Source organism: Triticum urartu, chromosome 7A, assembly GCF_056163025.1.
Source record: "Triticum urartu cultivar PI428250 chromosome 7A, HENAU_Tu73, whole genome shotgun sequence".
NCBI lineage: Eukaryota > Viridiplantae > Streptophyta > Magnoliopsida > Poales > Poaceae > Triticum > Triticum urartu.
The window spans coordinates 651,992,981-652,065,069 of record NC_141879.1 but is presented as its reverse complement, the minus strand read 5'-3'; the positions used below and the strand labels follow the sequence as shown (position 1 = coordinate 652,065,069).

General features: G+C 43.5%; 2 protein-coding genes and 1 pseudogene across 2 annotated transcripts; 2 read left to right on the top strand and 1 right to left on the bottom strand.

The window, feature by feature from the left end:
• The first annotated feature begins 16,580 nt into the window (after window positions 1–16,580).
• LOC147961085 (uncharacterized) lies at window positions 16,581–17,235 on the top strand. The gene is made up of 2 exons (XM_087533666.1): window positions 16,581–16,835; window positions 16,927–17,235. The coding sequence occupies exons 1-2, from the start codon at window positions 16,581–16,583 to the stop codon at window positions 17,233–17,235; spliced, it is 564 nt and encodes a 187-aa protein (XP_087389792.1).
• Window positions 17,236–42,392: 25,157 nt separating this feature from the next.
• Window positions 42,393–43,945, bottom strand: LOC147961084 (uncharacterized; annotated as a pseudogene).
• Window positions 43,946–61,191: 17,246 nt separating this feature from the next.
• LOC147961083 (uncharacterized) lies at window positions 61,192–61,846 on the top strand. Its single transcript, XM_087533665.1, has 2 exons — window positions 61,192–61,446; window positions 61,538–61,846. The coding sequence occupies exons 1-2, from the start codon at window positions 61,192–61,194 to the stop codon at window positions 61,844–61,846; spliced, it is 564 nt and encodes a 187-aa protein (XP_087389791.1).
• Window positions 61,847–72,089: the final 10,243 nt, after the last annotated feature.

The window sequence follows — 72,089 nt, the reverse complement described above, 5'->3', positions numbered from 1 at the left end:
TTGCTGGTGATAGCCCCTTGGGGCTGGGTGGTGGTGTTGGCATTTGCTGATTTCTTTATCAAATACTTCTCCATGATCTTCCCTTCTCTTCCCTATCAAATAATGGAAGCACAAATTGTAAAAGTTCAGATACAAAACATTCTAGTGGAGCAGACTAGCAGGCCAGCAAAAGTACTAGTAGTAGAATGGCATCCCAGATTGAGTTCCATAGAAATTTTCCAAGTACAAGTAGTGTGTCACACTAATCCTATAATTTTTTGGTAGAACCAACTGTACATGGCTACATGTCTGATAGAGACATAGAGTAGTACTACTGTACTAGTACGAACTGCAAGTTTTCATTTGATTTGATATGAGATAAACCATGGAATCAACTGAAAAAATAAGGACCAGAGTGTAGTCAGGCAACAGCAAGCAAAATAAAGAACGAAGGGGAGTTTAGTAGTTTGGGATAAGGAGATGAGGAGATGGTACAGACCTGATCAGAGATGAGTTGCTGAGGATGTTCCGTTCATCCGTTGCTGCTGTACACCCGTCGACGGTGGCGCCGCCGCTGCTGGCGGCGGGCGGCCGGTGGCCGGCGACCGGATGGCACAGGACTGGCACCCGCCAAGCCGCGATCCACCAATGGTCCAACCAAGCGGCGGCCGAGGGCTTGCCTCTTCGTTTTTCTCTCTATTAATTGTGAGCTCCTAGAGTGAAGCGGCAGGCGGCAGCAGGGTACACGCACGCCTTCTACCTTGAATTTTTTCCTTGATTAGCTTTTTGTATTGGGCTTTATAGAAAGGCCGAACTGGAAGGGAGTGGGGGCACCTGCTATAGCCCGACTGGGGGCCTGCTCGCTAGCATCGGGACGTAGTACGAAGAGGACGATGAATCGAGTGGGGTCCTGGGCCCCCACTCGCCACAACATGCGTCCGCCCCTGGCCTTCTCGACCCGTGCCCAAGGCCGGCAGTACCTGTTCCTGCTGAACGTGGTGTTGAACCCGTTTGGCCGAGCGGTCTCCGTGCTCTCACTGCATCCTTGGGTGTTGTCGACGGCGCCATGTTCTTTGAAGTTCGAGGTCAGACTCAGGTACTGCTGCAACATCGACCACCGTGGCGACATGTGCCTCGGCCATAACCACAAAACTACGTTTAAAGTAGGGTGCATTGATCTCTCCGGTGGGTTATCGAGCTCTGAGTACTCTTCCCGGTTATTCCTGCACAAACACGTCCATCCACATGACATCCGTACTATCATGGCCAGTTTCGACGTAGTACCTGTTTCCTTGGAACTATCATTATGTTGTACTGTATTAACAAATCTGACTTTCTTTCTTTTTCATATCGTGCAGGATTCAGATTTATGACAAGGACACAAGAAAATTTATAGCATCCGTTGTGATGATGCAAGGGAAGTAAGCATAGATGCGTATTTTGTTCAATGTGATGATACATGGGAGAGCTCGGCCTATGCTGCCAACTGATCTGCGGCGGCGCAGAAGGAGATTTCAAAAGCAGGGCAAGCGAGAGTGACTGTTCTATTGATGGTCAGAGGGAGGGCTTGGCAAGAGAGATTGAGGGAGCTCTACTACCTCGATCTTGGCATAGAACCTGATGGCATCATGCCCAGGTAAGATTCTTCTATGTTCCAATTCTGGCACTCGTTGGTCTTTTACTCTCGGAGCTTACAAAATCTTAGATGCTGCCTACAAAAGACTGAGACACAATATTTTGATTGCAGATTGTATATTCTTCAGTAATATGCAAAGACTAAGTGAGAGACACAATGTTTTGATTGAAGTCTTGCAGACAACATCTTGTTCAGCAAGTAGATGCCTTCCTATGCATGTATATCCCGACTGGATTGTAAGCCATTATCGAAATTTACTGGTATTGAAAGAAGGGCATATGCTCTTAATCTCACCTTTAATCTCAAAATCTACCAGTAGGTTATAACATAAATCTTAGAGATTTTAATGATATGTATTGACCTGCAAGTCTTAACGTTTAATGATATTTTTTAGTACATTGTTCACCTTTTAGTCAACTTCCTTATGGATGTATTTCAAATACAACTTTCCCATGTAGTCAACCTTGAATATTAATTTATTGGAACCATTTAGATTAATTACAAGAAGTAATCATTATATTTCTACATGGGTTGAAGTGAAGCAAATAAACAATTATCCCGTTTAATTCATGTAAAGTTCATATCTGTCATTACTAATGGAGGTGGCACCTTCAAACATGAGAAATTATGCAGTATATCCATTTTATTTTGTATCTAGCATTGTTGCTTACAGTGTAGGCTTTTTTGGGTCTTATGTGGGTGTATGATTTATTGCAGTATAATAAACATAACTGGATGTGTAATTTATATTCACTTTTCTTCCTTCATGCTTTGCTTTTCTTCTCTCTCTCTGTGTGTGTGTGTGCGTGCGTGTGTGCTTGTGTGTGTGCGTGTTTGTGTTATGCTAGATGGCTCATCCTCATCGTTTGGATTTCTCAAATTGATGCATTATTTTGTATCTCTTAGTTCAGGGACACACCTATTTTGAAAGTACAACAGGTGAATTTAATTTTGAGGAATATCAAGAAGAAATAATACACGCTCCTGAGTTTACCCGTGCAATTTAGCAATATTTAAAACCTACAATGTCCATTTCCTCTAATTATTTCAGATATCTTACGTGCTCTTCCTGTTGGTATGTGGCTCTGGCTCGAGGTTCGTGTTGGTATGTGGAACAAATTGGTTGCCAACCTGGGACATGAGGAAAATTGCTTTTGTAGACAGGACCAGTGAGATGGATGGCTTATTTACTGATTTTGTGCTTTGATCTGGTTTGGATTTCCTCCGCTCACTTGCTCTTCCTGTGTAGCTCAACACTGCATCGCTCGGTTCGTTTGCTTGCTTCCTTTGCTTGGCTCAGGGAGGAGAAGGCCAGGACTAGCGACAAGGACCTAAGGGTCTTGCGTCACGGCCTTTGCCTAGAAGGCGAAGACCCAAAACTAAATTCTTTGTTTTTAACTTCCAAAAAATTACATGGTACATAACTATTAGTAGACTTTAGATCTCAACCATTATAATCTAGATCAATTGATCTTTGCCAAGCTTTTTTTGATATGTATACTACAAATTTATTTTCCAATCTAAGTACACAAAGTTTTCTTTTAAAGAGCTGAGTAAGTTATAAGAAAGAAGAAGGAGTCCGACTTCTCCTTTTGGTATTGAACATAATCACATGTATTTTGATTGGACTCTTCCTTAGGGTCTTCTTTTTTTTTATTTGGATTCTTTTTTTAGTCTACCATAAGATGGCTACCGAAAACCTTGTGGTTGTCGTGTTACGCGGCTAAGTTTTTTAGTAGAAAGGCATTGATCTATCTGTACTTTTTTTTGAGAATGATATGTGACATGTTAAACTATTTGTACATGGTAATATTTATAAGTAACGCCACATTTTTAAATCTCATCTGTTAATATGTGAAATTTATGGTTCAGATATTTTAATCTACGTGGTCAAACATGATGGCTTGTTTGCCTTTTGTTTGAAGTATTTAACACTCCAAATATATGAACATGTTAAACTATTTGCTCTGTATGTAGTCTACGTTAGAATCTCGAAAAAGACTTATATTTAGGAATGGAGGGATTAGATAGCACCTGTATAAAAATGCTTTCAGGTGTTATCTATCGTTTGTGATGCAGTGCAAAACTGTTCTATATTCTTAAACCACTTTCTTTTATTTTGTGCATCAGATGAGTCAGTATAGGTCATTGAATTACATTTTTTTATACATTGCAATTAAAGTGGAATTCAATTTTTTATACATGCATTATGTTTATACATGCGATAAGCAAGTTTTTAAAAAAGCCCGTGGCAACGCACGGGCATTCTACTAGTAATAATAAAGCACGGATTGACTCTGTGGGTTCACCGTCACAATACGTTTTCTTCTCATGTCATAATACGCTTTTACGATTTTTATATAGATAAAATCGTAATATAAACGAGGTGGTACTAATTTGAGGTCATAAAAAATAGCCGGCGGCCTGCACGCTCCAGTGGGCCGATCTGGGCCTGCTACACAACCGACTAGCAAAAACTCCAGTGGGCCGATCTGGGCCTGCTACACAACCGACTAGCAAAAAGTAAAAATAAAGTTCAGGAGTGATGTTCGAACCCATGCCGTCCCGTTAGATACTGAAGACAACGACCAACTGAGATACAATTTATTCATGCCAAGTAATGGGTTGGTTGCCTAATAGTCCCACCTCGGTTCTTTACATGAAATTCTACTGATTTATATACGTTTACAGAGTTTCCTATAGCAGGCCTCGAGAACCAAGAACCAAAGGAAAAATCGATAATAACTCGATAAAGGAGGAGGGAGATGCCGGTGCTTTAAATGAATTTGTGGGCTGATGGAGGAAAGAACATCCCTGATGGATGGGGAAGGAAGGAGCGATACGACGACACTGCTGGACATGCAACGCTGCTTTCAAAGAGAGATTTGTGGGCTTGCTTGCATGGGGAATAAATAAGTACAAGATTTCATATATTAACTTACTTAGAGGAGGGAAGGACGAGATGCCCGCGCCGTGAATTTGAGCTACTTTGTGTTTTCGACCACATGTCATTATGTGCATGATCATTTTATTTTCAATATGTACACAGAATAATTACTCACACAGCTAATCATGATTGTAAAACTTGAGGCCTATCAGGAGTAAATATATCTATGACTGCATTACTTGGAGCTAATATATACGACACAGGCAGACAGATTGGGATATCTATATGACTTAGATAGGATGGAGAAGGCATAGGAAATCATCCATGAAAATTAAGTGACTTCCCAGCCGTTGTCATTGAGCTTCATCGCGTGGGACCTTTGTTATTTGATACAAATTTATCCAACAATAATTTTTTGTATCATATATTGCATGTCATGAGAAAAGAGCAATTATATACAATGCAAGATGGCGCAGGCATCAAGTGAAGATGAGATAAGGATGGCGTTCACCATTATTAAAAAACCGTAGAATTACAATTCGGAGAAAGGACGAGCTCATGAAAGCAGAGTTATAAATATGATGACCAAAGTCATTGCCTTAGGATTGACCATGTTTATCATGAATAAATGGACAATGTAGCTATCATCAGCGACAATGGCGAGGATGAGAGGCGGTAATATGGATGGGTTGCCGTTAGGGACGTGCAAGGATTTTTTTTCCTGTTGCAACAGACGGGCACATTTCCTAGAACACAAGGAGTACTAGAGCAGGGGTAGGAAGATGAGTTCGTGGGTCCATCTGTGTACGTTAACTATTTTGTTTGGTCGAATAGTTAAAAAAAACTCTTCCCAATCAAGCAACCAACTACGTGTAAAAATTACCAAACAAAAATATGTTAAAAAATGTTAATTTACAAAGAAAATTTCCAATTTTCATGAAAATGTTAACTATTCTTCAAATGGTGTTACATTTTTAATGAATACATTAAATTTTATTAAAAATAAGGAAATTTCCATGTTAGACATAATTACCAATGTTTATTAAAATTGGATATGAAAAATGGTTTAAAATGACACATGAAGCAGGTTGTGCCCCTTTTATCACCCGCTGCAACGCGTGGGCATTTGTACTATTTTTTTAATAATAAAGCACGGATTGACTCCGTGGGTTCACCGTCACAATACGCTTTCTTCCCATAAATTTACGCTTTCAGTTTGCACAAGCCGCTGCTAACGAGGTTGTACTAAAATAACGTACATGTCCGATTTTTCTTTCCGGCACGTTCATGGGCCAAATGGGTCAAGCTGAGCCTGCCTTTCTTTTCCCTTGTTCGTTGGAAGTCTATATTTACCCGCTGCCACCCCTAAGTAAAAGAAAAAAACTGTCGTCGTTTGGTATATTCACCCCGTGATTCGATCTAATCGATGCGGGTCAACGAGCAGGGGGGCGTCAGGCGGCTCCGGATCGAGCGACATCCGCAAAGGGCGGCGGCGGCACACGGGCTCGACGCGCAAAAAGACGGTGGCATCCGGATCCAGGCGCGCGGCTTAGGGGTTCTGCGGGGCGGCGCCATGGTTGCTCCGATGACGAGGATGTGGCACTCCCCTTCTGGTGCGGCGCACGGGGGAAGGAGGAAGGGATTGACCCAAGACGGGGGCTGAGGCCGGCATCGCCTTCTACACAAGCCTCACCACTGTAGAAGGTTACCCCCGGCACCTTCAAGCTCACCACCGGCGTAATAGTCATCCTCGACGCCGTCAGCTCTGTACAAGGCACCAATCGGCATCTTCGACGGCCACAAGTTCTCCTACTATGCCTCCGTCCCCTCCGCCAGCATTGTTTGGGTGCGACGACATGGATGTCCGGCACCTCGGCCAGCAGCGACCGCGCCCATGGTGGGCATGCACGCTAAGCTACCAAGCACACAGCTCGATTCGATTGATCTACAGGAACTAGCGGCACTTGCGCATCTCGCCGGATACTCCCCTCCGTGAAGCTAGCTTGGGGCTCTGATTGACCTCCTTTTGTTGAATACGACAAAAATACAAAGCAAAGCTTCACCTAAGTGCACGAATTCTTTAATAAGTACGGTTGCTGCAATGAATTAACGACCTAGGAGCTGTTTGGTTACAACGAGGTAATTCATTATTCATGTTTGTTCACAATTATTTAATTTTCACTGTTTTGGATCCTGTATTATGCACAATATAATTTGTAGAATGTTTTATCTTTGCATATAAGGGAAATAATGATCCAAAATTGGAGAAGATGGTGAAAACCAAATGTTTATGTGATTTGATATGATGTACTTAGTAATTAACTTTTCCTACCTGCATCTTTTAAAGTGTCTAGATCATGTTTTCGTCAGCTCCGGCATCTTCAAGAGCTTTGTCATGCCCTATTATTTTCAATTTAGTCTGTGACCACATCAACTGCATTCGGTCGGTTCAATTCAATTCGTCATTTCTTTGTATATTTGATGCATTATTGACCGTAGCAACGCACGGACACATTTGCTAAGATGTGATGTGGGATGTGCTGTGCTATATAAAAGAAATAAAAGAAAGGACGCATGACAAGGAAATCCGAGAAGATCCGATAAATATATGGGATGTGGGCAGTATAATACATGCGTCTACAGACATTAAACACAAATGTTATTTACGCATTAAAAAAACTCTCCGTGTATTTTCTTTGATAAATACGTACGCTAACAATATATTCAAGCATTGCAACAGAAATATTTGCAAGCATCAACATATTTTTTTCAGATGGATTGTATATAACAAGCCAAGTGACCCGTTAGTAGAGGGATGGGAATTATAAGGCAGACAATGTTGACGAACAAAACTGGACAAGCATAGAGGAGGCATGAGAAGTTCCAAAGAAATATTTCACGTCAGAGTGAATAAAGGACGAGCTCGGGACGAAGGTGCGATGATGAGCTGAGGTCATGGAGGGGAGCTAACAATAGGAATGCCGTTGAACATGCCATAAGTTGGTGATGCTTGAACCGAAAACCGTCCATGATGCATGCATGTCTCCGTAGTGTGCTAATGTATCATCGTTTGTTCTTGTCATTTTCCTTTACCCATAATAACACCTCATTTCACGCATGTCATGAATAAATGGATTATCCCTAGCCCATTTTGCATGTACTTTTTAAATGTACATGCAAGCCATGTTGAAATAGAAGAGCTGGACTTGTGGAACAGATTATTAAATTCTATATCAGCTTTTCTAGATTATAAGAGCATGCAATATACTTTTCTCCCGTTGCAACGCACGGGCCCTTTTGCTAGTAATAACTAGTAAACGTGTACGTGCAACACACGTCTCGATCAAAGCAGCCTCTCAGATTTATGTGAGTACCGAATTCTTAATTCATATTCTAGAAATTTGGGGAAAAATAATATCTATAGTGCCCGCATCTCTAAAGGTCAAGTTTAATACAAACCATCATTTATCTTTTGATGATGGCATTTGAAGTTCAAGAAGACCAAAATGATCTTATAGTAAAGATTTCAGGATATCTAATTTTTCTTGTCTGAACTTGAAGGACTTATAATGAGTATAGGTATTGTCCAAGTGAACATGGAAGAGATGCAAAATTTTAGTAAAGATAAAAAAAATAGTTGTCCTGGAAAAACTAAATCTCGATCCCTCTTGGGTTCGGGCTACATGTTATCTTCACAAGTTGAATTGTTGGGCTCGACTACAACGCCACCAGTGGAAACACAGCGAGCTAAAAGAGTTCGCTAGTCAGGACTATTTTGCTCCCATTCCGAGTTTGTCTCATCTCATGTAGTGCAACATTCTGAACAAAAATGAAGAAATGGAATTTAACATATTTGTATGACCTGCATGCAACAAGCTACCTTTTTTCTAAGCTAAGCTTAGTTCTGGAAGGATTAAACATGAATTAAACTTTTCATATGAACATCCTAACTGTGGAGAAAAGTCTAGTGTTCTAGAATGACAAACTGTGCAATAAGTTAAAAATCCCTAAGTCATGTGCTACAATAATAATTGGTTAGCTAACCAGGAAAGAGAAAATAAAAACACGTGAAATATAGGAAGACGAAAGGCAGACAAAATAAATTTCTAATGAGATGCATATACCCTTAGGAAAATAAATCGCACCAATATCATGCCGGACACATAAGTAACTTGCAGACTAAAAATGAAGGAAATGCATAATGTGATGCAACTATGAGTACATATTCCATTTGAAGCAACCTCATGTCAGTTAACTCACAAAAATGAGGGGAAAAAGAACTATGGACACCGCCCGAGACGAAGTACAAGAAGAGTTGTTGGGGGACATAATCGCACGAGGAAGTGATGCCGTCTACTCGTTGTTTCTCAACGACACCGATGGTCTGGAAGCAGCTGGCTATGATTATGATGGCTCCGGTGACCTAATGGCGGTGCAAGAAGGAGACCGTGATGACGTCTCCGGTGACCGAACCGAGTCCGGCCAGGTATATATATTAGTTAAGCTTCTGCTGACTAGCTAATTGATGCATTCATTGTTTTGGTATGTACACATATTAATTAAGCCTTTGTTCTTTTTTCTAGCCCTCCGGATCGAGCACAACTTCGGTAAAGAGACGAGGCCCGAAGAAAAAGTTGAGCTCGGATGAAAAGTTTGAGATCATAGCAATCGCGCCCGACGGCCAACCGATTGAACCCCTCCAGACAAAGAGCACATTTGTTGCTCAGTGCGGGGTTTTGGTTAGGGAGAAGATCCCGATCAGCATCCAGCAATGGTTAAAGCCGTCTACAGAAGACCCTGACGTGTCTTATGTCAATGATATGCAGAAAAATGATCTTTGGACTGAGCTGAAGTCAAATTTCACCCTACCGCCAGAGGATGATCCAGAGAAGCCAGTTAAAGAGCAATTAATCAAGTCTTTTGCTCTTAAGAGGATGGCAGAACTATTCAGGAGGTGGAAGAAAGAGCTGAATAAGTTTGTCGAAAATAAAGAGACACCAGAATTCAAGGGCAGATATGAGAAGATCAGAGATCACTGGCCCGCATTTGTGGCCCACAAGACATCGGAAAAGAGTAAGAAGATGTCGGCGACAAACAAGCAAAATGCTGCGAAGAAGAAGCATCACCATCGCACGGGGTCAGGTGGCTACCTCGTAGCCCGGCCTAAGTGGGCCAAGACTGAGAATGATCTGGTTGATAAAGGGATCGAACCAGAGACAATTAACTGGCCAGACCGTTGTCGAACTTGGTTCTTCGGGGCTGGCGGAACCTTGGACCCTGTAACAGGGAAGTGCATTTGGACGAACGATCAAATGGACATACCAGTCAGGAAGCTTCAACAGTATATCGAAGCAGCGCAGCAAGGGAAGTTCTTTCCAGACAGAGAGAACGACGAGCTCACAATGGCCCTCGGGAATCCTGAGCACCCTAGACGGACACGAGGCACGCCAGGCTCCATTCCGTGGAAGGTTGGGTTTCTGGACACAGGCGGTTACAAATCCCAGGAGAGGAGGAAAAAATTGCAGCAGACCCAAATGCAGGCGCTGCAAGCAAGGGTACAAGCGATAGAGGAATGAGAAGCAAATCGCAGCAAACGTACTGCCGAAGCTTCCCCCGAAGCTACCCCGCCATCTCAGCGGAGAAGCAGCGTGGCTTCCACCGAGCTGCTTCAGCCGGAGCATGCCTTGACGGCTCCTGCCAGCTATCCCGTGGATGCTATCACGGAGTCTCAAAATTGCCACCTTATGACGCAATGGATGAATTTGAAGGTCAAGGCGGCTGTTGGCTCTGTTTATCCTACTGAACCCGACGCAACTTTTCACTGCCGGCCGATTCCAGAAGGATATGCTAGGGTGATGGTGGATGAAATAACAGAGGGATTTGAGGACCTCCAGCTTGACCACCCTACCGGTGAAGGGGAGACTAGGCTAGGTTCTGCTCTGAAGACTCCATGCCTATGGCGGAAGGAGCTCATCAACCTTCCGAACTGGACGCCTCCGCCTCCTCCTCCTCCGGCAAGTCAGGGCACTCCGCCTCCTCCACCGCCTCCTCCTCTGGCGAGTCAGGGCACTCCGCCTCCTCCACCGCCTCCTCCTCCGGCGAGTGACGTTCAGGGCACTCGACCGGCTCCTTCTCCGGCGCGTGGCGGCTCTCCGCCTCCTTCTCCGCCTGCGCCGACGCGCCCGAGCAGCCAGCCTCCTCCTTCTCCGCCTCGTCAGCAAGGGCGGAAGAGACCTGCCGCCGCTCCGGCTGCTCCGGCGCGTCGTAGTCCTTCTCCTCCTCCTCGTAAGCAAGTAAAGAAGACAACCTCTCCGTCTGCTCTGCCGACGTCTAGCAGTACAGCCAGAGGCGGGAGGAAATACAGATTTGGTCCTTCTCTGAAGACTCCAGAGAACTTACCATACGAGAGGACCCCGGAGGAGAACGCCGAGATCGCATGAGAAGAAGTGAGGAACTACTTTGAAGGGGTGAAAGCAAAGAAACATCCACCTCCGGAGGAGAAGGTAGATCCGGTGAAAGCGAAGCGCACTCTGGCTGCCCTGACAAAACCACCCAAGTCTCCGCCGAAAGGAAACTATGAGCGCATTATTGGAAAGGAATTTGCCGAAGCGGAGCGGTCGGGAAGTACTGTCAGTGATCAAAGGCTGAAAGAATGACGAGCGGGGAAACAAATTGCCCAGCTCGGCGAACAAGCGAAGCAATCGTGCCCCCCGCTCAAGGTGCCTAGCGACATCGTCGCTAATGATCCGAGGATGGTGCCCGGTTATAGCAATCTTGGCGATTACCTGCCCGACGATGTACATTATGATTTCATGGAGGTGCAGATACAATGATACGAGTACGGGAAGCCTCTCGTCAAAGATGAAAGATCTCTATCAACGATGATGCGAAGATTGCATGATTGGTACTTGAAAATCTGCAGAGACTCTGGGAGGAGGAGTACTTTGTATGTGAAAGTTAAAAAGGAGCATGACCTCATTGGAATTGAATTGTTGCCTATTCCATTCGAGGAGTTCTTTCAGTTTTTCAATCAATTGGCCCTCGATAAAACAACGGTCGCCTGCTACTGTCTGTAAGTAGTACTACTTCTGTCATTAAGTCTCTCTATATAGCTCAGCTCTTTCATTGCATGTATTTATAATCATCCTCACTATATTATGCAGATTGAAGATCGCCGAATTGAAGAAAAGACAAGTCGGTGATATTGGGTTCATTAACACATATCTCATAGATGCAAATCAGGTTAAAATTCATGCCGCAGATACCGAGGGCAACTTGCTACGATCGTTGGTAATAAATGAAAACAAATATATAATACTCTTTCCTTACAACTTCAAGTGAGTGTTACTGTCTTGTGCGTATTCGGTTTCCCTTATATATTAGTCAAGGTTATAGTAATGTAATTGATGAGTTATGCATGCATGTCCAGTTTCCACTATATTCTCCTAGAGATTAATCTTGAGCAGGGACTAGTAACCGTCTTAGACTCAAGACGAAAAGATCCCCATGACTATGCGGACATGACTCAAATGCTCGAGAAGTAAGTTAAATCGATCATTATCCACCATATCAGCAACTTTGTTCATTTCCTGATATATCAAGTAATTGTTTTCTTTGTCTGGCAGGGTTTGGAAAAAATTCACCAAAAAGCTCCAGGACTCCCGAAGAAGCTGCAATTTAGACACCCAAAAGTAAGTACTATAGTAGCATGTTCTGCGCATCTCCTATTGATTCAAGCGCTAGTTTCATCAATACCATTTGGCATTCTTGCTTATCAGTTTGATTGACCTCTATTTCTTGTAAAGTGGTTGTGGCAGGAACAAGGGAATGATTTCAGTGGATACTACGTTTGCGAGTCCATCCGCCACACGACCTGTGAGCGGGGCTACACTGACGAACAATATGAAGTACGTAAATAACAACATTCACAATTTTATTTTATTACCATCATTTGTGTTGAGTTTCATTCATTCATATATATATGTATTGACCCCCTTCTTCAAATTAGATGTTTCAGAAGCGGGATGAACTCCTAGCACCAGCTCGCATGCGAGCAATTCAAGAGGAATTGGCGGCATTCTTTCTTGACCACGTGATCGCTGAAGACGAAGAATACTATGTGGACAATGAGTCCGTATGATTATATTTGTAAGAGATAATTATTGTATATATGTAGCCGGTAGTGCCGGATAGATATACGAGAACTTGTTGTTCGACCAATCTCTCGGAGAAGGAGAGGTGGTCGATATCACTTCTCTCTGTATGCATATATGTTCATGACGATCTTCTGTTTCCTTCGTTTTCTTACTAGCTAGCTAGCGTGTCTAGTCCTCTCTATACGTATGTATAGTACGTAGCGTCGACCAAGCACGGACATAAGAGAGGACACTTCTCTCTATTAGTTATAGCTAGCTAACACAATATATGAAACACCTAAATTAACCCCCCAAAACCCCCCAACCCCCCTTTCAAAAAAAACAAAAACCACAGCCACAGAAAGGCTGACGCGTGGATGCCTATTGGTCCCGGTTGGTGCCACCAACCGGGACCAAACGTCCTCCTGCCTGGGCTCCGCGCACAGGCCACGTGGAGGCCCATCTATCCCGGTTCTAGATTGAACCGGGACTAAAGGGACAGGGCATTAGTACCGACCCTTTAGTCCCGGTTCAGGAACCGGGACAAAAGGCCCTTACGAACCGAGACAACATGCCCTTTTTCTACCAGTGCATCATCTTTCAACTTTGCTTTCTCAAGGAACGCATTAAAATTCAACGGAACAACAGTACGGGCCATCTATCTACAATCAAACATAAACAAGCAAGATACTATCAGGTACTAAGTTCATGATAAATTTAAGTTCAATTAATCATATTACTAAAGAACTCCCACTTAGATAGACATCCCTCTAATCCTCTAAGTGATTACGTGATCCAAATCAACTAAACCATGTCCGATCATCACGTGAGATGGAGTAGTTTCATTGGTGAACATCACTATGTTGATCATATCTACTATATGATTCACGCTCGACCTGTCGGTCTCCGTGTTCCGAGGCCATATCTGTATATACTTGGCTCGTCAAGTATAACCTGAGTATTCTGCATGTACAACTGTTTTGCACCCGTTGTATTTGAACGTAGAGCCTATCACACCCGATCATCACGTGGTGTCTTAGCACGAAGAACTTTCACAACGGTGCATACTCAGGGAGAACACTTCTTGATAATTAGTGAGAGATCATCTTAAAATGCTATCGTCAAACAAAGCAAGATAAGATGCATAAAAGATAAACATCACATGCAATCAATATAAGTGATATGATATGGCCATCATCATCTTGTGCTTGTGATCTCCATCTTCGAAGCACCGTCATGATCACCATTGTCACCGGCGCGACACCTTGATCATCATCGTAGCATCGTTGTCATCTCGCCAATCTTATGCTTCCACGACTATCGCTACCGCTTAGTGATAAAGTAAAGCATTACAACGTAACTGCATTGCATACAATAAAGCGACAACCATATGGCTCCTGCCAGTTGCCGATAACTCGGTTACAAAACATGATCATCTCATACAATAAAATTTTAGCATCATGTCTTGACCATATCACATCACAACATGCCCTGCAAAAACAAGTTAGACGTCTTCTACTTTGTTGTTGCAAGTTTTACGTTGCTTCTACGGGCTTAAGCAAGAACCAATCTTATCTACGCATCAAAACCACAACGATAGTTTGTCAAGTTGGTGCTATTTTAACCTTCGCAAGGACCAGGCGTAGCCACACTCAGTTCAACTAAAGTTGGAGAAACTGACACCCGCCAGCCACCTGTGTGCAAAGCACATCGGTAGAACCAGTCTCGCGTAAGCGTACGCGTAATGTCGGTCCGGGCCGCTTCATCCAACAATACCGCCAAACCAAAGTATGACATGCTGGTAAGCAGTATGACTTATATCGCCCACAACTCACTTGTGTTCTACTCGTGCATATAACATTAACACATAAAACCTGGCTCGGATGCCACTGTTGGGGAACGTAGTAATTTCAAAAAATTTCCTACGCACACGCAAGATCATGGTGATGCATAGCAACGAGAGGGGAGAGTGTGATCTACGTACCCTCATAGACCGACAGCGGAAGCGTTATGACAACGCGGTTGATGTAGTCGTACGTCTTCACGGCCCGACCGATCAAGCACTGAAACTACGGCACCTCCGAGTTTTAGCACACGTTCAGCTCGATGACGATCCCCGGACTCCAATCCAGCAAAGTGTCGGGGAAGAGTTCCGTCAGCACGATGGCGTGGTGACGATCTTGATGTTCTACCGTCGTAGGGCTTCGCCTAAGCACCGCTACAATATTATCGAGGAGTATGGTGGAAGGGGGCACCGCACACGGCTAAGAAAACGATCACGTGGATCAACTTGTGTGTCTAGGGGTGCCCCCTGCCCTCGTATATAAAGGAGCAAGAGGAGAAGGCCGGCTGGCCCTAGGGCGCGCCAAGGAGGAGGAGTCCTCCTCCTAGTAGGAGTAGGACTCCCCTCTTTCCTACTCCTACTAGGAGGGGGAAAGGAAGGGGGAGAGGGAGAAGGAAAGGGGAGCGCCGCCCCCCTCTCCTAGTCCAATTCGGACCAGAGGGGGAGGGGGCGCGTGGCCCACCCTGGCCGCCCCTCTCTCTCTCCACTAGGGCCCATGAGGCCCATTACTTCTCCCGGGGGGGTTTCGGTAACCCTCCGGCACTCCGGTTTTCTCCCAAATCATCCGGAACACTTCCGGTGTCCTAATATAGCCGTCCAATATATCAATCTTTATGTCTCGACCATTTCGAGACTCCTCGTCATGTCCGTGATCACATCCGGGACTCCGAACTAACTTCGGTACATCAAAACTCATAAACTCATAATATAACTGTCATCGAAACCTTAAGCGTGCGGACCCTACGGGTTCGAGAACAATGTAGACATGACCGAGACATGTCTCCGGTCAATAACCAATAGCGGAACCTGGATGCTCATATTGGCTCCCACATATTCTACGAAGATCTTTATCGGTCAGACCGCATAACAACATACGTTGTTCCCTTTGTCATCGGTATGTTACTTGCCCGAGATTCGATCATCGGTATCTCAATACCTAGTTCAATCTCGTTACTGGCAAGTCTCTTTACTCGTTTCGTAATACACCATATCGCAACTAACTCATTAGTTGCAATGCTTGCAAGGCTTATGTGATGTGCATTACTGAGAGGGCCCAGAGATACCTCTCCGATAATCGGAGTGACAAATCCTAATCTCGAAATACGCCAACCCAACATTTACCTTTGGAGACACTTGTAGAGCTCCTTTATAATCACCCAGTTACGTTGTGACGTTTGGTAGCACACAAAGTGTTCCTCCGGTAAATGGGAGTTGCATAATCTCATAGTCATAGGAACATGTATAAGTCATGAAGAAAGCAATAGCAACATACTAAACGATCGGGTGCTAAGCTAATGGAATGGGTCATGTCAATCACATCATTCTCCTAATAATGTGATCTCGTTAATCAAATGACAACACATGCCTATGGTTAGGAAACATAACCATCTTTGATTAATGAGCTAGTCAAGTAGAGGCATACTAGTGACGTTTAGTTTGTCTATGTATTCACACAAGTATTATGTTTCCGGATAATACAATTCTAGCATGAATAATAAACATTTATCATGATATAAGGAAATAAAATAATAACATTCTTATTTCCTCTAGGGCATATTTCCTTCAGTACGGGTGGCACACGAGGAGGTAGGAGTGGTAGTGACGAGGAGGCAGGAGTGGTGCGCGTGGAGGACGGACGAATATTGGCGGTAGTGGACGAGGAGACATTCTTAGAGGGCATGGGGGGGGGGGCGGTCGGGTACCAGTGGCCGTGGTCGTAGGACAAGAAGGGTTGATAGAAGAAGACCTATTGACATCTTGCTTAACCCAGATGGTTGAAATAATGTGAATGGTACTTGTTATTTGGTCTTGTTTATTTGTTTTTCTTGCATACATACATGTTATTTTACTTTACTAACTACCAAATTTGTCTTTATAGGCATGGCTTCTTCCGGTTCCGTGATGAGGCCACCGTGTGCTAACCACGAGGACATGCCTGACAAGTGGACAGACGCCGAGTTGGATAAGGTGAAGGACAAAGATATGAGAACTCCATCATGTTGGTGTGGAGATGTTTGCAAAGTTAAGGTACCCACCGACCGTAAGAAATCATGGACGGAAGGAAGAAGATATTTTGTTTGTCCCAGCTATGCCTACGATCGTCCTCGTCTAGCTCACGCCTATGATGTACTGCCGGTAAGTTGTTCTAGTTCAAAGAGTATTCAACCGTTGCTACAACTTGAACCTATCTTACAAATGACCACATTTGTTCTTTATTCGTACGTAGTCGCCGCCTCCACTTTGTAAGTACTTCACATGGATAGATCAAGATGTGCCAGAAGACGTTAAGAAAGATCAATATCGAGATTGTCTAAGGAGGCAGCGGTTGTTTGAAGAAGCATTTCAGAGAGGTTTGGAGGAAGAGTATCGTGAAAAGGAGAGGATGGAGCGAAAGAAGCGTGAGGAGGAGAGGGCACGCAAGGAGAAGATTGCTCGTCAAGAGGAGAGAGCAAGAAAGCTTGCAAGGGCTCGTGAAGCCCAAGAGGAGGATGAGGTACGCGACAAGAAAGGAAAGTGGCGTCGTGTGACCCAATAAGTCCTTCGTTTCAAAACACTAGTCGTGAACTATGTCTTCGGTTCGAGAAACATGTGATGAACTATGTACTTTATTTGTGAAACCTGTCATGAACTATGTAGTCGATTTGTGAAACTTGTGGTGAAACTATCTCATGAACTATGTTTTGTTGTGCTATTGTTGTGACTTGACTTGTCTTCAAATGATTACGAAGAAAAACATAGTACACTCTGCTCTGCTTCGCACCCTACCGCCAGCGCACACGGCGGTAGCCTATGAAACCCTACCGCCAAGGCCTACGGCGGTAGGGTGGCGACCCAACCACACTTTTCCTGTGACCAAAAAGGCAACATTTCTTATGGTAGGGTTGGCCACCCTACCGCCAGGGGTCATGGCGGTAGGGTTGGCCACCCAACTGCACTTTTCCTATGACCAAAAAGGCAACATTTCTCACGGTAGGGTTGGCCACCCTACCGCCTGGGACTATGGCGGTAGGGTTGGCCACCCTACCGCCTGGGACTATGGCGGTAGGGTTGGCCACCCTACCGCCTGGGACTATGGCGGTAGGGTTGGCCACCCAAATGCACTTTTCCTGTAACCAAAACGGCAATATTTCTGACGGTAGGGTTGGCCACCCTACCGCCACAGATCCCAGCGGTAGGTTGCAAGAGCCTACCGCCATAGCCCGCGACGGTAGGTCCCTTTGCCACGTGTCCACAGCCGTTAACGACCTGACGATGTCAGGGAACCTATCGCCAGGTCAGGCGGCGGTAGCCTGTATATCTCTACCGCTATGGTCTTTTGCGGTAGCAAAAGGGTCAAATCTTGAAAAAAATTCCAACAGGGGTCAGATCTTGATTTCATATGGCGAAAGGGTCAAAACATGAAATTTACCTCCCGTGATCCGTTCGCCTCCATAGATCCAGTGCCAGTCGAGGCTCCTGGCCGCTACTGCTCCAAGATCCTCCAGCGGCCATGACATGCTCTGTTGTGTGGGCACATGTGCTTCCGCCTTGTGCCCCCTTGCGTAGCTCCATTGAGTGGCCTCCCGTGCTCGTTCGCTGGTGAGGTGATGTTGACTGCTAGTCTGCTAGTGCCACAAATTTCAACGAGTCAACGGCGGATATGCTAGCGCGATAACAACAACAAACCAGCAGGCCTATAGATCATCCAACTTTCCCAGCGAATTGGGCTATGAGCCTGTTACAACTTTCCAACAAGATGGGCCACAAATGGGATGTAATTTCACTTGCTTCAGGCTGGCTCCTCATACAAGAGAGAAGCTGTGTCACCGAGCGCTTCACTCGCTGTCGGCTTGCTCGCAAGAAGCTGGCAATAGGATCCTGGCGATGGAGTTGAGGAGTTGACGGCCGTGGAGGGCTAACGAGCAGGCCCTAAGGTTTCCCACATCGCAGGCATCCAACATCCTTTTCGCTAGGTTGGATTGGGATGTAGTGGTAACAGTAATTAGCCGGGGCATGGCGAGTCAAGGCAGAACATGGTGGTCGAGCCTTTGAGTGGATCAGGTTATGGTAGCGTCAAAACAATGGCAATAGTTTACAATGTTCAACAACATACTAGGTACTCCCGAGATCATGGAGTACTCTCGGTACTCCCAAATATGACAAAAACCACTCTAAATGTGATGACAATATTCAAAAAAAAGTTTCTTGATATATGCCCAAGTGTATGGGAATACCGAGCGTAACAACGTCCATTATCAGTCGATACTTTCTTGAAAATCTCAGCGCACAATTCGTAATTGTTTATGTTTAGACTAATGCAAGATCATATATTTTTCAAACAACGAACATAGTTGAAATCCACATCTCATTTAGAAAAGTGATTGGTCCAGTTTATAAGAGAAAACGAATATAAAACTTGAACAGCCCGAGAGTCAATACATCCTGCCAAGGAAAGAATACCAAAACACACAAAAAGACAGGTGATTGAATAATCACAGCACAGTGCAAAGGACAATCGTCAAAACGTCAGAAGCATCTATGTGGTTTCTGGTTGCAATAAGGCGATATTAAATCATGAAGCACTTCAGAGAATACAAGCATCTATCTCTACCTTGTCCTTCCGTGCTCATAAAAGAACATCGAAACACTTGCCATCCAGCATCCTCTATTAAGTCTCCCTTCCTTTCACACCTTCTGTCTTGCATTTGCAGGAAGTGCTAGCTGCTTCTAGTTCTTCCAACATGCACCGCCAAACATATTGCACCTAGCAGGTACCAACACATATATCTCTTGCTGAACGTGCATATTTATATGTAGTTATCTTATTTGGAGGATTTCGTGCCATCCAATAAGAAAAGTTGAGTCGGCATGAGAGGTATAGAGACATGTAGATGCGCATCAGCAAAGGGCAATTGAACTTCAGTTTTATTTCTCACATGTCGTGTCTGTCCGCAAGATGAACACGTTATTGAAAAGGTGTAGGTGGCAGAGCACAGGTACAGACCACCCGTTTGTATCAGCCGTGGCAAGCCATCGTGATGTGTGTCCAGGTCAGAGGGCTGCACGAGCATTAGAGGGGAGTCCACTTTAAGTGGGTTTGACTCGACAGCTTCACCATGTGTTAGGTAGGTTGTAGGAACGTGTAGAAGCTGCCCATTTTTCGAAATAGCAGAAGCTCCTTTCCCGTGTTACTGCATGCGTGTGACATGTGGTCTCGTCCCATTGTTGGAGTCTAGGAGAAGCTGGGCAGTGCTGCTTGTGTATGTTCGCCGTTCCTGTCCTAGCTGCTTGGTCGGATGCTTCTCGTGGACCGTCAAACACAGCGTGTTTATCTTTTTCCGACTAAAATCGACACTGAACCGAAAATTCTGAATGTATATTTTTCAGAATTTTCGGAAACTAAAAAGTTTAAATTATGAAATTTTCAAAATTTTGGCTTTCATGGAGCTCGGTCGTCAAAACGCCCTACTCAAAGTGAAGCTCCTATCTATGAATTAATAGTTGGTAACTGATCGGTTAATCTAAATAATGCAGCTAAAGTTTAGTGTCACGTCCTAAAGGATGCATGGTGACACAAGAAGCAGAAACCTAATTCTTACTTACCAAATATTTGGGATATACTCCCCTTGTCCCGTAATATAAGATTATTTTGCAAGATAAAAATAGGTTGCAAAATGATCTTATATTATGGGACGAAGGGAGTTATATTCATCCCTCTGAGCAATGATTTCATCATTGACGCTATCCCTGAGGGTAGGTGGGTAGGATACTCCCCACGCATAACCATTGCCACCAGAACCCCCCTTAAGCCACCCGTCATAAGTTCTCCCATCTGGTAAACATGTGCTATCCAGGTTGGATCACAGATCACTGGGTCACATGCCTCATCCAACTGCCTCCTATACCATCACTCCCATGCCGCAAGAAAGCAACAAATTGGAGGAATGGGAAAGAACCATGGACGTGGATAAGCCGATGTCCATTTGGATTCTAGCTAGACAACTAGGATAGCGTTGACGACATTAATACTTGAGTTCAGTTTAAATCCGTTGCACTCCATGTTTTTCCTTCTCTTTTGCTCCCTTTGTGGCGCTAACTTTGTTATGCAGTTCAGCTTGCAATGCCATGACTCATACAAGTTGAATTGCAGAATTAAGGAACTAAGGGCATCTCCAATGGCAATCCACAAAAAACCTCCCGCATTCATTCACGGACAGGGGGGAGGGACCTGTTCGCGGACGCGGACACGGATACGGGAGGCAACCATCCAACGCTAGCCGCATACATTTTTACAACAACTCAAACCAAACGGACGAAATTCGTGTAAACAAGTGCGGATTTCATATAAACACGGCCTGATTTTATATAAACATATCGGATTTCATATAAACATGACACATTTCATTACAACATATCGGAGTACATCAAAATGGTCCTAGGCGGGCTCTGGACTATAATTAATACCTAATCTAAATGATCGCCGGCGTCCGGTCCCCGTCTTCGGCCATCAGCCCGAGAACTGAAACATCACCGCCTCCAGTTCCGCATCGACGCTTTCCAGCTCCGCCTCTGTGACCTCCACCTACGAAGCCCTGGGAACTGAAGTTGCTGATAACCCACAAATATAGGGAATCGCAACAGTTTTTGAGGATAGAGTATTCAACCCAAATTTATTGATTTAACACAAGGGGAGCCAAAAAAATATTCATAATTATTAGCAACTGAGTTGTTAATTAAACCACACCTAGAAAACTAAATATCTACAACAGAGTGATCAGTAGCACAGTAATATAATAGTTTGGTAGCAGTAGCAATAGTCGCAATAGTAACAATAACAGCAACAATAGCAGTTTTGTAGTGATTGTAATAGCAGCAAGCACTAAAATTGTAGGTAACGAGTAGTTTGATAGTAAGATAATTTGTAAAAAGCACGTAACGATAACAGTAAATAAAGTGCAATAAGGTAGCCCAATCTTTTTGTGACAAAGGACATGCCAAAACGGTCTTTATAATAAGCAAAGCGTTCTTGAGGGTACACGGATATTTTATCTGGTTAGTTTCATCATGTTGGATTGATTCGTATTCGCTACTTTCATAACTAGATAATGCCCCGCGTGTTGCTTCGAGACCTTGCTAAAAGAAATATCTTCTCCAAATGGGGAGGATGTAGCAGGCAATAAAAAAGGTATACAAATGCAAAATCTATATCTCCTTGGGCAATTAACAAAATTATGTCAAACTTAACAGAGAATAAGAAACACATATGGGCAGGATGTACTGCATGAAATAACTTATTTGTCTACGTCAGCAAATCATTTCATGAATCGGTTAATGGGAATCTATTTATATGCACTTTGTGAATTGCAGGTAAAATCCTAACATATTTAAGATATGCAGATACTTTCTATATCTATCATAGACTTTGCAAAAGCATATCAAATGTTAGATTAAAGTTTCAGCGCTTGCATAATAAACTGAATGGAAGAGCATTATGTATACTAACCTGTTCAATGGACCAATTTACAAACTTGTGTACTGTAAGAAATACCATCTAAATTCAGGGGAAAGGGCTCCTGTACATTCAGCGTTCCTTCCAGGACAAAAGGAAAACCTCCACGCCATGGCTGAGAATAACCTGATGGGAAGAGCACTTTGTATACTAACCTGTTCAGTGGAGCAATTTACAAACTTGTATATTGTTAGAAATACCATAGTTCTAAATTCGGACGAAAGGATGCCTGTACACTGGCGTTCCTTCCAAGACAACAGAAAAACTTCCACGCCATGGCTTAGGCTCTGTCGGGCGTCACATCAATGCGCTCCTTCTTGCATAAAAAGGAAAAAGATTAAAAATTCGATGTCATAGTGACTCGATTGGCCTCCTATATAAATCGGGCGTTCCTTCGAGGCTTAAAAAAACCTCCACCCCATCGCTCACATCAATTCGTTCCTTGCAGGATGAAAATAAAGCGACCTTCAGATTGGAAACTTATCGATAGCCGGTCAGATTCTACTGGAACTGGACGGTACCGACCACTCCAGCGACGATGTAGCTAGCTTAGCTGGAACAGAGACAGAAAAGGGAGGGGAGGACCAGAGCACATACGAAACCAAATAGGCAACGTAGAACACACCTGAGAATTTCAGAGAGCCTCAGAGGAGAGCAGCAGCACCAGCGGACGTACCAGGGGAGCGCCATGATGCACAAATTGGCTCCCAGCCGCCGCACCTGTAGACAGGGGAGAATCAGATAACTGGCGTCAATATTTCTGAGGGAGAGAGAGGGTCGATCGTTTTGTGTTTAGTATTTCCGAGGGAGAGAGGCATCCGTGATTTATGGTTGGAAAGTGGAGACAGAATGAGAGCAGGTGTACAGTCTGGACTTTTTTTTTGATCGATCAGTGTGTACTTCTGGTAACAGAACGCTGCATGTTAAGTGGCAGGTGTACAGTCTGGACGTTTTTTTGAGCTATCGGTGTGTACTTGTATGCGATTTTTTGTCCAAAGAAACCACCTACCCAACAGAATTGTTAAAAAGGACCCCCTTCGAATGAAACTGACAAAAAGACCCCCTCGATGGTGACGGCATGCGCGGCGAGCGACATGTGGCACCTGCCGCCACAGTGTGAGGCGGCAGCCCCTACCGCCACCGGGTCAGGCGGTAGGCTGGCCAGAACAGGAATCCGCACCCGCGACGTAACGGGGTTGGCGCGGTGGGCCTCGCCGCCTCAGGGACAGGTGGCGTCACTGTAGCTGCTGGGCCCCGCCGCCTGAGGGGCTGGCGGCAGCCCTGTGCACGCTATGCAATGCAGTTTAGCTATGAGGAGTACGTGCTAATTAACCTCATAAGACGGCTGCAGCACTCGCGCTGTCGATTGACCATCAAAGAATTCAAGGGTTAATCACGACATGCACATAGACTGACCACTGACCCATCAATTAGTACGCCTCCTAGTTAGCATACTTGCAGAGACAAGAGACCAGTGCAAAGAACGGGAGATGTTCTAGTAGTGAATTTTTGCATGCAGACGATAACGACAAATGGGGGAATCGGCAGCGCGCAGCATGCATAGGGCTGCCGCCAGCCCCTTAGGCGGCTTGGCCCATCAGCTACAGTAATGCCGCCTGCCCCTGAGGCGGCGAGGCCTACCGCGCCAACCCCGTTATGTCGCGGGTGCGGATTCATGTTCTGGCCAGCCTGCCGCCTGACCCGGTGGTGGCAGGGGTTGCCGCCTAGCACTGTGGCGGCAGGTGCCACGTGTCGCCCGCCGCGCATGCCGCCACGGCTAAGGGGGTCTTTTTTGTCAATTTCATCTGAAGGGGGTCTTTTTTTAGCAATTGCGTTGGGCAGGTGGTCTTTTGATAAAAAATCCTTGTATGCTGGTGACGGAACGCCGCATGTTAAGTGTCGACGACGTGGCAGGAGGTGGTAGGTGTGGGCACTGGCGGAGCTAGGCAACATCTTTGGGGGGGGCGAACATAAATATGGGTATTTGGGGGGCGGGGGCAAAGACTCTACTTTTCCTAATCTTCCTTTCCAAAAAAATCCTTCACATCCAAAGCTGGGGTGGGGCATGGCACCTGCAGCTTACCACGTAGCTCCGCCACTGGGTGTGGGGCATGTGATGAGGTGGATAGGCTGCATGTCAAGATAAATAGATTAGTGGGGATGAATCTCGTAGGTATATAGGATTTGATATGTGGGTAGACTGGTGCTTAGGTGCTATTCTTACTTGAACGAACCTCTTACTTATGATTAACCCCCTCGCAAGCATCCGCAACTATGGAAAAAGTATTAAGATAAAATCTAACCATAGCATTAAATTTTTGGATCCAAATCAGTCCCTTACGAAGTAGCACATCAATTAGGATTTAATCTTCTGTCACTCTCGCAACTCATCATCTAATAACTACTCCACAACACATTTCCTTAGGCCCTAATAAGGTGAAGTGTGATGTAGTCGACATTCACATGACACCACTAAGGGAATCGCAACATGCATATCATCAAAATGTCGAACACATATCAAGTTCACATGATTACTTGTAACAAGATTTCTTCTGTGACCTCATGAACAAAAGTAAGTACTTACAAATGATAATCATGCTCAAGATCAGAGGGGTATTAAATAACATAATGGATCTGAACATATAATTTTTCACCAAATAAACCAAATAGTAATCAACACTACTAGTCACCCACAAGTACCAATCTAAGGTTCCGGTATAAAGATTGAACACAAGAGATGAACTAGGGCTTGATAGGAGATGGTGCTGTTGAAGATGTTGATGGAGATTGCCCTCCGAAAGATGGGAGAGTTGTTGGTGATGATGATGACGATGATTTCTCCCTCCGGAAGGGAAGTTCCCCCGGCGAAATCGCTCCGCCGGAGGGCAAAAGTGCTCCTACCCAAGTTCCTCCTCGAGACGGCGATGCTTCATCCCAAAAGTCCTCCCCCTATTTTTTCTAGGTCAAAATGACCTATGTACCAGAAGATGGGCATTAGAGGTGGGCCGAGGAGGGCACAACTCACCAGGGCACGCTTGGGGGCCCTAGCGCACCTAGGTGGGTTGTGCCCACCTGGTGGGTTCTACCTGTAGTTATTTTCTCCAATAATTCTTATATATTCCATAAAAAATCTCTGTGAAGTTTCAACTCATTTGGAGATGCGCAAAATAGCTAATTCTAACGTAGCTTTTTCAGGTCCAGAATTTTAGCTGCCGGTATTCTCCCTCCTTGTGTGAACCTTGCATATTATGAGAGAAAAGGCATTAGAGTTACTCCATAAAGCATTATTATGCACAAAACATTATAAATAGCAGTAAGAAAACATGATGCAAAATGGACGTATCAACAATGCCTACCATGGCAGACCATCCCGCACAACCTTCCCGCGATGCCGTTCTAGCACACCCCTTCGTCTATAAAAGTCCTTTGTCTATAAGCACCCGGAACATTGAGAGCAAGAAAGTGAGCATAGAACATGCGAGGCCTACCGCCTAGGCAATGATGGGTTGGGGCGACCAACAGTGTGTCAAAGCCCAGGCTATGGCTGTCAGTTCTCCCGATAGTGACATTTCATCAAGCGGGAGCGATGATGATGTGGTATTCATCTACAATGACACCCTCGACATTGTTGTACCATCTGGTGAGCAGCACACACCGGTGCTAGAGAGTCAACACGCACTAGCATCAGCCGTGTGAGAGCCACAAGTCACACAAGTGCAAGAGTTGCAGAAGGACGAACCTTGTGGAAGTAGTCGTATTATAGGCCTCCATGATCACAACTCAAGCCGAAGCTGTCATTCATGATTTGTGTGCGCAAGCATACGAGGCCCAACGTGGGTGGCCTTGATGATGCCGGCCAGCATGCACAGCCCAACTGCATGCCCTACCATGTAGTCTAGCAGCCATGCGGGGTGCTTGTGTACTAGAATTGATAAGGCGTTAGGCCCCTTCAATGATTTCATTTGACAATGAAGAGGATGATTACTATGTTGCATGTTGCAATGCTGAATTAGAAGTGTTTAGTATGAAGAAGAGATTAAATATAGACATTAAACGTTGAATATGATACATCTTCACACTAAACACACTAAATTAACATACAAACAAAGTGCTCAGTTTTAAGGAGAGATTCTAAGTGTTTAGTGTTATCGGTTTAGTCTATAAGTGTCTGTTTTGTGTTAGTGTTGTGTCTATGTAGTTTGCAAGCTCAATGTTGAATACTTTGTTTATGTTAATTTAGTGTGTTCAGTCTGAAGAAGAAGTATTATTTTCAACATTTAATGTCTATATTTATACTATAACCAAATATCTACCTTTATGGAATTGCAAAGCACTTTCTAGTGGACTGGTTAGATCGTGCACCCGCATAGTTGATGTCTCAAGCTCGAGCCCTGCGACTCATTTTGATTATGGTAAGTTCAAGGAGACATTTTGCAAAAATGTGTTGGCCATTTGGTGTGCACCAGAGAGCTCCACGTATCTGGGACCGTATGTTTTACATGTTGGTGTATACCAAAATAGTATTTGTGAGTTCTACAAGTCCCAAAAAGTTAGCACTTCACCTTATATAACCTCGGTGTTGCTACTTGATTTATTATTGCCTCTCCATTGATAACATGTCCTCTTTTTCTCGCGATTAATTCAACCTAATCATTGTGCTTTCTTCGGGTTTCAATGCTACCACCTAAATTTCTACATAACATGTCCTTCCGCTTTCTTTATTTATAGAAGGCAATCTTTCTTTCCACCCTTGAAGTGCTAGCTTACCACTCCTATCGTGTCGTAAATTCATGTCTGGTGATCTAAATCAAGATCGTATCCTCATTTTGTGCGGACGATCAATTAGCTGCCAAGATGAGGAGACTAATCTTATCTCGCATATACCCCAACTTGGCATGAGAAGCATCAGGACAAGACAATGCGCAACAACGCAACTGATGGGAGAATCAGGCAAAATTCATATACAATGTTCCAGCAAATTAGTGGCTAGTCCTCCTTTTCTTGGGCAACCCCCCTTTAAGTGCTATAGGAAGAGCTTAATTGGGATTGCACGCACCACCATTTTAAAATCATCGTGATTTAGGAATAGATGTTGATTTGTTAGAGTAGTTCAATGTCAAACTGGATGTAGATCTCTGTCATCGTTGACATGTATGATAACCTGTGAAAGTGGGTAGATGCCCATGTGTCCCACGTTGCGCACCTCGCTGACCCCATCATGTGAGTTTTACATCGAGACCAATGTAAAACTATCACACTCGCCTCGGGGGTGAGCCAGCGATCGGCAAGGAGAGGGGAGCAGCTAGGTGGGCTAGGGGTAGTGGGACAGAGGCCACAAGTCGTGGGCTAGTCACAAGCGGTTGGACGACTATGAGTCAGCAGTCGCCGGTTAATGTCAACTAGCGGTTTTGTCTCTTGTCTCTTGGTCGGTCACCCCGTGTCTAGCTTAAGCGTCTGTCACTGTGCATTTTGCAAATGGACGCACATGCCACCTTCCACGCTGAGCCAGCCCATCTACCTTTTAGACATAAAAGTCAATGTGTGGTGTGAATCGAACTAGCAACCTCTTGCTTTGATGTATGTTGCAGTAAACACCCCAGCACCAAACCTAATGTTATTACTTACATCTTTTTCCATCCTTTCTTCTTTCTACTTCTCTTTCCTTTTTTCTTTTTTCTTCTTCCTGTTCGATGAACTTTTTTCAAATTTATGAACTTTTTATTTAAAATCGATGAACTTTTTCCAAATAGTTGGACTTTTGAAATCAATTTTTTTAATGATTTTTGTCCAAAATTTACCATTTTTTAAAAGTCAGCTGGTCAATCTTCGAGCCAGTCAACTGGTCCACCAGTCAACCAGCGAGAGATCTGAAGCAACCAGAATGCTCGACCCCCTCAACCCGCTTGGATTTTGTTGCGCTGGAACAAGATGGCATCGTTGGGCCGTAGCCTAAAAAGTTTACGAACTCGGCATATGTTCACAAACTTGAGAAATGTTCACGGATTAGAAAAGTGTTCACGAAATTGGAATAGGTTCGTGAATTTTTTTGTTGATTTGAAAAAAAAATCATGGAATTGAATTTTTTTCTATATTTGAAAAAAGTTTGTGAATTCAGAAAAGTTTACAAGTTTGGGAAAATAGCTCAACAAATTAAAAAATGTTCATTATTTGGAAAAAAAGTTCATTAATTTGAACAAGTCCAAGTATGCGGAAAACATTTCACTAATTGGCATAAATATAGAAAATGTAAAAAATGTTCCAGATATGAAAAAGGTTAATGAGTTTGAAAAAAAGATTGCAAAAAAGAAAGTTTGCGCATATTAAAAAGTACACATGTTTGAACAAGAGATTCCCATGTATTAAAATGTTGACAAAAGGGGAATAAAATAAGCAAACAACAATGAAGAATAATAATAATAATAAAACAAAGCAAGGAAAACCAAATGAAAAAAATAGAAAGAAAACCAGACTGGGAAGGTATTAGAGCATTACTAGTAGAGCCCTCAAACCCCTAAAAATAACTGCTTTTTTACAGTTTTCGTTGAAAAAAAGCCGTAGACTACAACCCCTTAAACCTTAAACCCTTAAATTTTTTAAAAGGTCCAACCCTTAAACCCTCTCCCAATCCTCAAAAGTAAGGGTTGGGGAGCAAAACCTACCCCAACCCTCATTTGGCGGTTATACTCGCGCGGGAGGGAAAAATCCTCCCAACTCCCGCGTCCACGCCCGCGACCGCCGCTGCTAGTCGCCCCTGTCGCCGGCGGCCGCCCCATCGACCTCCCGCGTGCAACGACGACGTCGTTCATGGGGAATATTCCGTTATAAGGGTTGGGTTTGAGGGTTCTAATCTTTGCCCCTGTTTTTTAACCCATAAAAGTGTACAAAAAGATCATTTTTGGACCCTTAAAACACTAGTGAGGGTTTGAGGGTTTGAGGGTTCTACTAGTAATGCTCTTAGAAGCTTCTCAGAACCGTATTGCACCAGCGGCCTGCGAACGTTGGAACTCCTAATAAATACTCCCTCCGTTCCTAAATATTTGTGTTTCTAGAGATTTCAATAAGTGACTACATACGAAGTAAAATGAGTGAATCTATATTTTAAAATATGTTTATATACATCCGTATAGAATAGTCTATTTGAAATCTCTAAAAAGACAAATATTTAAAAACAGAGGAAGTAAATAGGACGTGTCCATGACAAAGGGGGTGTGTCTCCGTTTGTGGAGGGAGCTGCAAGCCTGTAACTCATGCAGAGGGGTGCCAAATAGTATTTGGGCTCGTACATGCCGTTGGTTGCGACAAATAGTGACACCGACGCACGCAGCTCCCACCTGGACCAGTCCATGTAGCGCTATCTCACTAGCGGGTGACGATAGTGCTCATGGCACTGTAGCGTGGTTCATTATTGTAGCTGTTTCATTTCCACAAGAGGCCGTCAATGTGTCCCTCGAAAACCTTGGCACCTACCTTTTCGTCAAGGAGGGTGTGGCCAACGGAACGCTCAAGCTTCTTCTCTCTTGCGGCCCTGGTAGTACAACTTCGTCTCCGGCAAGTTCGACACATAGAAGCTGTAAATTAATCCCCTCTCTCGTCGCTCAGCTCGTACATATACATACATACGTACATATATCATATGCAGATATCGCCCGACCGATCGTGAATGTCAAGGAGGAGCACCTACTCGTTATTTTCCAGTAGTGAATGTTGGACTGCATGGATCTTCATGGTCCGCGCATAGCTAGACCCCACAGCTTACACATAGATTTGCCCCTGCAAACAAGTTGAGTTTGAGCGAGCTGGATTAGGCTCAGATCAACTTATACTAAAATTTAAGTGAGCTCAAATCAAACGAAGCTAAAGTTTCGAGATGTTGAAAGTGACTCGTGCTCAGCTTGTAATTATCTTGAGTCGATCTCGAACTAGTTTCGAACTAAATAAAATGATATTTTAGTATTCTAAGATAAATTTTAAAAGAAGATAGGCGACAACACAACATAAAAAATCATTATTCAACTTATTTTGTTTCAATAGAAGACTTGTACTTTCTTAATAGCAAGAGATCATGGATGAACTTGCAATAGAAGAAACGAAGGTGCGTCTGCTCTCAAACTTTGGGTGAAATAACATAATGTTTAACACACGGCTGACCATATACCATACCGGGGCTGAATTTTCTCCGCAATTAATTAAGCTTCCATGTTTGGACAAAAAAAGTACACATCATAATTTTCTCCGCGTGAAATTTTCTCCTCCCTTGGTAAAGAATTATTCCATTTAATTTTAATATATATGAAAATTATGTAATATAATTATATGACACCGGGTTATCGAGCTAAAATTGGGCGAGCTAGTGTTGGCTCAAGATCAACTTATTTATAGATCAAGATACATAAAATGTTCATACCAAGCTCATTTCTTTTCGAGTTGAGAAGAAAAACGAGTCGATCTCGAATGGCTCAGAGCCTCGAGCTTTTCTTGCAACCCTAACGATGAGAAACAAAGTCTTTCGAAGCATGTAGTTGGAGAGACTTTCTTTATAGAAAAGGTAGAAAACACGAACAAACTAGCCCAGATAATTCTAAGTGCATTCAAACTGATCCGTGAATCCAGAAGGGTTCCAGTTTTTTTTCCGATAAAGGGCTTTTCATTGAATTGAAATATCGAGTTGATACAATCGTATCAAAAATCACCCGGCCTCTGGATAACTAGATGCACACAGCCAAAAGTTCGAAGAAGTGGGTTCCAGTTAGTGTCCAACCATGATTGAACACAGCTCCAACCCAGCCAGGTCAGGACACATTTAAAGAAAATATGTTCAGTGTTTTCTCTCTCTCGACAAAGAGAGCATGAAGCATTAGACGAACCATTACGTTTCGAAGTCGACTAAGTTGAGAAGAACAGCTGTTGAACAGAACTTGCTGCCAAGTGCCAAGAAGCCAAAAAACACTACCATTGGGAGATTGGTTAATCCATGGCTCCTCTCTCCCCCCACGCCTCCTCACCTGCCTCCTTCCCTTCACTTCGAGCGAGTTGGTTTTCAAATGGAATGTGAAACCTCATACCAGAGTACCGAGCAAACATTTGGTTTTAAGAGGTGCCTGAATTTTATTTTTTTGGAAATGAAGACGTGTCCCCGGCCTCTGCATCATGATGATGCATTTTTTTTTGGAAATGGAGGCGTGCCCCCGGCCTTTGCATTTGGTTTTAAGACGTGCCTGAATGTGGGGCTTTTTTAGCAAAAGTAGTAGGCGATTTGCCTGTAATAAATCAAATATAAATCTTTCCCTAATCTATCCCTAGTATATATATATATATAATAATATAATAATAATAATAATAATAATAATAATAATGATATATAATCTATCCCTAATAATAAAGCACGGATTGACTCACAATTCGGGGAACACATATATACACTTTCAGTTTGAATTTAAAACATATATACGAGGTGGTACTAATTCGGGAAACCACATCGTATGCATCAAAATTCGTACTAATAAAAATTACAAGATACAAATTCGAACCTGGGTCCCTACGTCCAAAGCACAACGAACTAGCCAACTCACCTACCACAAGTCTCTTTGATAAATGCAGCGAACGTTATGTACTTATATTGAATTAAACCTGGACTTCGTATATTTTATTGGCACAGAAGCCACTAGCGCTACTTGGGCCGCGTCATGTAATCCAGCGGATCGAACGCAACGTGTTGATGGGCCTGCACAACGCACCATGTGAGTGGGCTTCAAGAATACGTAAAATATTATTACTCCTGCGGATCGAACTCAGGATACGTCCTTTCTTTTTAAGGCTATATATACAACCAGCAACCTTTGAATTAGTAGTCCCGCCTTGCTACTGTTCATGAAATCATTACAATTTATATGCACCAATGAGTAGACAATCAACAAGCTCCTTGGTTAATAAATAAAGGATGAGGTGTGGGATTTCTTAAAGAAAACACGATGAGGTGTGGGATTGTGGGAGAGGCTGAAGATAAACATGAACATTGAGGGGTGAGTTAGAGTTGCTAGCTGTAAACGAAGCTGGACATACTCCCTCCGTCCCAAAATTATGTTGCTCCCTTGAGATTTTTTCTTCTAAATAAAATCTTGGACGGATTTGTGGGTGCTATTTTCTAATTTCCAAGAAGCTTCAGCGAGGGGTGAGCGTGCATGGGCTGGTGTTGTTCTTGCAAGTGAGTTCGTCCTTTTTTTTAACAGCTAATCTATTTTTCAAGAGAAAAGGCAAGTGTATTAATTGGACAAAGTGGGTTGGCTCAAATTCCTAAGATAGCCTTAAGAAACTGAAAGGGATGAAGTAGATTTCAATATAATGGTTTTGTTCAACTTTGAATTATTCATGTATGGTGTCAATAAATTGTCGGACAAAACAGCATATCAAAAATATCGCATGCCTATCATGGTTTTTAATGCCTGACTAATATACATTTCTGCTAGACCTTGGCATGCACCTCTCGGTTGCTGCCAGGTTGCACCGTCTGGTGTTGTAGAGTCGCGTTGATGAGTGCTTAGTGCTTTGGTAGACATTCTAATTGTCTTTCCCGTTGCAACGCACGGGCATATGTGCTAGTTTATCCCTAATAATAAAGCACGGATTGACTCCGTGGGTTCACCGTCACAATACGCTTTTTTTCTGTAAATTTACGCTTTCAGTTTGAATTTAAGACATATACACAAGGTGGTACTAATATTGCCATCGATATATATTCGATAAATTACCTTTTTCTACCGTCATGGGCTTTGCCCCACATGGGCCGAGATTGTGAGCAATGACAGCGCAGCGCAAAAATTAGTTAATTTTCATGGGGATCGAACTCACGACCTGCTGTTTTCATCTCAACGTACAAAACCAACGGGCTAAAGCCATGCACATGTTAGGCTGTGAATTTCTTGTGTGTTTTCCTATCGTCATGGGCTTTGCCCTACATGGGCCTAGATTCTGAGCAACAACTTTGCCCTTGCATATGGGCCGAGATTGTAGAGGAGCGCAGCGCAAAAATTAGTTGATTTTTTTAAAAATTATTAGTTGATTTTCATGGGGAGCGAACTCATGACCTGCTGTTTCATCTCAACGTGCACAACCGACTGGGCTAAAGCCGTGAATGTGTTAGGTTATGAATTTATTGAAAAATAAACATAGCTGCCCCGAGAATCTAAGAAATAAATGATTATCGGCAATTAGAAAGACAAGAAAGGAAGGAATAACGCCAAGAAAAAAAAGGCAAATGAAGAAGTTGACTCCACGGGAAGGCAATGATTTAATTAGTGCAGCTTGATTGCTTTCCTACTTAAAAGCGGAGATGCAGATCTAAAAAAAAGCAACATGCACGCGGGGATAATTATTGTCGCCGATTGCCTTCCTACTTAAAAAGCGGGCATATATATGCATGTCATAAAATTAATTAGTAGGAAATCCAACATTAAATTATTTTATTTTATACTTGAACTTTCTGTTATTAATCTGATTTTTAGATAAAATCAAGATTTTTAATTGTACAATTTTGAAAAAAGTTTCTAAGTTCCATAATTTTCTTCCTCGGTTCCTGATTTTAGCTAATTTTCTTTTTTTCCTTTTAGTGAAACTCTGGCAGACACGACGACAATTACATTATGTTTACACTATGACAAGAGCAATCATTAGAGAGGAAAGTAACCTTTTTTGGCGGGGTGAGAAACCATATTTGTGACTTTTTAAGATATGGAGTGAACTGGATTTTTTTTCAATTTTTTTTACCTTCCTCTATCGATATAGATATATAATTTGTTACAGTTGCGCAGAAGAAGGGGGGATTTGTCAAAGTTGACTAGAAGAAGGTGCGCGCCCAGCAAGTTGATGAAATGAACAAAATCGAACAATTCTCGCTAAATTTGAATCCACACCAAAAGTTACTCCCGTTGCAGCGCACAGGCATCTGTGCTAGAAAGATGACATATAAAGATGTAGGAAAATGACTGATGACCTTTTCTCTTTTTGTATGTATAGGTGATACCAAGCAATTGACTGAATTCATGTTGGAAGTCAACTTCTGTTAGGTAACTACATCTCAATCTTTTTGGAGCAATGAGTGTGCACAAATTGATGTAATACAATTTCATCTAGGTGGATATATTGCAGTTTTATCTACAGTTATAGGAATTTACTTACCTCTGTGGTTTTGATAAAAGATCAGGATGTGTGTATTATAAACATGGTCAACCTAGCTGGAATTTTTTCACAAATGGGTATTGTATGGTTGAGTTAGTTGGAATTTTTTTAACAAAATTTCTATGAAATTCATACAGGTATTGTGATTGAGTTTGTCAGTAGAATAATGTCAATCTTTATTACCCCGTTGCAACGCACGGGCGTATGTGCTAGTCTATCCCTAATAATAAAGCACGGATTGACTCTGTGGGTTCACCGTCATAATACGCTTTCTTCTTATGTCATAATACGCTTTACGATTTGTATAGACAAAATTGTAATATAAACGAGGTGGTACTATTCTAACTTGCTCATAAAGGTGGTACTATTCTAACTTGCTCATAAATTCGTCTGTAACAGTTTTCGTTTGTCCTTTGATTTGTAAAAAGAAATAAACCAGCACGGGCTCTCCTCCTCGATGCCTACAAGCACGGCGCCGCCGCGCGGCCAATCTTCTTCCCCGGCCCTTTGCAATTCTATCTCCTTCCCCTCTCCATCCGCCCAAATCTTCTCCTGCGCCACCCTGAGCCTTCTCGGTCTCCAACCAGCTCCTGCAATCTTCAAGCCCGCCGGCACCCAATCCGCCTACAATCTTCAAGCCCGCCGGCCCCAAAAGTAACCAGCGGTAGATTCGAGTGATCCCCGCTAGGAATCCATGGGATTTGAGGTGGATTTCCTAGGAGAGCGAGTAGGAAGGGTGATGGTGGGGTTCATGAGGAAGATGAAAAAGCAGAAGGTGATCCACGGCCCGCACGTGATGCCGAGCCACCACAGGCCTCCTCCCCTGCCGCTCGCCGCCATGCCAGGACGGCGTACTGGGCCTTGCCGGACGCCGAGGACAAGCGAGACAATGGCCATCCACCCTGGGCCAAGGTGTGTGTGCCTGAAAATCTTTTCTCACTGTACAATTTCTCCATCTCGATTCTTCCATACGGTGTGGGCTGCCTTGGCATAGACGGTGACTGGCTCGAGTGTGGAGGACAAGCACAGAGCGACCAACGGCGATAACTATGCTTGGGCAGATGGATTCCGCCGCGGTGGAGTTCGAGGTATGTAATATATCCTTGCTTGATTCATCTTCATGATACATGCATGCCGTGACATATTGATTATGGGTCGATCTGACTCTTTGTGCCATGCTAATTAAATCATTGATTGTTACATTGTCCTGATATGATTTGCATGGCTGCATGATGCAATAGATACGAACAGGAGAACAGTAGCTGTGATGACTCAACAAGATGGAAGTGCGGGACAAGGGATGAGTGCAATCGGCTCAGGTAAACTCCTCATGTACACCGTCTGGCATCAGTTCCAGTTGCGCTCGAAGCTTTCAATCTCGCTGCTCCACTTAGTTTGCTGAAACACTGTCGGCATGTGCTCCATCCAAGGTACGCCATCGTCCAATTCTATCACCAGTTTTGAACTTTAAACTAATGACTAAGGGGTCGGAGTGGCCAGGCCTGAAAGTTCAAGGAAGATTCAGCTTACATCTGAATTCCTTTGTATTGCCTACAATGTTATAGCTTAAATTCTGCTAATAAATATCTATAAATGATGTTCCAAACAATTTCTTAGAGATGGGTTGTGCACAAGGATGCACATTGTAGATCTGTTAACTTAAGTTTTGAATAATGAGATATGTTCATATGCTTTGCTCACTATTATTCCTAATTTTCTCTGGACAGAAAGACTGAAGTTTATTGCTTTTGTTCAGCCGAATGCTACTTGATCAGTACTTAACCAAGATTGGCAGCCATTATAGCTGGTGTAGAACTCAGATATACACACTGAATGTTCCGATATGCCAAAATAAACACATTAGAATATTTTTAATTATATTCCTACTATTTTTTCGAGATTGCTCTGCGGTTGCTAATTTTGATGTTCTGCTATACTACTATTGCATATAGAGAGATCAGAGAGGAGAGCAGTAGCCCGCTGCTGCATTTTGTTCATTTTGCTGCTTGGTTACTACACATCTATACAGAGAACACAGAGAAGGCTGCTGCTTGCTGATTACAATTGCTTCATGATATGTACATATGCTCATGTATGCTGCTGCTAGGTACCCTTGATCATGGTGACAAGGAATTGATACTACAGCGGTAGGGATCTGGTGGCCATGGAGTGGCAGCCGCTACGTACATACATAACTCCAGCGAGTCATGGTGAGGAGACTTTGATCTTTATATGTTAGATTCAGAGTGGATATACGTTACTACATGTAGGCCCCATATGCCATACGAGTTCCTCCATTTTTTATGTTAGCTGATGAGCTTTCTTCTCCATTCTACACAGATTGGTCCTGCATGATGCATCCATGGCTTAGGATAAGAAATGACTGTTTCCATCTAAATGTTATTCATTTATTCTTTTTTTTCTAAATCAATTGAGGAGAACATATAAAGAAAAAACAAGTTACTCATCCGATTCATTTGCAAAATTCAGTACTCCCTCCGTCCGAAAATACTTGTCATTGAAATGAATGTATCTAGATGTATTTTAGTTCTAGATACATCCATTTTCATTCATTTTGATGACAAGTATTTCCGGACGGAGGGAATACTTTCTTATACTGCTTTGTTTTAGGAGACGGAATAAAGCGAAAAAGAAATTTCTTAAACATACAAATTCAGATTCTCAAAAGAAAAGTAATAGTAACAAAGCATTTTTTATTTTCTATAATAGTTTTTATTACGATTCACATATTTTATCTTCGTAGATTCTACAAGTTCTTAAGCTTACTATGAAAAAACGGAAGTTTCTTTTATAAGGTTCAGTAGCTGCTTCATGTTGTACTGATTAGTTTCCATTAATTTGAAAAATTTTAGCTCACGTTGCTCTCTTTAGCTGCCATTTGCACTTGAAGGTCAGGATCGAGGCATGAGGTGAGAAAGTGGGGATCAGGCTGTGAGCTAGGGTTAAGAAGACAGTTTTTATTTTCTATAATATGTTTTTATTACGATTCACATATTTTTATCTTTGTAAATTCTACAAGTTCTTAAGCTCACTATGAAAAAACAAAAATTTCTTTTATAAGGTTCAGTAGCTACTTCATGTTGTACTGATTAGTTTCTAATAATTTGAAAAAAATTAGCTCACGTTGCTCTCTTTAGCCGCCATTTACAATTGAAAGTCAGGATCGAGGCAGGAGGTGAGGAAGTGGGGATCGGGCTGTGAGTTAGGGTTAACAAGGCAGTTTTTATTTTCTATAATATGTTTTTATTACGATTCAAATAATTTATCTTTGTAGATTCTACAAGTTCTTAAGCTCACTATGAAAAAACATAAGTTTCTTTTATAAGGTTCAGTAGCCGCTGCATGTTGTACTGATTAGTTTCTATTAATTTGAAGAAAATTAGCTCACGTTGCTCTCTTTAGCTGCCATTTGCACTTGAAGGTCAGGATCGAGGCAGGAGGTGAGGAAGTGGGGTTGGGCCATGAGCTAGGGTTATGGGGCTGGCTGGGCCTTAGGTGGGACAGCCTGGCCAGTTGGCCCAGCTGGCTGGCTGGCTGCTGCTCAAAACAAGTTCGTTGTATATAGCTTTTCCCTTGCCGATAGCTCGATCTGATTTTTTCATGTCTATGCTATAGAAGAGCCTGTAGTATTCAAATGTAGTTTCTCACACAATAGTACTGGGCGCACTCATTATTAGTGTCAGTTGTAGTGTAAGAAAATCAAAGAAAACATGTGTGAATAAAGAATGAGATGACATACCTTTTAGATGTTCTTCAACAATTTTTGTTCTACTCTTTATTTATAAGGTGACAAATAATTGCGTGTAGTAGTGTTCTGTACGGTTTTAGCAAGCACATGCGTTTGCGTTTTTATTATTATTATATTTAAACATAGTACAAATGCAGACACTTGTACATATGAACATACATTCGCCCTTATGAATGGACACACACACATCCTATCTATATGAGCACCTCTGATAGAATGAACTGACACATCATTTTGAGAGTGATGAAGTTACCACAGACGCGTTCATAGTCGATGGGAACGTCTAGCTCCCACTGAATGCACATAGCTAAAATGTCTGAAATAAATCCAGAAAAATATGAGCTCCAGTGACAAATCTAGAATTTGAACTCTGGTGGGCTATGGTTATTACTGTCCTCCTAACCATCTAATCATAGGTTGATTTCCATATTTTAATTATTTTCTACCCGTTGCAACGCACGGGCCCTTTTGCTACTCTCTACTCCTAATGGACGAGTTGGTTGAATAGTCCCACCACTTTCGTCTGGTTTTTTTTGTCCGGTTTATTTTCGTCTCACCTCCCACCACCACTCCCACATTAATTTTTTCTTCTTCACACTTAAAACCGAATCGTGTCTGATACTTCTTCCATTTATTCATGCTTGCTTTGGCAGGTGTCAATTCAATTCAATCATGTAAATATTTGGTAATTAAGAATTCATAAATAATACATATACAGGAGATCACTTTCCAAACAAATTACCTCCCTCTCCGATTTATTTCTCCCATTGATCTCCTTCCATCCCAATAAATATTAGCACGCATTACATTCCTAATTAAGAAAGAAAATAAAAAAAGAACCTCCACCCGCACGACCCCTCCCACGCCTCCAGTGCGCCGCCACCCGCCACCACGTTGCTGCGTGCCACCCCCACCTCCAGTGCGCTGCCTCTAGTGCCCCGCCACCCACCGCCACGCTGCCGCGTGCCGCCGGGCGCGGCGGCGGCGATCTCCGGCCAGATCCGGCTGAGGAGGCGAGTAGGGGTCGGATCCTGTTCTGGGGACTGTGTGGAGACGATCTAGGAGGCACGGGAGGAGGTCCAGCGGCGGGGTTTTGAACTCCAAGTTCATGGCGGCGGCGTTCCTCGCCGGTTCCGAGCGAGCGAGCTCTAACAGATTCTGCGTCTTGCGGCGATGATCGTGTTATCTCTGCAGCGGCAGCGGCGACACACAGCTGGCGCCGCGCTCCGTAGGTCGGCTTCTCTCATCCCTCACCCTGGGATACCCTGATCTCTCTCTCTCTCTCTCTCTCTCTCTCTCTGTGTGTGCGCGCGCGCGTGTGCATGTGTGCAAGGGATCTTAAATTAATTGTTTGCTTGGAGTTTAGGATCCAAGTACGCCCCTCTCCATGGTGTTCACTGATTTCTTAGAGCAACAACGTGTTGTTGGAGTTGCCGAAGCATTAGGTCGAAGGAAAGATGACGATGAAGGACACACAGAGGAGTGTGAGCGGTGATGGCAGCAAGGTTACCGGCAGGTATGCATGCAGGAACTGACTGTACAGTGTTCCTGTGTGATGCTACTGGTTTTAACGTTTGTACTGTGATGCCACTAGCAGTTTAAATAAATCTGCTATCATTTGGGATGTGAGTTGTCACAACTTGCTGTGCTCTGGTGTTTGGCTCAAAATTGCTTTTGGAAATGATTCCTCTGAATAGACTACTTATGCTTGACATTTTACTTTCGTTATTTCTATTTGTAACTCAATTTTGGTATCCTCTCAAATTAACAATACTTTTTCTGGATATGGTAGTTGAGAATAGTTATGGTATATAGCGGAGTTAGCCCATCCTCACCAATGACTCTTCCTCATGGATTTGCTGAACTAGAGTTAGTAATGGGGGTATTGTAGACTGTTTTGAATTATGGGGGTATTGCAGACTTTAGAAGCTGAATTAAATTTTTGTGCAATTGAAAAAGGTGTATACAACTTGAATTTATTAGGTAGTATAGGAGAGATATGAAATTTTGAAAGTGTCAGTCAAATTTGTGTGTTGTTTTGGGTAGTATTCAGTTTTGTTCCATCTTAGAGGCCAATAATGCACATGTGATATTATCTACATTATTCAGTTTATACGGCTTCCCATATTCCAATGGTTGTATTTTGCTAAATTGCCCATCTACTTACTGGAATTCTCACAAATAGAAGTGCAGTCAGAAGGTAAAAAGGATGGTATGGTATGTCTCCATTCACATGGTACTGAACTGTTAGTGATGCTTTGTGTTATTCTGCAGACTTGAATTTAGTTTCTATGGTTTTCTTTTTTCTGTTCATAGACGAGAGTATAGTCTGAAGGGGAAAAATGGTATGATCAAGGGTGTGCAAGAACAGTGAGATTTATATTACTGAACATATTGTTAACAATTTGTTATTTTGCAGACTTGCTCTCAGTTTTTATTCTTGGTAGGTGATTCTTCATGACAATTTTTCATAGAGGAACATTTTTGGTAAGCGTATTGTAATATTGACTCCCACCTTTCTATTTACATGTAAAGATAACCAATTGTAAATTTTAAATGTACATTTAACTTATTTTGTGAAATAACATCATGTCGTTCAGATAATTTGATTTCCCTCTATGATATTCTTTGGCTTTAGTATATCTTAGGACAAATTGTTAGAAGTTCTATGCTTCATAACCAAAACATAATCTCCTTTTTGTTATGTGATTTGCATCATGATGTGTTCCCATATGTTCCCCTGTCGCTTAAAAAAATCAACGCCCGATGCAACGCACGAGCATATACCCATCATGACAAATAAACCTCATCATAAAAGCATTCATGTACCTATTTAATTTGCGATGGCAGGGTGGCGTCGGAAACGGGGATCGGTGGTGCTGGTGTCGGCGGGGCGGTGCGGTGCGGTACAAGGTCAGGATGCGGGACGGGACGGCTATCCGTGTGAGGCAGTCGGCGGTGAGGGTTTGTGGCATCAAGAGGAGCGCCCGCGGCACCTCCAGATTCAAGGTGTTGGCCCGAGACCACAAAGAGGGTGGAGATGAGGTTAGTATTTCCAGAGGAAAAAAACAAGAGAAGAAGAACAAGAACGACGCCCATCTCGGGTTCCAGGTACGATAGAGCCGGCGGCGAAGAGCATGGCGCTTGCAAACATGATACTGTGATAGTCGATGACATCGATACCATCAACCGCGGCATCTGCTACCTCCCTCTCAAGCACCAGTCTTCCAAGTGCGTATGCTCGTCGTCCATGCGAGGCCGATCCATCACAAGTTTGTGTACCAATAACACTGGAACGTCATTTTTGCTCGGGTGCAGTGTGGCTTCGGTCATACCATATGCTCACGGTGCCGCGACAAGATGATGGCGGCAAGGAGGTGCCATGTGTGTCACGTCCGGTTGACCGGCGGCTGTCGCCGGAACATCGCATTGGAAAGGCTAATGGAGTCCATCCGGGTGCCGTGCGCCCACTGCTGCCCGTGCTACTGCCTGCAGGCGGACTGCAGTTTCGCTCGCTCCACGGCGGCACTCCTAGACCACTTTGCCGACGCGCAAGGGTGGCCGTGCACGACTGAGCTTCGGGCCTGGGTGTGCGTCGAGGTCCAGCTCTGTGACGGCTTCAAAGCCTTCTCCAGGGGCGGACCTAGGATAAAAACTGACTGGGGGCGCTCGTCTATGTAAAACTCATGAACATGTTTACACAATCGTATAAACGTATAGCACTTTTCATGCATAAAAAAATCTAGCATTTTTCCTATAACAATAAGATACTTCATCCACGTTCAAAACAGAAGATACTTCATCCACTAATAACCTCACAAATTTACCATTAAAATAAACAAACCTTACACTTTATATCCCAGTTTTTATATGTAGCAAAAGATAATATTTGTCTGACATAAATGCCAACAAGTGATACGTCATCTAGTAGTAACATGATAGGTTTGGCACTAAACTGAAGAAATCTTACAAGAAGGCTTTATATCCCAATGATTTCATAGGTGGCAAAAGGTAATATTTGTCTCCAAGACAAATGGCATTACCTGTGAAGAGAAAACACAGACTAGGACAATGCATTTGAATACAATGGAGATGGTAAATATAAAAAGGGTGGAAGGTATTAGACCATTACGTTTCATTTCTCCCACGACGATCTTTCATCTTATAGAAACGATCAACAATCACTTCATTGGTAATTGTGTCCAGCAGCTCCTTCTCCACGAAGCAAATTAGGCTATGGCTCAAATAATCATCACCAATTTTGTTACGCAAAGCATTCTTCACAATCTTCATCGCTGAAAAACATCTCTCGACAGTGGCAGTGGCAACAGACAGAGTTAGAGCTAGCTTCAAAAGCCGATATACCAAAGGATATGAGAGATTCTTCCTAGTATCCACCATCAGTTTAGCCAAGTCACTTATTCTGTCCAAGCTAGAAAACCTTGTATCATGGAGTATATTATCTATATAGAGTCCAAGTTCATGCTCAAGAGTCACCATATCTTTGTGATTGAAGTCATCAGGATAAAACTTTGCTAATTTCAGTAACTTCTCCTTGTCAAAATGACAAAATAAATCACTTGGGCTCAAAGCAGGCATGCATAGAAGCAACTCAGAATTTACCTCATTAAATATGTCATTAAACTCTTCTCCTAACAGATCGAGCACAGCAAAGAAACAGTCAACACGATAATAATGTTCATTGCTAATGCCAGTCTTTTGTCATGGCTTCTTTGGGTTAACATAGGCATCTTCCATGTCAAGCACTGGAATGTCATGCTTCTCACAAAAACAACATACCTTCTTCATAAGGGAATCCCACCCCTCATTGGTTCTGAGTTTTTCTAACTCTCGTTTTGTTGATTCCACGTCTGAAATAGCATTTACAATGTCTTTATTCTTTCTCTGTAAGGTTTTTGATAGCCCATTTGTTAAAGCTAATATCATCATCATCATGTGTAAGAAAAATGCAGAATCAAAGGTCTGGAAATATTTTAGAAGACCTCTAGCTTGCCGCCTCTTTCCGGTATCTGTGCCATCTTTCTCGACATATTCTAGTACTTTGACCATAGATGAGAACATCTTGGACAAACCCAACAGTGTTTTATAATGGGAGTTCCATCGAGTGTCACCTGGTCTTTGAAGAGATAATTCTTGATTCAGTCCAGTCCCCGTAGCAATCTCTCCACATCCTATTGCTTTTCTCACTTCTTCTTGGTGATGCTCACGAAGTTGGTCTTTTCTCTTGCAAGACGCGCCTACGACATTCAGCAAAACTGAAACCATATCAAAGAAATCTCCGACCTCGAATATCTTCTTTGCAATAGCCACAACAACCAAGTTGAGTTTATGAGCAAAACAATGTACATAATATGCTGATTTGTTCTCATTCATAATTTTAGCTTGCAAACCATTAAACTCACCAGACATATTACTTGCTCCATCGTAACCTTGGCCTCTAACTTGTTCAAGATTCAGCCCAAGTTGTGAAAATAATAAATCTATGCAAGACTTGAGATAAGAAGCTGTTGTCTCCTCCACATGAACAACACCAACAAACTTCTCTTGGACCAGTCCACACTTATCAAGATATCGGAGAACAACCGCCATTTGTTCTTTGTCGGAAACATCCCTACACTCATCAACTAATAAGCTGAACACACCATTACCAATTTCTTTCATCACATGGCCTAGTACTTCTTTTGCAAAGCACTCGGTAATATCTCTCTGAATTTTGGGAGACAACATTTGATTATTATTTGGAGCATTCTTGAATGCCTTAGCAACAACATCATTTTGCTTAATAGTGTAGTCCATCAACTCAAGGTAATTTCCTTTATTTTCAGAATCTTTAGATTCATCATGGCCACGGAAAGGTTGTCCCTGATGCAACAAGTATCGACAAACATCAATTGCGGCATTTAACCTGATGAGATGCTCATTCTTTTCAGTTTGGCTTTGTCTATTCCAGGATGCAGGGATTGATTGATCTTGCTTTAATAGATCCTCGCAATCCTTGAGTGCTCTGTTGTGAAAGCTGTTACGATCACCGACGTGAGTTACAAATCTCTCTGTCTTGTTCCAACAGTTGAAACCTTCTACTACAAATGCATCATGCCCATGGTGGCTGTCTTTAATGTTGTCCCTAAACAAATAGCAGCATAAGCAATAGGCTTTGTGCTCCTTCTCGCTGTACTCTAGCCAATAAGCATAATCATCATACCAATCCGGATTGAATCTCCTCTTCTTTTTCTTCTTCCCAATCTCCCTGTATGGAAATTCCAACTTGCGGGGCTGATTAGGTCCCCAAATCAAATACTTCCTTCTTATCTCGTCACGTTGGTTGGGGTGATAATCTGCCATTCGCTTCCTTTTAGCTGGATCGCGAGGGAGCTTATTCAAATCAACTAGTTCAGGCACAGCAGAATTATGTTTTGCTGCAGGTCTTGATGCATTACTACTGCCACTTGAATTGTTGCTGGTGATAGCCCCTTGGGGCTGGGTGGTGGTGTTGGCATTTGTTGATTTCTTTATCAAATACTTCTCCATTATCTTCCCTTCTCTTCCCTATCAAATAATGGAAGCACAAATTGTAAAAGTTCAGATACAAAACATTCTAGTGGAGCAGACTAGCAGGCCAGCAAAAGTACTAGTAGTAGAATGGCATCCCAGATTGAGTTCCATAGAAATTTTCCAAGTACAAGTAGTGTGTCACACTAATCCTATAATTTTTTGGTAGAACCAACTGTACATGGCTACATGTCTGATAGAGACATAGAGTAGTACTACTGTACTAGTACGAACTGCAAGTTTTCATTTGATTTGATATGAGATAAACCATGGAATCAACTGAAAAAATAAGGACCAGAGTGTAGTCAGGCAACAGCAAGCAAAATAAAGAACGAAGGGGAGTTTAGTAGTTTGGGATAAGGAGATGAGGAGATGGTACAGACCTGATCAGAGATGAGTTGCTGAGGATGTTCCGTTCATCCGTTGCTGCTGTACACCCGTCGACGGTGGCGCCGCTGCTGCTGGCGGCGGGCGGCCGGTGGCCGGCGACCGGATGGCACAGGACTGGCACCCGCCAAGCCGCGATCCATCAATGGTCCAACCAAGCGGCGGCCGAGGGCTTGCCTCTTCGTTTTTCTCGCTATTAATTGTGAGCTCCTAGAGTGAAGCGGCAGGCGGCAGCAGGGTACACGCACGCCTTCTACCTTGAATTTTTTCCTTGATTAGCTTTTTGTATTGGGCTTTATAGAAAGGCCGAACTGGAAGGGAGTGGGGGCACCTGCTATAGCCCGACTGGGGGCCTGCTCGCTAGCATCGGGACGTAGTACGAAGAGGACGATGAATCGAGTGGGGTCCTGGGCCCCCACTCGCCACAACATGCGTCCGCCCCTGGCCTTCTCGACCCGTGCCCAAGGCCGGCAGTACCTGTTCCTGCTGAACGTGGTGTTGAACCCGTTTGGCCGAGCGGTCTCCGTGCTCTCACTGCATCCTTGGGTGTTGTCGACGGCGCCATGTTCTTTGAAGTTCGAGGTCAGACTCAGGTACTGCTGCAACATCGACCACCGTGGCGACATGTGCCTCGGCCATAACCACAAAACTACGTTTAAAGTAGGGTGCATTGATCTCTCCGGTGGGTTATCGAGCTCTGAGTACTCTTCCCGGTTATTCCTGCACAAACACGTCCATCCACATGACATCCGTACTATCATGGCCAGTTTCGACGTAGTACCTGTTTCCTTGGAACTATCATTATGTTGTACTGTATTAACAAATCTGACTTTCTTTCTTTTTCATATCGTGCAGGATTCAGATTTATGACAAGGACACAAGAAAATTTATAGCATCCGTTGTGATGATGCAAGGGAAGTAAGCATAGATGCGTATTTTGTTCAATGTGATGATACATGGGAGAGCTCGGCCTATGCTGCCAACTGATCTGCGGCGGCGCAGAAGGAGATTTCAAAAGCAGGGCAAGCGAGAGTGACTGTTCTATTGATGGTCAGAGGGAGGGCTTGGCAAGAGAGATTGAGGGAGCTCTACTACCTCGATCTTGGCAAAGAACCTAATGGCATCATGCCCAGGTAAGATTCTTCTATGTTCCAATTCTGGCACTCGTTGGTCTTTTACTCTCGGAGCTTACAAAATCTTAGATGCTGCCTACAAAAGACTGAGACACAATATTTTGATTGCAGATTGTATATTCTTCAGTAATATGCAAAGACTAAGTGAGAGACACAATGTTTTGATTGAAGTCTTGCAGACAACATCTTGTTCAGCAAGTAGATGCCTTCCTATGCATGTATATCCCGACTGGATTGTAAGCCATTATCGAAATTTACTGGTATTGAAAGAAGGGCATATGCTCTTAATCTCACCTTTAATCTCAAAATCTACCAGTAGGTTATAACATAAATCTTAGAGATTTTAATGATATGTATTGACCTGCAAGTCTTAACGTTTAATGATATTTTTTAGTACATTGTTCACCTTTTAGTCAACTTCCTTATGGATGTATTTCAAATACAACTTTCCCATGTAGTCAACCTTGAATATTAATTTATTGGAACCATTTAGATTAATTACAAGAAGTAGTCATTATAGTTCTACATGGGTTGAAGTGAAGCAAATAAACAATTATCCCGTTTAATTCATGTAAAGTTCATATCTGTCATTACTAATGGAGGTGGCACCTTCAAACATGAGAAATTATGCAGTATATCCATTTTATTTTGTATCTAGCATTGTTGCTTACAGTGTAGGCTTTTTTGGGTCTTATGTGGGTGTATGATTTATTGCAGTATAATAAACATAACTGGATGTGTAATTTATATTCACTTTTCTTCCTTCATGCTTTGCTTTTCTTCTCTGTGTGTGTGTGTGTGTGTGTGTGCGTGTGTGCTTGTGTGTGTGCGTGTTTGTGTTATGCTAGATGGCTCATCCTCATCGTTTGGATTTCTCAAATTGATGCATTATTTTGTATCTCTTAGTTCAGGGACACACCTATTTTGAAAGTACAACAGGTGAATTTAATTTTGAGGAATATCAAGAAGAAATAATACACGCTCCTGAGCTTACCCGTGCAATTTAGCAATATTTAAAACCTACAATGTCCATTTCCTCTAATTATTTCAGATATCTTACGTGCTCTTCCTGTTGGTATGTGGCTCTGGCTCGAGGTTCGTGTTGGTATGTGGAACAAATTGGTTGCCAACCTGGGACATGAGGAAAATTGCTTTTGTACACAGGACCAGTGAGATGGATGGCTTATTTACTGATTTTGTGCTTTGATCTGGTTTGGATTTCCTCCGCTGACTTGCTCTTCCTGTGTAGCTCAACGCTGCATCGCTCGGTTCGTTTGCTTGCTTCCTTTGCTTGGCTGAGGATGGAGAAGGCCAGGACTAGCGACAAGGACCTAAGGGTCTTGCGTCACGGCCTTTGCCCAGAAGGCGAAGACCCAAAACTAAATTCTTTGTTTTTAACTTCCAAAAAATTACATGGTACATAACTATTAGTAGACTTTAGATCTCAACCATTATAATCTAGATCAATTGATCTTTGCCAAGCTTTTTTTGATATGTATACTACAAATTTATTTTCCAATCTAAGTACACAAAGTTTTCTTTTAAAGAGCTGAGTAAGTTATAAGAAAGAAGAAGGAGTCCGACTTCTCCTTTTGGTATTGAACATAATCACATGTATTTTGATTGGACTCTTCCTTAGGGTCTTCTTTTTTTTTATTTGGATTCTTTTTTTAGTCTACCATAAGATGGCTACCGAAAACCTTGTGGTTGTCGTGTTACGCGGCTAAGTTTTTTAGTAGAAAGGCATTGATCTATCTGTACTTTTTTTTGAGAATGATATGTGACATGTTAAACTATTTGTACATGGTAATATTTATAAGTAACGCCACATTTTTAAATCTCATCTGTTAATATGTGAAATTTATGGTTCAGATATTTTAATCTACGTGGTCAAACATGATGGCTTGTTTGCCTTTTGTTTGAAGTATTTAACACTCCAAATATATGAACATGTTAAACTATTTGCTCTGTATGTAGTCTACGTTAGAATCTCGAAAAAGACTTATATTTAGGAATGGAGGGATTAGATAGCACCTGTATAAAAATGCTTTCAGGTGTTATCTATCGTTTGTGATGCAGTGCAAAACTGTTCTATATTCTTAAACCACTTTCTTTTATTTTGTGCATCAGATGAGTCAGTATAGGTCATTGAATTACATTTTTTTATACATTGCAATTAAAGTGGAATTCAATTTTTTATACATGCATTATGTTTATACATGCGATAAGCAAGTTTTTAAAAAAGCCCGTGGCAACGCACGGGCATTCTACTAGTAATAATAAAGCACGGATTGACTCTGTGGGTTCACCGTCACAATACGTTTTCTTCTCATGTCATAATACGCTTTTACGATTTTTATATAGATAAAACCGTAATATAAACGAGGTGGTACTAATTTGAGGTCATAAAAAATAGCCGGCGGCCTGCACGCTCCAGTGGGCCGATCTGGGCCTGCTACACAACCGACTAGCAAAAACTCCAGTGGGCCGATCTGGGCCTGCTACACAACCGACTAGCAAAAAGTAAAAATAAAGTTCAGGAGTGATGTTCGAACCCATGCCGTCCCGTTAGATACTGAAGACAACGACCAACTGAGATACAATTTATTCATGCCAAGTAATGGGTTGGTTGCCTAATAGTCCCACCTCGGTTCTTTACATGAAATTCTACTGATTTATATACGTTTACAGAGTTTCCTATAGCAGGCCTCGAGAACCAAGAACCAAAGGAAAAATCGATAATAACTCGATAAAGGAGGAGGGAGATGCCGGTGCTTTAAATGAATTTGTGGGCTGATGGAGGAAAGAACATCCCTGATGGATGGGGAAGGAAGGAGCGATACGACGACACTGCTGGACATGCAACGCTGCTTTCAAAGAGAGATTTGTGGGCTTGCTTGCATGGGGAATAAATAAGTACAAGATTTCATATATTAACTTACTTAGAGGAGGGAAGGACGAGATGCCCGCGCCGTGAATTTGAGCTACTTTGTGTTTTCGACCACATGTCATTATGTGCATGATCATTTTATTTTCAATATGTACACAGAATAATTACTCACACAGCTAATCATGATTGTAAAACTTGAGGCCTATCAGGAGTAAATATATCTATGACTGCATTACTTGGAGCTAATATATACGACACAGGCAGACAGATTGGGATATCTATATGACTTAGATAGGATGGAGAAGGCATAGGAAATCATCCATGAAAATTAAGTGACTTCCCAGCCGTTGTCATTGAGCTTCATCGCGTGGGACCTTTGTTATTTGATACAAATTTATCCAACAATAATTTTTTGTATCATATATTGCATGTCATGAGAAAAGAGCAATTATATACAATGCAAGATGGCGCAGGCATCAAGTGAAGATGAGATAAGGATGGCGTTCACCATTATTAAAAAACCGTAGAATTACAATTCGGAGAAAGGACGAGCTCATGAAAGCAGAGTTATAAATATGATGACCAAAGTCATTGCCTTAGGATTGACCATGTTTATCATGAATAAATGGACAATGTAGCTATCATCAGCGACAATGGCGAGGAAGAGAGGCGGTAATATGGATGGGTTGCCGTTAGGGACGTGCAAGGATTTTTTTTTCCTGTTGCAACAGACGGGCACATTTCCTAGAACACAAGGAGTACTAGAGCAGGGGTAGGAAGATGAGTTCGTGGGTCCATCTGTGTACGTTAACTATTTTGTTTGGTCGAATAGTTAAAAAAAACTCTTCCCAATCAAACAACCAACTACGTGTAAAAATTACCAAACAAAAATATGTTAAAAAATGTTAATTTACAAAGAAAATTTCCAATTTTCATGAAAATGTTAACTATTCTTCAAATGGTGTTACATTTTTAATGAATACATTAAATTTTATTAAAAATAAGGAAATTTCCATGTTAGACATAATTACCAATGTTTATTAAAATTGGATATGAAAAATGGTTTAAAATGACACATGAAGCAGGTTGTGCCCCTTTTATCGCCCGGTGCAACGCGCGGGCATTTGTACTATTTTTTTAATAATAAAGCACGGATTGACTCCGTGGGTTCACCGTCACAATACGCTTTCTTTCCATAAATTTACGCTTTCAGTTTGCACAAGCCGCTGCTACCGAGGTGGTATTAAAATAACGTACATGTCCGATTTTTCTTTCCGGCACGTTCATGGGCCAGATGGGTCAAGCTGAGCCTGCCTTTCTTTTCCCTTGTTCGTTGGAAGTCTATATTTACCCGCTGCCACCCCTAAGTAAAAGAAAAAAACTGTCGTCGTTTGATATATTCACCCCGTGATTCGATCTAATCGATGCGGGTCAACGAGCAGGGGGGCGTCAGGCGGCTCCGGATCGAGCGACATCCGCAAAGGGCGGCGGCGGCACACGGGCTCGACGCGCAAAAAGACGGTGGCATCCGGATCCAGGCGAGCGGCTTAGGGGTTCTCCGGGGCGGCGCCATGGTTGCTCCGATGACGAGGATGTGGCACTCCCCTTCTGGTGCGGCGCACGAGGGAAGGAGGAAGGGATTGACCCAAGACGGGGGCTGAGGCCGGCATCGCCTTCTACACAAGCCTCACCACTGTAGAAGGTTACCCCCGGCACCTTCAAGCTCACCACCGGCGTAATAGTCATCCTCGACGCCGTCAGCTCTGTACAAGGCACCAATCGGCATCTTCGACGGCCACAAGTTCTCCTACTATGCCTCCGTCCCCTCCGCCAGCATTGTTTGGGTGCGACGACATGGATGTCCGGCACCTCGGCCAGCAGCGACCGCGCCCATGGTGGCCATGCACGCTAAGCTACCAAGCACACAGCTCGATTCGATTGATCTACAGGAACTAGCGGCACTTGCGCATCTCGCCGGATACTCCCCTCCGTGAAGCTAGCTTGGGGCTCTGATTGACCTCCTTTTGTTGAATACGACAAAAATACAAAGCAAAGCTTCACCTAAGTGCACGAATTCTTTAATAAGTACGGTTGCTGCAATGAATTAACGACCTAGGAGCTGTTTGGTTACAACGAGGTAATTCATTATTCATGTTTGTTCACAATTATTTAATTTTCACTGTTTTGGATCCTGTATTATGCACAATATAATTTGTAGAATGTTTTATCTTTGCATATAAGGGAAATAATGATCCAAAATTGGAGAAGATGGTGAAAACCAAATGTTTATGTGATTTGATATGATGTACTTAGTAATTAACTTTTCCTACCTGCATCTTTTAAAGTGTCTAGATCATGTTTTCGTCAGCTCCGGCATCTTCAAGAGCTTTGTCATGCCCTATTATTTTCAATTTAGTCTGTGACCACATCAACTGCATTCGGTCGGTTCAATTCAATTCGTCATTTCTTTGTATATTTGATGCATTATTGACCGTAGCAACGCACGGACACATTGCTAAGATGTGATGTGGGATGTGCTGTGCTATATAAAAGAAATAAAAGAAAGGACGCATGACAAGGAAATCCGAGAAGATCCGATAAATATATGGGATGTGGGCAGTATAATACATGCGTCTACAGACATTAAACACAAATGTTATTTACGCATTAAAAAAACTCTTCGTGTATTTTCTTTGATAAATACGTACGCTAACAATATATTCAAGCATTGCAACAGAAATATTTGCAAGCATCAACATATTTTTTTCAGATGGATTGTATATAACAAGCCAAGTGACCCGTTAGTAGAGGGATGGGAATTATAAGGCAGACAATGTTGACGAACAAAACTGGACAAGCATAGAGGAGGCATGAGAAGTTCCAGAGCAATATTTCACGTCAGAGTGAATAAAGGACGAGCTCGGGACGAAGGTGCGATGATGAGCTGAGGTCATGGAGGGGAGCTAACAATAGGAATGCCGTTGAACATGCCATAAGTTGGTGATGCTTGAACCGAAAACCGTCCATGATGCATGCATGTCTCCGTAGTGTGCTAATGTATCATCGTTTGTTCTTGTCATTTTCCTTTACCCATAATAACACCTCATTTCACGCATGTCATGAATAAATGGATTATCCCTAGCCCATTTTGCATGTACTTTTTAAATGTACATGCAAGCCATGTTGAAATAGAAGAGCTGGACTTGTGGAACAGATTATTAAATTCTATATCAGCTTTTCTAGATTATAAGAGCATGCAATATACTTTTCTCCCGTTGCAACGCACGGGCCCTTTTGCTAGTAATAACTAGTAAACGTGTACGTGCAACACACGTCTCGATCAAAGCAGCCTCTCAGATTTATGTGAGTACCGAATTCTTAATTCATATTCTAGAAATTTGGGGAAAAATAATATCTATAGTGCCCGCATCTCTAAAGGTCAAGTTTAATACAAACCATCATTTATCTTTTGATGATGGCATTTGAAGTTCAAGAAGACCAAAATGATCTTATAGTAAAGATTTCAGGATATCTAATTTTTCTTGTCTGAACTTGAAGGACTTATAATGAGTATAGGTATTATCCAAGTGAACATGGAAGAGATGCAAAATTTTAGTAAAGATAAAAAAAATAGTTGTCCTGGAAAAACTAAATCTCGATCCCTCTTGGGTTCGGGCTACATGTTATCTTCACAAGTTGAATTGTTGGGCTCGACTACAACGCCACCAGTGGAAACACGGCGAGCTAAAAGAGTTCGCTAGTCAGGACTATTTTGCTCCCATTCCGAGTTTGTCTCATCTCATGTAGTGCAACATTCTGAACAAAAATGAAGAAATGGAATTTAACATATTTGTATGACCTGCATGCAACAAGCTACCTTTTTTCTAAGCTAAGCTTAGTTCTGGAAGGATTAAACATGAATTAAACTTTTCATATGAACATCCTAACTGTGGAGAAAAGTCTAGTGTTCTAGAATGACAAACTGTGCAATAAGTTAAAAAGCCCTAAGTCATGTGCTACAATAATAATTGGTTAGCTAACCAGGAAAGAGAAAATAAAAACACGTGAAATATAGGAAGACGAAAGGCAGACAAAATAAATTTCTAATGAGATGCATATACCCTTAGGAAAATAAATCGCACCAATATCATGCCGGACACATAAGTAACTTGCAGACTAAAAATGAAGGAAATGCATAATGTGATGCAACTATGAGTACATATTCCATTTGAAGCAACCTCATGTCAGTTAACTCACAAAAATGAGGGGAAAAAGAACTATGGACACCGCCCGAGACGAAGTACAAGAAGAGTTGTTGGGGGACATAATCGCACGAAGAAGTGATGCCGTCTGCTCGTTGTTTCTCAACGACACCGATGGTCTGGAAGCAGCTGGCTATGATTATGATGGCTCCGGTGACCTAATGACGGTGCAAGAAGGAGACCGTGATGACGTCTCCGGTGACCGAACCGAGTCCGGCCAGGTATATATATTAGTTAAGCTTCTGCTGACTAGCTAATTGATGCATTCATTGTTTTGGTATGTACACATATTAATTAAGCCTTTGTTCTTTTTTCTAGCCCTCCGGATCGAGCACAACTTCGGTAAAGAGACGAGGCCCGAAGAAAAAGTTGAGCTCGGATGAAAAGTTTGAGATCATAGCAATCGCGCCCGACGGCCAACCGATTGAACCCCTCCAGACAAAGAGCACATTTGTTGCTCAGTGCGGGGTTTTGGTTAGGGAGAAGATCCCGATCAGCATCCAGCAATGGTTAAAGCCGTCTACAGAAGACCCTGACGTGTCTTATGTCAATGATATGCAGAAAAATGATCTTTGGACTGAGCTGAAGTCAAATTTCACCCTACCGCCAGAGGATGATCCAGAGAAGCCAGTTAAAGAGCAATTAATCAAGTCTTTTGCTCTTAAGAGGATGGCAGAACTATTCAGCAGGTGGAAGAAAGAGCTGAATAAGTTTGTCGAAAATAAAGAGACACCAGAATTCAAGGGCAGATATGAGAAGATCAGAGATCACTGGCCCGCATTTGTGGCCCACAAGACATCGGAAAAGAGTAAGAAGATGTCGGCGACAAACAAGCAAAATGCTGCGAAGAAGAAGCATCACAATCGCACGGGGTCAGGTGGCTACCTCGTAGCCCGGCCTAAGTGGGCCAAGACTGAGAATGATCTGGTTGATAAAGGGATCGAACCAGAGACAATTAACTGGCCAGACCGTTGTCGAACTTGGTTCTTCGGGGCTGGCGGAACCTTGGACCCTGTAACAGGGAAGTGCATTTGGACGAACGATCAAATGGACATACCAGTCAGGAAGCTTCAACAGTATATCGAAGCAGCGCAGCAAGGGAAGTTCTTTCCAGACAGAGAGAACGACGAGCTCACAATGGCCCTCGGGAATCCTGAGCACCCTAGACGGACACGAGGCACGCCAGGCTCCATTCCGTGGAAGATTGGGTTTCTGGACACAGGCGGTTACAAATCCCAGGAGAGGAGGAAAACATTGCAGCAGACCCAAATGCAGGCGCTGCAAGCAAGGGTACAAGCGATAGAGGAACGAGAAGCAAATCGCAGCAAACGTACTGCCGAAGCTTCCCCCGAAGCTACCCCGCCATCTCAGCGGAGAAGCAGCGTGGCTTCCACCGAGCTGCTTCAGCCGGAGCATGCCTTGACGGCTCCTGCCAGCTATCCCGTGGATGCTATCACGGAGTCTCAAAATTGCCACCTTATGACGCAATGGATGAATTTGAAAGTCAAGGCGGCTGTTGGCTCTGTTTATCCTACTGAACCCGACGCAACTTTTCACTGCCGGCCGATTCCAGAAGGATATGCTAGGGTGATGGTGGATGAAATAACAGAGGGATTTGAGGACCTCCAGCTTGACCACCCTACCGGTGAAGGGGAGACTAGGCTAGGTTCTGCTCTGAAGACTCCATGCCTATGGCGGAAGGAGCTCATCAACCTTCCGAACTGGACGCCTCCGCCTCCTCCTCCTCCTCCTCCGGCAAGTCAGGGCACTCCGCCTCCTCCACCGCCTCCTCCTCTGGCGAGTCAGGGCACTCCGCCTCCTCCACCGCCTCCTCCTCCGGCGAGTGACGTTCAGGGCACTCGACCGGCTCCTTCTCCGGCGCGTGGCGGCACTCCGCCTCCTTCTCCACCTGCGCCGACGCGCCCGAGCAGCCAGCCTCCTCCTTCTCCGCCTCGTCGACAAGGGCGGAAGAGACCTGCCGCCGCTCCGGCTGCTCCGGCGCGTCGTATTCCTTCTCCTCCACCTCGTAAGCAAGTAAAGAAGACAACCTCTTCGTCTGCTCTGCCGACGTCTAGCAGTACAGCCAGAGGCGGGAGGAAATACAGATTTGGTCCTTCTCTGAAGACTCCAGAGAACTTACCATACGAGAGGACCCCGGAGGAGAACGCCGAGATCGCACGAGAAGAAGTGAGGAACTACTTTGAAGGGGTGAAAGCAAAGAAACATCCACCTCCGGAGGAGAAGGTAGATCCGGTGAAAGCGAAGCGCACTCTGGCTGCCCTGACAAAACCACCCAAATCTCCGCCGAAAGGAAACTATGAGCGCATTATTGGAAAGGAATTTGCCGAAGCGGAGCGGTCGGGAAGTACTGTCAGTGATCAAAGGCTGAAAGAACGACGAGCGGGGAAACAAATTGCCCAGCTCGGCGAACAAGCGAAGCAATCGTGCCCCCCGCTCAAGGTGCCTAGTGACATCGTCGCTAATGATCCGAGGATGGTGCCCGGTTATAGCAATCTTGGCGATTACCTGCCCAAGATGTACATTATGATTTCATGGAGGTGCAGATACAAAGATACGAGTACGCGAAGCCTCTCGTCAAAGATGAAAGATCTCTATCAACGATGATGCGAAGATTGCATGATTGGTACTTGAAAATCTGCAGAGACTCTAGGAGGAGGAGTACTTTGTATGTGAAAGTTAAAAAGGAGCATGACCTCATTGGAATTGAACTGTTGCCTGTTCCATTCGAGGAGTTCTTTCAGTTTTTCAATCAATTGGCCCTCGATAAAACAACGGTCGCCTGCTACTGTCTGTAAGTAGTACTACTTCTGTCATTAAGTCTCTCTATATAGCTCAGCTCTTTCATTGCATGTATTTATAATCATCCTCACTATATTATGCAGATTGAAGATCGCCGAATTGAAGAAAAGACAAGTCGGTGATATTGGGTTCATTAACAATATCTCATAGACGCAACTCAGGTTAAAATTCATGCCGCAGATACCGAGGTCAACTTGCTACGATCGTTGGTAATAAATGAAAACAAATATATAATACTCTTTCCTTACAACTTCAAGTGAGTGTTACTGTCTTGTGCGTATTCGGTTTCCCTTATATATTAGTCAAGGTTATAGTAATGTAATTGATGAGTTATGCATGCATGTGCAGTTTCCACTATATTCTCCTAGAGATTAATCTTGAGCAGGGACTAGTAACCGTCTTAGACTCAAGATGAAAAGATCCCCATGACTATGCGGACATGACTCAAATGCTCGAGAAGTAAGTTAAATCGATCATTATCCACCATATCAGCAACTTTGTTCATTTCCTGATATATCAAGTAATTGTTTTCTTTGTCTGGCAGGGTTTGGAAAAAATTCACCAAAAAGCTCCAGGACTCCCGAAGAAGCTGCAATTTAGACACCCAAAAGTAAGTACTATAGTAGCATGTTCCGCGCATCTCCTATTGATTCAAGCGCTAGTTTCATCAATACCATTTGGCATTCTTGCTTATCAGTTTGATTGACCTCTATTTCTTGTAAAGTGGTTGTGGCAGGAACAAAGGAATGATTTCAGTGGATACTACGTTTGCGAGTCCATCCGCCACACGACCTGTGAGCGGGGCTACACTGACGAACAATATGAAGTACGTAAATAACAACATTCACAATTTTATTTTATTACCATCATTTGTGTTGAGTTTCATTCATTCATATATATATATGTATTGACCCTCTTCTTCAAATTAGATGTTTCAGAAGCGGGATGAACTCCTAGCACCAGCTCGCACGCGAGCAATTCAAGAGGAATTGGCGGCATTCTTTCTTGACCACGTGATCGCTGAAGACGGAGAATACTATGTGGACCATGAGTCCGTATGATTATATTTGTAAGAGATAATTATTGTATATATGTAGCCGGTAGTGTCGGATAGATATACGAGAACTTGTTGTTCGACCAATCTCTCGGAGAAGGAGAGGTGGTCGATATCACTTCTCTCTGTATGCATATATGTTCATGACGATCTTCTGTTTCCTTCGTTTTCTTACTAGCTAGCTAGCGTGTCTAGTCCTCTCTATACGTATGTATAGTACGTAGCGTCGACCAAGCACGGACATAAGAGAGGACACTTCTCTCTATTAGTTATAGCTAGCTAACACAATATATGAAACACCTAAATTAACCCCCCAAAACCCCCCAACCCCCCTTTAAAAAAAAAAACAAAAACCACAGCCACAGAAAGGCTGACGCGTGGATGCCTATTGGTCCCGGTTGGTGCCACCAACCGGGACCAAACGTCCTCCTGCCTGGGCTCCGCGCACAGGCCACGTGGAGGCCCATCTATCCCGGTTCTAGATTGAACCGGGACTAAAGGGACAGGGCATTAGTACCGACCCTTTAGTCCCGGTTCAGGAACCGGGACAAAAGGCCCTTACGAACCGGGACAACATGCCCTTTTTCTACCAGTGCATCATCTTTCAACTTTGCTTTCTCAAGGAACGCATTAAAATTCAACGGAACAACAGTACGGGCCATCTATCTACAATCAAACATAAACAAGCAAGATACTATCAGGTACTAAGTTCATGATAAATTTAAGTTCAATTAATCATATTACTAAAGAACTCCCACTTAGATAGACATCCCTCTAATCCTCTAAGTGATTACGTGATCCAAATCAACTAAACCATGTCCGATCATCACGTGAGATGGAGTAGTTTCATTGGTGAACATCACTATGTTGATCATATCTACTATATGATTCACGCTCGACCTGTCGGTCTCCGTGTTCCGAGGCCATATCTGTATATACTTGGCTCGTCAAGTATAACCTGAGTATTCTGCATGTACAACTGTTTTGCACCCGTTGTATTTGAACGTAGAGCCTATCACACCCGATCATCACGTGGTGTCTCAGCACGAAGAACTTTCGCAACGGTGCATACTCAGGGATAACACTTCTTGATAATTAGTGAGAGATTATCTTAAAATGCTATCGTCAAACAAAGCAAGATAAGATGCATAAAAGATAAACATCACATGCAATCAATATAAGTGATATGATATGGCCATCATCATCTTGTGCTTGTGATCTCCATCTTCGAAGCACCGTCATGATCACCATTGTCACCGGCGCGACACCTTGATCATCATCGTAGCATCGTTGTCATCTCGCCAATCTTATGCTTCCACGACTATCGCTACCGCTTAGTGATAAAGTAAAGCATTACAACGTAATTGCATTGCATACAATAAAGCGACAACCATATGGCTCCTGCCAGTTGCCGATAACTCGGTTACAAAACATGATCATCTCATACAATAAAATTTTAGCATCATGTCTTGACCATATCACATCACAACATGCCCTGCAAAAACAAGTTAGACGTCTTCTACTTTGTTGTTGCAAGTTTTACGTTGCTTCTACGGGCTTAAGCAAGAACCAATCTTATCTACGCATCAAAACCACAACGATAGTTTGTCAAGTTGGTGATATTTTAACCTTCGCAAGGACCAGGCGTAGCCACACTCAGTTCAACTAAAGTTGGAGAAACTGACACCCGCCAGCCACCTGTGTGCAAAGCACATCGGTAGAACCAGTCTCGCGTAAGCGTACGCGTAATGTCGGTCCGGGCCGCTTCATCCAACAATACCGCCGAACCAAAGTATGACATGCTGGTAAGCAGTATGACTTATATCGCCCACAACTCACTTGTGTTCTACTCGTGCATATAACATTAACACATAAAACCTGGCTCGGATGCCACTGTTGGGGAACGTAGTAATTTCAAAAAATTTCCTACGCACACGCAAGATCATGGTGATGCATAGCAACGAGAGGGGAGAGTGTGATCTACGTACCCTCATAGACCGACAGCGGAAGCGTTATGACAACGCGGTTGATGTAGTCGTACGTCTTCACGGCCCGACCGATCAAGCACTGAAACTACGGCACCTCCGAGTTTTAGCACACGTTCAGCTCGATGACGATCCCCGGACTCCAATCCAGCAAAGTGTCGGGGAAGAGTTCCGTCAGCACGATGGCGTGGTGACGATCTTGATGTTCTACCGTCGTAGGGCTTCGCCTAAGCACCGCTACAATATTATCGAGGAGTATGGTGGAAGGGGGCACCGCACACGGCTAAGAAAACGATCACGTGGATCAACTTGTGTGTCTAGGGGTGCCCCCTGCCCTCATATATAAAGGAGCAAGAGGAGAAGGCCGGCCGGCCCTAGGGCGCGCCAAGGAGGAGGAGTCCTCCTCCTAGTAGGAGTAGGACTCCCCTCTTTCCTACTCCTACTAGGAGGGGGAAAGGAAGGGGGAGAGGGAGAAGGAAAGGGGAGCGTCGCCCCCCTCTCCTAGTCCAATTCGGACCAGAGGGGGAGGGGGCGCGTGGCCCACCCTGGCCGCCCCTCTCTCTCTCCACTAGGGCCCATGAGGCCCATTACTTCTCCCGGGGGGGTTTCGGTAACCCTCCGGCACTCCGGTTTTCTCCCAAATCATCCGGAACACTTCCGGTGTCCTAATATAGCCGTCCAATATATCAATCTTTATGTCTCGACCATTTCGAGACTCCTCGTCATGTCCGTGATCACATCCGGGACTCCGAACTAACTTCGGTACATCAAAACTCATAAACTCATAATATAACTGTCATCGAAACCTTAAGCGTGCGGACCCTACGGGTTCGAGAACAATGTAGACATGACCGAGACATGTCTCCGGTCAATAACCAATAGCGGAACCTGGATGCTCATATTGGCTCCCACATATTCTACGAAGATCTTTATCGGTCAGACCGCATAACAACATACGTTGTTCCCTTTGTCATCGGTATGTTACTTGCCCGAGATTCGATCATCGGTATCTCAATACCTAGTTCAATCTCGTTACTGGCAAGTCTCTTTACTCATTTCGTAATACACCATATCGCAACTAACTCATTAGTTGCAATGCTTGCAAGGCTTATGTGATGTGCATTACTGAGAGGGCCCAGAGATACCTCTCCGATAATCGGAGTGACAAATCCTAATCTCGAAATACGCCAACCCAACATTTACCTTTGGAGACACTTGTAGAGCTCCTTTATAATCACCCAGTTACGTTGTGACGTTTGGTAGCACACAGAGTGTTCCTCCGGTAAACGGGAGTTGCATAATCTCATAGTCATAGGAACATGTATAAGTCATGAAGAAAGCAATAGCAACATACTAAACGATCGGGTGCTAAGCTAATGGAATGGGTCATGTCAATCACATCATTCTCCTAATAATGTGATCTCGTTAATCAAATGACAACACATGCCTATGGTTAGGAAACATAACCATCTTTGATTAATGAGCTAGTCAAGTAGAGGCATACTAGTGACGTTTAGTTTGTCTATGTATTCACACAAGTATTATGTTTCCGGATAATACAATTCTAGCATGAATAATAAACATTTATCATGATATAAGGAAATAAAATAATAACATTCTTATTTCCTCTAGGGCATATTTCCTTCAGTACGGGTGGCACACGAGGAGGTAGGAGTGGTAGTGACGAGGAGGCAGGAGTGGTGCGCGTGGAGGACGGACGAATATTGGCGGTAGTGGACGAGGAGACATTCTTAGAGGGCATGGGGGGGGGGGCGGTCGGGTACCAGTGGCCGTGGTCGTAGGACGAGAAGGGTTGATAGAAGAAGACCTATTGACATCTTGCTTAACCCAGATGGTTGAAATAATGTGAATGGTACTTGTTATTTGGTCTTGTTTATTTGTTTTTCTTGCATACATACATGTTATTTTACTTTACTAACTACCAAATTTGTCTTTATAGGCATGGCTTCTTCCGGTTCCGTGATGAGGCCACCGTGTGCTAACCACGAGGACATGCCGGACAAGTGGACAGACGCCGAGTTGGATAAGGTGAAGGACAAAGATATGAGAACTCCATCATGTTGGTGTGGAGATGTTTGCAAAGTTAAGGTATCCACCGACCGTAAGAAATCATGGACGGAAGGAAGAAGATATTTTGTTTGTCCCAGCTATGCCTACGATCGTCCTCGTCTAGCTCACGCCTATGATGTACTGCCGGTAAGTTGTTCTAGTTCAAAGAGTATTCAACCGTTGCTACAACTTGAACCTATCTTACAAATGACCACATTTGTTCTTTATTCGTACGTAGTCGCTGCCTCCACTTTGTAAGTACTTCACATGGATAGATCAAGATGTGCCAGAAGACGTTAAGAAAGATCAATATCGAGATTGTCTAAGGAGGCAGCGGTTGTTTGAAGAAGCATTTCAGAGAGGTTTGGAGGAAGAGCGTCGTGAAAAGGAGAGGATGGAGCGAAAGAAGCGTGAGGAGGAGAGGGCACGCAAGGAGAAGATTGCTCGTCAAGAGGAGAGAGCAAGAAAGCTTGCAAGGGCTCGTGAAGCCCAAGAGGAGGATGAGGTACGCGACAAGAAAGGAAAGTGGCGTCGTGTGACCCAATAAGTCCTTCATTTCAAAACACTAGTCGTGAACTATGTCTTCGGTTCGAGAAACATGTGATGAACTATGTACTTTATTTGTGAAACCTGTCATGAACTATGTAGTCAATTTGTGAAACTTGTGGTGAAACTATCTCATGAACTATGTTTTGTTGTGCTATTGTTGTGACTTGACTTGTCTTCAAATGATTACGAAGAAAAACATAGTACACTCTGCTCTGCTTCGCACCCTACCGCCAGTGCACACGGCGGTAGCCTATGAAACCCTACCGCCAAGGCCTACGGCGGTAGGGTGGCGACCCAACCACACTTTTCCTGTGACCAAAAAGGCAACATTTATTATGGTAGGGTTGGCCACCCTACTGCCAGGGGTCATGGCGGTAGGGTTGGCCACCCAACTGCACTTTTCCTATGACCAAAAAGGCAACATTTCTCACGGTAGGGTTGGCCACCCTACCGCCTGGGACTATGGCGGTAGGGTTGACCACCCAAATGCACTTTTCCTGTAACCAAAACGGCAATATTTCTGACGGTAGGGTTGGCCACCCTACCGCCACAGATCCCAGCGGTAGGTTGCAAGAGCCTACCGCCATAGCCCGCAACGGTAGGTCCCTTTGCCACGTGTCCACAGCCGTTAACGACCTGACGATGTCAGGGAACCTATCGCCAGGTCAGGCGGCGGTAGCCTGTATATCTCTACCGCTATGGTCTTCTGCGGTAGCAAAAGGGTCAAATCTTGAAAAAAATTCCAACAGGGGTCAGATCTTGATTTTATACGGCGAAAGGGTCAAAACATGAAATTTACCTCCCGTGATCCGTTCGCCTCCATAGATCCAGTGCCAGTCGAGGCTCCTGGCCGCTACTGCTCCAAGATCCTCCAGCGGCCATGACATGCTCTGTTGTGTGGGCACATGTGCTTCCGCCTTGTGCCCCCTTGCGTGGCTCCATTGAGTGGCCTCCCGTGCTCGTTCACTGGTGAGGTGATGTTGACTGCTAGTCTACTAGTGCCACAAATTTCAACGAGTCAACGGCGGATATGCTAACGCGATAACAGCAACAAACCAGCAGGCCTATAGACCATCCAACTTTCCCAGCGAATTGGGCTATGAGCCTGTTACAACTTTCCAACAAGATGGGCCACAAATGGGATGTAATTTCACTTGCTTCAGGCTGGCTCCTCATACAAGAGAGAAGCTGTGTCACCGAGCGCTTCACTCGCTGTCGGCTTGCTCGCAAGAAGCTGGCAATAGGATCCTGGCGATGGAGTTGAGGAGTTGACGGCCGTGGAGGGCTAACGAGCAGGCCCTAAGGTTTCCCACATCGCAGGCATCCAACATCCTTTTCACTAGGTTGGATTGGGATGTAGTGGTAACAGTAATTAGCCGGGGCATGGCGAGTCAAGGCAGAACATGGTGGTCGAGCCTTTGAGTGGATCAGGTTATGGTAGCGTCAAAACAATGGCAATAGTTTACAATGTTCAACAACATACTAGGTACTCCCGAGATCATGGAGTACTCTCGGTACTCCCAAATATGACAAAAACCACTCTAAATGTGATGACAATATTCAAAAAAAAGTTTCTTGATATATGCCCAAGTGTATGGGAATACCGAGCGTAACAACGTCCATTATCAGTCGATACTTTCTTGAAAATCTGAGCGCACAATTCGTAATTGTTTATGTTTAGACTAATGCAAGATCATATATTTTTCAAACAATGAACATAGTTGAAATCCACATCTCATTTAGAAAAGTGATTGGTCCAGTTTATAAGAGAAATCGAATATAAAACTTGAACAGCCCGAGAGTCAATACATCCTGCCAAGGAAAGAATACCAAAACACACAAAAAGACAGGTGATTGAATAATCACAGCACAGTGCAAAGGACAATCGTCAAAACGTCAGAAGCATCTATGTGGTTTCTGGTTGCAATAAGGCGATATTAAATCATGAAGCACTTCAGAGAATACAAGCATCTATCTCTACCTTGTCCTTCCGTGCTCATAAAAGAACATCGAAACACTTGCCATCCAGCATCCTCTATTAAGTCTCCCTTCCTTTCACACCTTCTGTCTTGCATTTGCAGGAAGTGCTAGCTGCTTCTAGTTCTTCCAACATGCACCGCCAAACATATTGCACCTAGCAGGTACCAACACATATATCTCTTGCTGAACGTGCATATTTATATGTAGTTATCTTATTTGGAGGATTTCGTGCCATCCAATAAGAAAAGTTGAGTCGGCATGAGAGGTATAGAGACATGTAGATGCGCATCAGCAAAGGGCAATTGAACTTCAGTTTTATTTCTCACATGTCGTGTCTGTCCGCAAGATGAACACGTTATTGAAAAGGTGTAGGTGGCAGAGCACAGGTACAGACCACCCGTTTGTATCAGCCGTGGCAAGCCATCGTGATGTGTGTCCAGGTCAGAGGGCTGCACGAGCATTAGAGGGGAGTCCACTTTAAGTGGGTTTGACTCGACAGCTTCACCATGTGCTAGGTAGGTTGTAGGAACGTGTAGAAGCTGCCCATTTTTCGAAATAGCAGAAGCTCCTGTTAGAATTAATGGGCTAGGCCCATAGCAATTTCTGAAATCTCAAAGCCCATGTGTAAAATGGCGAGTGGTGGTGCTAAGTTTAGTCCCACCTTGGAAGTTGAAGAAGAGTTGGACCTCTTTATATAGTGGGTTCTCTCTACCACTCTAAGTGATGTGTGAGAAGAGAAAGGGAAAACCACACGCGCTCGCTCGCCTTATTTTTATGTCTTGGCAGACAAGTTTTTGATTTCTTGTCCGGTAAGTATACGAATTAGAAACAGAGTCGGTTTGGGATTGTGGTCGCGACACAATACCGCCTCTGGTCCTAATATATATACAGCTACCGGCTGCGGCCAGAGATACACCGAAAAACACCTAGGGTTTTGCCTCATCTCACAACTTGCGCCGCCATCGTAGTCTACTCCATCCCAAACGCCGGCGTGCATCGGCGCGTGGGAGAGCAGGTCTCCGAAACCGTTCGTCTTTGCGATCCTGCACCGGGAGAGGACGAATTAGGTTTTTGGGAAGCGCTGTGCGCGACTGCTCAAATTCGTCATCACGGGTCGTCTTCCATCCAAGTCGGGCGGTGCTACTCATCGTCGTATTCATCGCCGTCAGCAGCAGATCGTCGCCAACATTGTCATCAACACTGTCGCACCCTTAATAGCTAACGATCAGTACGTCCAACATCCTCTGTTCATGTCTGTTTCTACAGCTACTGTTACGTGTTTGCTGCTGTTATGCATGTCCTGCTGTTCTTCTAGTTTGCTAGATTTTTGCATGCTAGTATCTCTTCTAGTCATGAATTATTTACTGGAATTAATCATGAACTTGCCTAATTTTCTAACAATCCAAAAACCTAATTATAGGTAATTTCCTGAGTTAACTATGGCTGGATTCGCTGATGCACTGAGGCCGGAAAAGTTTATCGGTGTGCACTTTAAGAGGTGGCAGGTGAAGACCACGCTCTGGCTTACTGCTCTGAAAGTTTTCCACGCTAGTGTTGGTGCTCCAGCGGGAATGACCGACGAAGATCGGAGAAAGTTCCAGGAAGCCAATACTATGTTTGTGGGATGCATTCTGAGTGTTCTTGCTGACCGTCTGTGTGATGTGTACATGCACATAAACGACGGAAAACTTCTGTGGGATGCACTGAATGCAAAATTCGGTGCAACAGATGCAGGCAGTGAACTGTACATCATGGAGAGTTTTCATGACTACAAGATGGTGAATAACCGTTCTGTGGTTGAACAAGCTCATGAGATACAGTGCATTGTGAAGGAACTTGAACTCCTTAAATGTGTTCTACTCGACAAATTCGTGGCTGGGTGCATGATTGCAAAGTTGCCTCCTTCATGGAGGAATTTCGCCACAACTCTGAAGCATAAGAGACATGAGATATCAGTTGAAAATCTGATTGCATCTCTTGATGTTGAAGAAAAAGCTCGGGCTAAAGATACCACTGAAAAAGGAGGTGAGGTTCAGCCTACTGCTAACATGGTGCAGAGGTACCCACAAAACAAGAACAAAGGGAAGAACAAACCTGTTTTCAACAAGCCTACCAAGACTACTACCTTCAAGAAGAAGAAGTTCAACAAGGCTGAGCTAGAGTGCTACGCATGTGGGAAGCCTGGACACTTTTCCAAGGAATGCCCTGAACGTGCAGACCGCAGAGGGAAAACAAGCTCCAAGACTGTCAACATGGTGACCGCTAGCAATACTGATGGGTATGGTAATTTACCTATTGTGCTTTCAGTATTTCAATCATCTTCGTGGTGGATTGATTCGGGTGCTAACGTTCATGTGTGTGCTGACATCTCCCTATTTACTTCTTATCAGGTCGCAAGGGATTCTTCCGTCCTAATGGGGAATGGGTCACATGCTTCTGTTCGTGGCATTGGCACGGTGGATCTGAAGTTTACTTCGGGAGAGATCGTGCAACTAAGGAACGTGCAGCATGTCCCTACTATGAACAAGAATCTAGTTAGCGGCTCCCTTCTATGTCGAGATGGATTTAAGGTAGTTTTAGAGTCCAATAAAGTAATCGTGTCAAGATTTGGACAATTTATAGGAAAAGGCTATGAGTGCGGAGGCTTGTTCCGCTTTTCTCTTTCAGATTTTTGCAATAAGTCAGTAAACCAAATTTGTGCTAGTGTTAATGATGATGCAAGTATTTGGCACTCTCGTTTATGTCATATTACTTTTGGTTTAATGTCTCGGCTATCCAGCATGAGTTTAATTCCAAACTTCACAGTTGCCAAAGGTTCTAAGTGCCATAGTTGTGTGCAATCTAAGCAACCTCGAAAGCCTCATAAGGCTGCCGAGGAGAGAAACTTGGCACCTCTAGAACTCATACATTCTGATCTTTGTGAGATGAATGGTGTGTTGACAAAAGGTGGAAAGAGATATTTCATGACTTTGATTGATGATGCGACTAGATTTTGCTATGTTTATTTGTTGCAAACTAAAGATGAAGCATTAGACTACTTTAAAATCTATAAAGCTGAAGTTGAAAATCAACTAGAGAGAAAGATCAAGCATCTTAGGTCCGATCGTGGTGGAGAGTATTTTCCAAAAGTTTTTGATGAATTTTGTGAGGAACATGGTATTATTCATGAGAGGACGCCTCCCTATTCACCTCAATCAAATGGAGTGGCCGAGAGGAAAAACCGCACATTGACTGACTTGGTGAATGCCATGTTAGACACTGCTGGTTTATCTAAGGCATGGTGGGGGGAGGCTCTATTGACTTCATGTCATGTCCTGAATAGAGTTCCCAACAATAATAAAGAGAAAACCCCTTATGAGGAGTGGGTTGGGAGAAAACCATCACTTTCTTATTTGCGCACTTGGGGATGTTTGGCAAAGGTCAATATTCCTATTCCTAAGAAACGCAAACTTGGACCAAAGACAGTGGATTGTGTCTTTCTAGGGTATTCTCAACGGAGCATTGCTTATAGGTTTTTAGTGGTAAAATCTGAAGTACCTGATATGCATGTTGATACTATAATGGAATCTCGTGATGCAACATTTTTTGAGAACATATTTCCTATGAAAGATATGCATAGCATTGCTAGATTTTCTTCTGAGATAATTCCTGAATCTAGTACAACCGATGAATATTTCAAACAATCACATGAGGAAGTCCTTGAGAAGGATAACAATGAAGTTCCTAGAAGGAACAAGAGACAAAGGATTGCAAAATCTTTTGGTGATGATTTCATTGTATACCTTGTGGACGACACACCCAAGACGATTGCAGAAGCATATGCATCTCCGGATGTAGATGATTGGAAAGAAGCTGTTCATAATGAGATGGACTCAATTCTTTCTAATGGAACTTGGGAACTAACTGATAGACCATATGGTTGTAAACCTGTGGGCTGTAAGTGGGTGTTCAAAAAGAAGCTAAAGCCTGATGGTACTATTGATAAATACAAGGCGCGGCTAGTGGCCAAGGGCTACACTCAGAAAGAAGGCGAAGATTACTTTGACACCTATTCACCCGTTGCTAGAATGACCACCATTCGAGTGTTACTTTCCTTGGCTGCCTCTTATGGTCTTATCATTCATCAAATGGATGTAAAGACAACTTTTCTCAATGGAGAGTTGGAAGAGGAGATCTATATGGATCAGCCTGACGGGTTTGTGGTAAAGGGTGAAGAGAGAAAGGTGTGCAAGTTGTTAAAATCTTTGTATGGTCTGAAACAGGCACCTAAGCAATGGCATGAGAAGTTTGAAAGAACTTTGACTTCTGCAGGATTTGTCATTAACGAGGCTGATAGGTGTGTTTACTATCGCCATGGTGGGGGCAATAGTGTCATATTATGTTTGTATGTGGACGACATACTGATCTTTGGTACAAACATTAATGCAATTAATGAGGTCAAGTCTTTTCTATCAAAAAGTTTTGACATGAAAGATCTGGGAGAAGCCGATGTAATTCTAAACATCAAACTTATTAAGGATGAGAGTGGGATTACATTAACGCAATCTCACTATGTTGAGAAGGTCTTGAACCGATTCGGTTTTATGGATAGCAAGCCTTCTCCAACACCTTATGATCCCAGCGTGACACTCAGAAAGAACAAGAAAGAAACGAGAGATCAATTAAGATACTCTCAAATTGTCGGTTCACTCATGTACTTAGCTAGCGCTACAAGACCAGATATCTCTTTTGCTGTGAGCAAACTGAGTAGGTTCATGTCCAACCCGGGTGATGATCATTGGCATGCACTAGAAAGGGTCTTGCGCTATCTGAGAGGTACTATGAGTTACGGAATTACTTATTCAGGGCATCCTGCTGTGCTAGAAGGATATAGTGATTCAAATTGGATCTCCGATGTTGATGTACTTTACGCAACAAGTGGGTATGTATTTACTCATGGTGGTGGCGCAGTGTCATGGAGGTCTTGCAAGCAAACCATATTGACGAGGTCAACTATGGAAGCAGAATTAACTGCTTTGGACACAGCTACTGTTGAGGCAGAATGGCTGCGTGAGCTCTTGATGGACTTGCCGGTTGTTGAAAAACCTGTACCGGCTATTCTTATGAATTGTGATAACCAAACGGTTATCGCTAAAGTGAACAATTCTAAAGATAATGCAAAGTCATCAAGACACGTGAAAAGACGTTTGAAGTCTGTCAGGAAGTTGAGAAACTCCGGAGTAATAACTGTTACGTATATACAAACAGACAAAAACCTGGCAGATCCCTTTACAAAGGGACTATCACGAAATGTGATAGATATTGCATCGAGGGAGATGGGTATGAGACCCATAGATGTTACACCATAGTAGTAACCCAACCTTTGTGATCGGAGATCCCGTGAATTAGGATCTGGGAAGAACAAGCTATTGGTTAACTGAGGAGAGTAATAACTTATGATCGTCTCCAAGTGAAGATGCAAAACTCTCAGAGCTGTAAGGCTCAGATCTGTAAGGCAGGCCGGCAACATGCCTTAATGTGGTTCTATTGGCTATAATTAGTAAAGATGCTGTCCTACAGAGCAGTCTTGAAAGAACACACCTATATGAGTTCTGACTGTAAACGTCGCAGTCTATGAGATTTGGGTGATCTCTAGTAAACTCACGAAGAGACCAGGGAGTATGACGTATAAGCTCCAAACTGCGGGGTAGCCTACTGGCGGTCAGGTACTGGTTAAGACTTTGAGTGAAACCTGTTCACACAAAACTAGCAATTCAAGGCATAGTCCATTGTCAAGTTGTGAATGGATGTAGCTTAAAGTTCTAGGCAGAAGTTCAACTTAACAGTCTCTGCTGAAACACTGGTATATTAAACAAGTGGTGAGAGAAGGCAAATCTCTAAATGGGTATTTGAGATCTGGTGGGGGATTGTTAGAATTAATGGGCTAGGCCCATAGCAATTTCTGAAATCTCAAAGCCCATGTGTAAAATGGCGAGTGGTGGTGCTAAGTTTAGTCCCACCTTGGAAGTTGAAGAAGAGTTGGACCTCTTTATATAGTGGGTTCTCTCTACCACTCTAAGTGATGTGTGAGAAGAGAAAGGGAAAACCACACGCGCGCGCTCGCTCGCCTCGCCTGGCCTGGCCTGGCCTGGCCTGGCCGGGCCGGGCCGTGGCGAGGCGAGGCGAGGCGAGGCGAGGCGAGGCGGCGCGTACATGCGACATGCGCGTGAATGGTCCGCCAAAATCCGGTCCGTCTCCTTGCAGGAGCGCAGCTTCCTTTTGCCGTTTTATTTTTATGTCTTGGCACACAAGTTTTTGATTTCTTGTCCGGTAAGTATAAAAATTAGAAACAGAGTCGGTTTGGGATTGTGGTCGCGACACAATACCGCCTCTGGTCCTAATATATATACAGCTACCGGCTGCGGCCAGAGATACACCGAAAAACACCTAGGGTTTTGCCTCATCTCACAACTTGCGCCGCCATCGTAGTCTACTCCATCCCAAACGCCGGCATGCATCGGCGCGTGGGAGAGCAGGTCTCCGAAACCGTTCGTCTTTGCGATCCTGCACCGGGAGAGGACGAATTAGGTTTTTGGGAAGCGCTGTGCGCGACTGCTCAAATTCGTCATCACGGGTCGTCTTCCGTCCAAGTCGGGCGGTGCTACTCATCGTCGTATTCATCGCCGTCAGCAGCAGATCGTCGCCAACATCGTCATCAACACTGTCGCACCCTTAATAGCTAACGATCAGTACGTCCAACATCCTCTGTTCATGTCTGTTTCTACAGCTACTGTTACGTGTTTGCTGCTGTTATGCATGTCTTGCTGTTCTTCTAGTTTGCTAGATTTTTGCATGCTAGTATCTCTTCTAGTCATGAATTATTTACTGGAATTAATCATGAACTTGCCTAATTTCCTAACAGCTCCTTTCCCGTGTTACTGCAAGCGTGTGACATGTGGTCTCGTCCCATTGTTGGAGTCTAGGAGAAGCTGGGCAGTGCTGCTTGTGTATGTTCGCCGTTCCTGTCCTAGCTGCTTGGTCGGATGCTTCTTGTGGACCGTCAAACACAGCGTGTTTATCTTTTTCCGACTAAAATCGACACTGAAGCGAAAATTCTGAATGTATATTTTTCAGAATTTTCGGAAACTAAAAAGTTTAAATTATGAAATTTTCAAAATTTTGGCTTTCATGGAGCTCGGTCGTCAAAACGCCCTACTCAAAGTGAAGCTCCTATCTATGAATTAATAGTTGGTAACTGATTGGTTAATCTAAATAATGCAGCTAAAGTTCAGTGTCACGTCCTAAAGGATGCATGGTGACACAAGAAGCAGAAACCTAATTCTTACTTACCAAATATTTGGGATATACTCCCCTTGTCCCGTAATATAAGATTATTTTGCAAGATAAAAATAGGTTGCAAAATGATCTTATATTATGGGACGAAGGGAGTTATATTCATCCCTCTGAGCAATGATTTCATCATTGACGCTATCCCTGAGGGTAGGTGGGTAGGATACTCCCCACGCATAACCATTGCCACCAGAACCCCCCTTAAGCCACCCGTCATAAGTTCTCCCATCTGGTAAACATGTGCTATCCAGGTTGGATCACAGATCACTGGGTCACATGCCTCATCCAACTGCCTCCTATACCATCACTCCCATGCCGCAAGAAAGCAACAAATTGGAGGAATGGGAAAGAACCATGGACGTGGATAAGCCGATGTCCATTTGGATTCTAGCTAGACAACTAGGATAGCGTTGACGACATTAATACTTGAGTTCAGTTTAAATCCGTTGCACTCCATGTTTTTCCTTCTCTTTTGCTCCCTTTGTGGCGCTAACTTTGTTATGCAGTTCAGCTTGCAATGCCATGACTCATACAAGTTGAATTGCAGAATTAAGGAACTAAGGGCATCTCCAATGGCAATCCGCAAAAAACCTCCCGCATTCATTCACGGACAGGGGGGAGGGACCTGTTCGCGGACGCGGACACGGATACGGGAGGCAACCATCCAACGCTAGCCGCATACATTTTTACAACAACTCAAACCAAACGGACGAAATTCGTGTAAACAAGTGCGGATTTCATATAAACACGGCCTGATTTTATATAAACATATCGGATTTCATATAAACATGACACATTTCATTACAACATATCGGAGTACATCAAAATGGTCCTAGGCGGGCTCTGGACTATAATTAATACCTAATCTAAATGATCGCCGGCGTCCGGTCCCCGTCTTCGGCCATCAGCCCGAGAACTGAAACATCACCGCC

Coding starts and splice junctions, on each gene's coding strand:
- LOC147961085 (XM_087533666.1), top strand. CDS start 16,581: ATGGCTTCTTCCGGTTCCGTGATGAGGCCACCGTGTGCTAACCACGAG. Junction 16,836..16,926: donor ACGCCTATGATGTACTGCCG/GTAAGTTGTTCT, acceptor ATTCGTACGTAG/TCGCCGCCTCCACTTTGTAA.
- LOC147961083 (XM_087533665.1), top strand. CDS start 61,192: ATGGCTTCTTCCGGTTCCGTGATGAGGCCACCGTGTGCTAACCACGAG. Junction 61,447..61,537: donor ACGCCTATGATGTACTGCCG/GTAAGTTGTTCT, acceptor ATTCGTACGTAG/TCGCTGCCTCCACTTTGTAA.